General features: G+C 43.9%; 3 protein-coding genes across 5 annotated transcripts in view; all 3 read left to right on the top strand.

Moving 5' to 3' along the window:
- The window catches only part of LOC121556573 (oxysterol-binding protein-related protein 3), a 164,500-nt gene extending 162,519 nt beyond the window's left edge, over positions 1 to 1,981 (top strand). The window contains 1 exon segment of the mRNA XM_045212917.1: positions 616 to 1,981. Within this exon segment, the coding sequence (XP_045068852.1) occupies positions 616 to 712 (97 nt within the window). The 3' untranslated portion in view covers positions 713 to 1,981.
- Positions 1,982 to 25,530: 23,549 nt separating this feature from the next.
- Positions 25,531 to 40,491, top strand: LOC121556581 (gasdermin-E-like). Of its 3 annotated transcripts, none has more exons than XM_041870461.1 (10): positions 25,531 to 25,594; positions 30,690 to 30,942; positions 31,151 to 31,355; positions 31,729 to 31,891; positions 34,993 to 35,113; positions 35,281 to 35,406; positions 35,858 to 35,985; positions 37,560 to 37,725; positions 37,834 to 37,907; positions 40,140 to 40,491. In XM_041870461.1, exons 2-10 carry the CDS (start codon positions 30,720 to 30,722, stop codon positions 40,380 to 40,382), a joined length of 1,449 nt encoding a protein of 482 aa, XP_041726395.1. In that variant the 5' UTR covers positions 25,531 to 25,594; positions 30,690 to 30,719; the 3' UTR covers positions 40,383 to 40,491. The 3 variants fall into 3 exon arrangements, with proteins under 3 accessions (XP_041726395.1, XP_041726394.1, XP_041726396.1); XM_041870460.1 differs by having other exon boundaries at positions 25,547 to 25,605; XM_041870462.1 differs by lacking the exons at positions 37,560 to 37,725; positions 37,834 to 37,907 and having other exon boundaries at positions 25,547 to 25,605.
- Positions 40,492 to 41,717: 1,226 nt separating this feature from the next.
- Positions 41,718 to 69,638, top strand: LOC121556570 (gasdermin-E-like). The gene is made up of 10 exons (XM_041870448.1): positions 41,718 to 41,807; positions 42,116 to 42,380; positions 54,435 to 54,639; positions 57,244 to 57,418; positions 57,868 to 57,988; positions 58,156 to 58,281; positions 58,590 to 58,717; positions 58,915 to 59,080; positions 59,189 to 59,262; positions 69,244 to 69,638. Exons 2-10 carry the CDS (start codon positions 42,140 to 42,142, stop codon positions 69,466 to 69,468), a joined length of 1,461 nt encoding a protein of 486 aa, XP_041726382.1. The 5' UTR covers positions 41,718 to 41,807; positions 42,116 to 42,139; the 3' UTR covers positions 69,469 to 69,638.
- Positions 69,639 to 72,089: the final 2,451 nt, after the last annotated feature.

The following is a 72,089-nucleotide window of genomic DNA, read 5'->3' as shown; positions in this document are numbered from 1 at the left end:
GCATTTATTCCCACTGGGTTTGTTACAGCAAGGCCTGAGGAGGTGTGGTATATGGCCAATATACCACGGCTTAGGGCTGTAGGTACGCACGACGCAGAGTGCCAGGATACAGCCCTTAGCCGTGGTATATTGGCCATATACCACAAACCCCTGATGTGCCTTATTGCTATTATATACTGGGTACAAACGTAATTAGAACAGTAAAAATAAATGTTTTGTCATACCTGTGGTATATGGTCTTATATACCACAGCTTTCAGCCAATCAGCATTCAGGGCCCGAACCACACAGTTTATAACACAGTATAGATAATGTCCCACAGCAGATGTCTATGGGAACATTAGGTTACTCCGTTTTCAGTAGCTGTTACTCAGTTTCCATTCAATTCTGTTGGCCAACTTGGGAGTGTTAAAGACATAGTTCACTCAAACTGTATTTTAGTATTTGTTCATTAGTCCACTGTTAATACAATCCCCAAAAATGTCAGCAGTCAAGTTTTCAAGAGAGCACTTTTAGTAAAAAGCAAAAACGTGATGATCTTTTTGTTGTTGATTCCTTTTGAAAGGTAATTCATTATTCAGTTCAGGTAAAGAATATGTCTTTCTGTTGTCCACAGGAAATCAAAGGACGACACCTGGGTTAGCAACAACACTTACTGGGACCTGAGGAAGGATCCAGGCTTTGCCCACCTGGACTGTCCTGTGTTGTGGTGACCTGAGGAGGGAACCAGGCTATCCCCACCTGTACTGTCCTGTGTTGTGGAACCAGGCTATCCCCACCTGGACTGTCCTGTGTTGTGGAACCAGGCTATCCCCACCTGGACTGTCCTGTATTGTGGTGACCTCAATGTGACTTCTATGGCCACTGGTCACACACTTTGGTCATGTTTAATAGGCACAGGACTGAAACAGGGAGGGACTACCTGAACTTGTCCAATAAGAAACACTTGTGTGTTCATAAGGCACCAAACGGAAGAAAACGGACTGAAACAGGGAGGGAACTACCTGAACTTCCAGTCCAATAAGGAACGTTCTTTTTCGTTTTCCGTTGCAAAACATTTTGCTACGGTGTGTGCTTATGAACACGACCCTGTTTGGACCTTTATGTCTCTACTGTGACCCAGGCTGGCTCTGGGGGCTGGAGGCCTGCTGCTCTGTCCGTCTCATCGGTTACGCCTCAAATGGCACCCTATTCCCTACATAGTGCACTACTATTGACCAGAGCCCTATGGGCCCAAGTAGTGCATCATACTGTAAAGGGAATAGTGTGCCATTTGGGACGTAGACTCCGACTTGCACATGCCCATCTACTAGCCATCATTCCCCCCAACGCTTGTTGCTGGTTTATCATTTATTGTGGTTTTCATTTTTTCATTTGAGAGTTTATCCAGTTTATTGCCTTAATAGACAATGTTTATCCGAGTAGTGTGTTAATTTGGAGTCTTTTTATGCAAGCATACCCTCCGAATGTAGAGACAATTATGCAAAACGGTGTCCAGTTTTTTCACCTGTAGTGTCTCATTGTGCAGAATAGAGCACATAAGAAATACTGTATACTTCAACAAGGTACTAAATAATGAATTACTACGCTTGTTGGTTCTGCAAAGAGTGTAAAATAATCCAACCCTTTTTGTATTGCTTAGCTAGTAGTCTACATTAGCACAGTGGTTGACTGTACAATACTGTCTTAACACCTTCAGTTTTCTACCTCTGATATGAGATTCCATGGTACTTGTAACACCATTGAGAAGGTGTACATGTCAAATATTTATTCTGCACCTGTCTAATGCCTTACTGGGTGAACTATATTGCGTTTTAATCTAATTTCTCAGTTTAAAAACAAACAGATGTTTTAGAAGTGCACGTGTTTGTGTGAGGAGGAATCCTTTAAAGAATGAAGTATGTATATGAAGAGTTTCATTCCAAAATGCTATATATCCATTTTTAGAAATGTTGGTAAATCAGCTTTTATTGTTTAAAGGTCATGAACAGTCAAAATCATGTTTTTCATGAAATTGGATGATATTTGAAGGTAACCAGATCGAAGTATGATGACCAAAGTATGAAAAATTCTGTTGCTTCTACATTGATAAAGTTTGATCATAAAGTTACTGGTCCGCTCCTCCATGTCAAATACTTGGATTACATTTACATTTACATTTTAGTCATTTATCAGACGCTCTTATCCAGAGCGACTTACAGTTAGTGAGTGCATACATTTTCATACATGCTTCTGTCAATGTTGCGTCAATTCAAATCTGGCATTAGGAACAAAAGAGGTCAACACGACTTCTAAGATATACTAGTTATTTTAATTAATGCAAAAGCCCTCAATGATAAATATGATGTTTCGTATATACGGGCTCTCTGTAATACCTCGCAGGGCACCCCAGAGAACTAATCCATTGTTCTAGGATCTTGCTCAAATACTCTGACAGAGAGAGTTTCCCACCTCTCTGCTGGCCAATTAGAGTAAAGACTTGAGCGTGGTTTAGACTTACTCAGCCAATCCGTTGATGCACCCCTGTTGCCAGCCTCTTCTGTTACCAGGCATACGTTTATCATAACAACCTGTCATAGTGAGAAGAGCCAGCTCCCTTAGACACCATTCCTACGTCCAAGGAAGGTTCACAGATCACAAAGAACCAGTATAGTCTAGCATTTGGAGACACAAATCCCTATCTCACTTTACCCCCTAAAACAGCTCTTCACGTCAATCACAGCTTGCCAGGTGTCACAACCTACATTAGCCCAGTCAAGAATGGATTCTTTCTAAGTTAGTCATCCCATCAATTATAAAAAATAATAAATCTCTCACAATCCCTCTTTTCACACCCCCTAGGGTGTGATTCAAAAAATAAGAAAACACAGGGTGTCATTCATTATAATACAATACAAACAAAAAGAATCACACTTTTATTTAAAAAAATTAAACCCTCAGTCCATCTACACCCAACTTGCAAATTGTTACCAGTCATCAAAGAACTTCAAACCATCACATAAGGAAAGACAAACATTCACATGGTTAACGTGATTAATAAAGCATAATACACAGGATTAATAGAACACAAAACATAAGATTATTAAAACATTAAACACAAACAGAGAAGTACATTTTGGCCCCCTTTAGACACCCTCTAGTGTCACTCCACCAAGCCTGGTAGGTCATATCCTTAATTCCTTAGGTCGGAGTCCAGGATTGGGCCGTATCTCACCATCTGTTGGGAAACCACCTTCCCCATCTCCTTTCTCACCAAACCTCAGACACAGGAAATAAGACAACATCCACAAAGAACAAGTATACCCATAGAAGCTATAACTTCACCCAGAATAGTTACAACAATAGTTTTCCATTTACCAAATATGTTATCAAACCAACCGTTTATGGAGCTATCAATACCAGAGTTCTCAGCCAGTTTGTTCGTCAGTGTAGTTACTCCCCTGAAACTCTTTTGTTACGGACCCGTCCGGTGCTATATTGTTTAAGGATGAAAATACAGCACATATATCCACACAGAACACAAACTCCGCCCCGCTGAGCCAAAAGCATATCTAAAGCTATTCTATTCTGCCATGTCATTAAGCTAGTTGCCGCTGTCTGCTCAGCTAATCCCTTTAATGCATCACGAGTGTGGTTTATAAATCTTTGCTGGTTATAGTAAATATAATTTATCCAATCTACGTTTTTATTAATTGTTGACCACCAAAAAAGACTTGATTCAAACTCAGCTACGATCTGATTCCTAGCTTTGAATTCTTCTGGAACTCCTCGAGGTACTCCTATCCCATCAAAGGATCCTTTCATCAAAGGATCCCGGGAGGAGGTCCTACTTTCTACGTGACAACTCACCAGTCTCTGACACGTTTGATTATTTGCGTATGTAGGTGAGTTCACAATCAGTTATCACCACACATCCATCAGATGTCAGCACGGGCCTGGTTTTGGTCTCTAAAATCCTCTGGCTGCAACAAAGAGGAGAGATTAGTCATGGTCTCTTTTAGTTGTGATATTCTCTGTGTAGGAGCAGGAGCTAAGATGTCCTACTCTGTATCCTATCTTACTAGTCCTAGAAAAACAATTAGAACCCCCTGAGACTTCAAACGTAGGCAACCTAGGTCGGAATGACTTTGTTATCGGGGGATACAAATAGTTCAAGTTACTACAAGACTCTTTCACCACATTCCCAGGTGGCTTGCATGGAGGATAAACCTGTTTTTGCGTACTTCAGACTTTCAGACAGTACCTACCCTTCTATGGGTCGCACTGCCATTTCTGGTAATTCCCTACTTTCACAATACTACACCTGTCTCTAAACTGTGTATGGAGATTTAACTACTACTTCTGGCTGATCAGAAGGGTCTGAGTGTGTTAGGAATATGGCCCCCACAATCAGACAGCTACCTACCGTCAGGAGACCTGTGAATCCCCACCCTCGCCCTGAGAACATGTCAGACGCCAACCCATTGCTTCACCTTCTACCGAACTCACACAGGGATGATCAGACAGGGTAAGGGAATCTTCGTTAGAGCCAACCCCGAGCCCTAATGGTGATCGGTTCTTTCTCCTAACTCTGTGTTTGTTCATCAGGTGTAACTGGGTTTACCTTTTTGCAGTGTGTGACATGCACCCAGGTGGATCTAATAGGACTTGATAGGGCCCTTCCCAACAGGCCTGCTTCCAGTTTTTCTTCTTTTAGGGACTGGATCCACACCAAGTCTCCTGGTGAGATAGAGTGGGTCACCTTCTCCTTTAGTTCACCTGTGGGGCACAAAACCTCTGACATACAGGTGTGGTTAATAAACTATCTTCACACATACATGTTGAGCTCTCAATTTCTATTTTTTATTTTTTTATTTTTTTTATCCTATCATTATTATTTAATCCTATCACTCCCCCTTTTTGACACATGATTTGCCCATGTGTCAATATTACCACCTTTCTAAACCATCCCTTAGGTAATTTATCATCCAATTGCCATGCCTTTCATTTTTGAGATTGTCTTTTGCTTCTTTATTGCTCCTCCCACTTCCTTTGTCTTTTATGGCAGCTAAATTCGACTTTCATCCAGTTCAGAATCAGTTAGTAATCCAATCTTCAATCTCTTATCTTGTAAAAACACTCATGTTTAGTTCAAACTCTGTTCTACCCAGGCTCTCCCTTGCTTGACCTGAAGACTGATTGTTGGACATGACAAGTCTATTTTTAGGTCACCTAAGTCTTCTGTCTAGCAACAAAGAATAAAAATCTCTATGTTCATGATTAACCCAGTTATATCTAATAGCCCACCAAAAAACCTCATCATCTTTAAATCACGACCAATGTCATATCCCTCTTTACTCTCTACCATTTGGATAACATCCCTGATGTATATCTGCCTCTTTACAGTTCCAAATTACTTTACCATGGGCTGCCATTGCCTTCTCATAGATAAGATCACTTAATTTACCCGTATGCAGTACATAATGGAGTACCCAAACTTTACAGCACTTTATCATTACCAAAAAGCTCATCATTTGTTTTTTGTTTAACGGTTTTGGCGCTTCAAGTATAGCAGTTTTCCTGGATGAGTTTAACATTCGCCCCTCCTGAGTTATAGTGTGTCCTAGGTAAATGACCTCGCTCTGCCAAAGTTGAAGTTTCTTTTTGCTCACTTTGTGTCCCTGTTCTGCCAGGAAGGTTAACAATTGGATTGTATCCCTCTTACATCCCTCCTGAGTGGGATTAGCCAATAGAATATCATCTACATAAACTAACATTTGTCTTCCTTCCCTAGGTTCAAACTTTCCCAAATTCTTAGTTATAGCCTGGACAAAGATTGTAAGACTTTCCGAGTAGCCATGAGGCATCCTAGCGTATGTCCATTTCCTTCCCTGAAAAGTAAAGCCAAACCACCCCTGACTATCCGGATGAACTGGGATACTAAAGAAAGCATTAGCTAAATCTATCACTGTAAAATAGGAGTTATCTGGTTTCATTTGGTTCAGCAATGTATGTGGATCTGGTACACATGGAACTCTGGGAATTATATTTCTATTAACCCCCTGCAAGTCCATGACCATCCTCCAGTCGGCGCTAGGTGCCGCCTTTTTAACAGGAAATACTGGAGAGTTGCATTGTGCCTCATCTCCAGGAATTATCACCCCTCCCTTAAGTAAATGCTCAAATGTAGGTGTTATCCCTTTTATTGCTTCTGGTTTCATAGTATATTGCTTTTGGTATGGTCTATTATCGGATCGAGGAATCACTTGTACTGGAGCTACCCCCTTAATTAGTCCTACATCTGTTGTCCTTGTGACCATAATTTGAACGGAATTGCTGCTAACTCAGCCTCCTGTTCCTGAGTTAAGAAAATCTCTTCCTGTCATCCGTTAAAACGTATCTCCAGGTGGACCCTGGGCTGGGTTTTTGCTCTCCAATTCAACTTTCTTCTATATCTCGCAGTGGAGTGGCCATACTGATCCCCATTTGGTGTATTCTGCCAGTCAGTAATGTTTTTCCCCTGTTTTATCCATTTACCTAGTGATAACCATTCCTCTGATTACTGCAGCTTATTCCATTAATTTAGGTTCAAATATCCCCCAACAAACCGTTCCATCCTACAGCATAGTAAACACCACCCATGATCTGTTGAAAATCCCCTAAATTCAACATAACAACCCTTTATAAACATCATGCTGGGTGTGTTTTTTTTTATTTATTTGATAAACCCAATTGAAAAATAACAATCAGAGATAGTTAGGCTCAACTTAATTTGGTAGCTCCCTCTTATGACCTAAATACTGCCTAACTGAGATAATCTCGTTCTCCTGGTTATAATCTAAAAATGGTAGTACACACAAAACATGATAGAGATATCCCCAGTCTTAACCCATCAATAATTGTTTGTATCAATCTAATTCCTCATAACTAATCCATAAAACCACTCAAAATTCCTCGAGTATACAATGATTATTTAATTGATTACCCTAACTCTGCTACATGTGATCTCATCTCAAATGATCCATTATCAATTATTTGTTCAACCCCCTAGGAAAATCTGTCTCCCCTTCTATTGTTCCTGTCCCCCCTGTTTTACCAATCCAGGACCCACCACAGGCTGGCGCTATTTCCCCAGCACAACAGTCAATGCATACTTTCATCCTAACCAAAATAAATTATCGTTCTAAAATTGTCCAACTATTTTGTATTTTCCCGCTAACCCATTTCAGTTCGCTATTCAATTTATTTAACTGTTCTCTCTGATTAGGCCCTAATTAATAAAACAAATACTTGCTATTGTTTATCAGCACACACTTAATGACATTCCTATTATCTGAACTATGTCCTGTCTCTTACCTCTCCTCCCCCTCTCCTGCTCCTTCCTACATTATGGGGGAGGCGCGGGAAACTTCCCTACAATCTTCCTTCTTAGGAAATAATGTCATTCGTACTTGTAACATATTTTCATAGACTTATCTAGAATACTACTAAAGCTATCTTATGCAACTTTTAATATACGTAAAAACTCTCTCTCTCTCCACCCATTCCCTATTGAATAAGTGAGTTTTTTCTATTTAACCCCAAAACACGCTACAAATAGTCCATTCAACATTACCAAACCAAATACTCCATCGTACCCATTCAATCAACACATCAGCAGTGGAATTTACACTCATAAATGCAGATCGTTACTCCATGCCTTGAAATGATAAATAGATTTCCACCAATAGTACCATTAATGATCTCATCTTACCCTCTGACACAAAATGAAGTTCCCTCACTGTACTACGCTAGCTCTACCATGATAATTAGTTCAATTTAACCCTCTATTTGCTTTGTACTATATTATACATTACGTCTAAAACAACATTACTTATGGTCAGTTTATTCCACCATCACATGATCCAACAACGCCACAACCTTAAACTCATATGGGGCGGCAGGCAACTTAGTGATCAATAGCGCCGCGCCAACAACCGAGAGGTCGCCGGTTCCAATCCCCGAGCCGACCAGCCGAAAAATCTGCCGATGTGCCCTCAAGCAAGGCACTCAACCCCAATTGCTCTGGACAAGAGCGTCCGCCAAATTACCAAAAATGCAAATGTTAATGTTCTCTACTTTCTCACCCATGACGCACGTCTACGCTCGGGTGAGCAAGTTTAGAACATTCTCTCGTCAGATACCCACATGCATTCCCAGCCAACTCCCAGTCTTTTCCTGGCTCCAAAAGCCACACTTTCGCTCTCTCCAGCCCCTCCCCTCGCAACTCTACTTCTTTCCTGTTCAGGGGGAACAGGCTTTTTGAGGAGCTGTGAGGAGCTGTTTCTCGTTTTAGCGCGTTTCCAATATTCTGCTGTTATTCAAAGTACTTTAGTCTATTTATTTAAATCAAATAATTCCCACCTAATTAGTTAAAGTTGGTGCACGTTTATTTCAGCCTTAATTATTTGAAAGCAGTATTCTTACAGTGCCACACATCAAATGGTATATTGAACGAATAAACCCAAGTGTTTTAATTAATTAACCAATGGTTGTTATATCAAATCAAGCTCCACACCATATCACTTCAATTTACTTATTTAAAACCAGTACTATGCTATGTCAAACATCAAATGTTATATTTCAAATATATCAGTTCAAACGTTTTAGTTCAGTCACACTCATCCATCACTTTTCATTTCATGTTTTCGATTGTCACTGACGGGTTATATGGTTTGAGTAACCACAAATCCAACATTTATTCCCAAATTATACCGTTTGAACAGCCACAAACGTCTTTTGATTCCCAATTTGTTTTCTATCAAGGTATACAGGTTTATCATTCACACTCTCATGCATACGACAACACTCGCACTGTCTAACTTTTTATAGTACCTCCTATGGGTGTCTTTTGTTAACGTTTGCACAATTTAAACCTTATTTCCTAATTGTAATTCTCATTATTTACTGTTTTAAAATATTCTTTGTATTCACAGTCAAAAATGGTACACAGTTAAACGTAGTATACAGTTATCACACAGCAAAAATAGTACACAGTTATCGCACTCACTCACAATACACAGTCATAATCCTATCACACAGTCAAATATGTCACACAGTCATAAATGACACACTTATATTCCACACACAATCTATTTGGGCACACAGCCGCTTCTATTTGGGCACACAGTCTCCTCTACTATCTTTAAAAAATACTCCGCTGAACATAGCCATATCCTAGAAGTTATGGACCTTGCCAGTCGCTAGTATTTATCTAAAATTTCCCGAACCTAGCCGTATCCTCGTAGTTACGGACCTTGCTGGGGTAATTCTTCGAACCTTAGTCGTACTGTCATAGTTACGAACCTTGCCGATAGCAATTACTTAAATCAATTATTCCCTATATCTAAAATTTCCCGAACCGAGCCGTATCCTCGTAGTTACGGACCTTGCCGGTGTAATTCTTCGAACCTTAGTCGTACTGTCGTAGTTACGAACCTTGCCGATAGCAATTGCTTAAATCAATTATTCCCTATATCTCCGAACCTTAGCCGTATTGTCGCAATTACGGACCTTGCCGGTAGATGTCAGTATTGTCTCCTGAACCTAGCCGTATCTCAGTTACGGACCTTGCCGGTAGAACCAATACTCTCTGTGGTACCATGGTTTAACATCACATTTACCACAGGTTTGCATATCACAATATTGTGCTTATCTACTCATAATAGTTTCATAATTTAGTTCACTTACATCAACCAGTAGTTTCACAAAATTAATTTGAATAAAGCCAATGTGCAGATCTTTAGTTATTTAACAATAGGTATCTGCTTACCTTCTTTAAGTGGTCCGGACTTTTTGTGAAACACACTGTCCAATGAAAGAGGTGACCAAATGGGCCGGACATTACCCAGCGCAGCGAAGTCCCTTCTACCAGATCACGTCGAGTGTCACCAATGGTCAATGTTGCCTCAATTCAAATCTGGCATTAGGAACAAAAGAGGTCAACACGACTTCTAAGATATACTAGTTATTTTAATTAATGCAAAAGCCCTCAATGGTAAATATGATGTTTCGTATATACGGGCTCTCTGTAATACCTCGCAGGGCACCCCAGAGAACTAATCCATTGTTCTAGGATCTTGCTCAAATACTCTGACAGAGAGAGTTTCCCACCTCTCTGCTGGCCAATTAGAGTAAAGACTTGAGCGTGGTTTAGACTTACTCAGACAATCCGTTGATGCACCCCTGTTGCCAGCCTCTTCTGTTACCAGGCATACGTTTATCATGACAACCTGTCATAGTGAGAAGAGTCAGCTCCCTTAGACACCATTCCTACGTCCAAGGAAGGTTCACAGATCACAAAGAACCAGTATAGTCTAGCATTTGGAGACACAAATCCCTATCTCACTTTACCCCCTAAAACAGCTCTTCACGTCAATCACAGCTTGCCAGGTGTCACAACCTACATTAGCCCAGTCAAGAATGCATTCTTTCTAAGTTAGTCATCCCATCAATTATAAAAATAATAAATCTCTAACACTTCAGATGGTTATTGATCCACAGTAAGGCTGTGGTGACAGGGAAAGGGGTAATGGTGAGATTAGTGATGGTGTGAATGTTTTTGTGTTTGTGTGTGTGTGTCACGGATTCTGCCGAGGCTGCTCCTCCTCCTGGTTCGGGCAGGCTTCGGCGTTCGTCGTCCCCGGAGTACTAGCTGCCACCGTTGAATGTTTCTATGTTTGATTGCTTTTGTCTGTCTTTTACACCTGTGTCCGTTTGTGTCTGATTACGTGTCCTATAAGTTGGCTGTTTTGTATTGGTTTGGTTGTGTGTTGTTTTTCGCCTGTCCGTAGTGCTGCGTGTTTTTTGTATCTGTTTCGTTGTTTAGTGTAATACGCATAGTTTGCGTATTGCTCGCCTCTGTTTTGTTTTGAGGCCGTTTACTGTATCTTTGCCTAGTGGTTTCACAGTAAACTTTGTTGGACTAAGCTTCGGTGTCCTGCGCCTGACTCCCACACCACATACACCTCAGCCTTGACAGAACAACACACCAGTATGGAGTCAGCAGGAGCAGTGGCGGCACCCAAGTCGCTGGAGGATCGGATCAGCGACCAAGACATCATGATCCGGCAACTTGGGGCCGCCATGAACGAGGTGTCCAACACTCTGCGCCGGTTGGTTACGGGAGAGGTGCCCACGCCTTCTCACACCATCCCATCACCAACGGCCAGTCCTCCTCTCTCAGCACCGGAACCCAGTGGCATTCGGCTCTCGCTCCCGAGGGCATATGATGGTTCTGCAGCCGGGTGTCAGGGGTTCCTCCTGCAGGTGGAACTCTACCTGGCCACCAAACACCCAGCGCCCTCGGGATACGAGAGCGTCTCCGTCCTCATCTCCTGTCTATCCGGGAAGGCGTTGGAGTGGGCCAACGCCGAATGGAGGGGAATAGACACCGCTACCATCACCTACGCGGAGTTCTCCCGCCGCTTCAGGGCTGTCTTCGATCATCCACCTGAGGGGAAGGCGGCGGGGGAGCGTCTGTTCCACCTCCGACAGGGGAAGAGGAGCGCACAGGAGTTTGCCCTGGAGTTCCGGACTCTAGCGGCGGATGCGGGGTGGAATGAGAGGGCCCTCATCTACCATTACCGGTGTAGCCTACGAGAGGACGTTCGTCGTGAGCTGGCCTGCAGGGACACCAACCTATCCTTCAACCAGTTGGTGGACATCTCCATCCGTCTCGACACCCTGCTGGCTACCCGCGGACGTCCCGAGTGGGGGTCGTCCATTCCACCCTCCAGCACCTCCGAGCCGATTCCTATGGAGCTCGGAGGTGCTGGCGCTAGAGAGAGGAGGAGAGAGAACCCGAGGGGGGCCATCCCCTGCACCAACTGTGGCCGTGGAGGACACACCGCGGCCAGGTGCTGGGGAGGGTCTCCTGGGAGAGGGGACAACAGGTCACGCACTGGGGAGTCATTTCAGGTGAGTAGGCGCCCCACTTACCCAGAGCTCTCTGTTGGTCACATGTGTATACCTGTGAGATTTCCACAGGTGGCACCTCATTCCCAGCATGGATCTAGCAGGAGACGGGAGAGGTTGTGTTTTTCTCTAGCAGGAGAGGTAAGCTTGGCTTCGTTTATGGTGTTGAGTTAAGCCTAAACCATGTATTTAGTTTGTAGGTAGGTATTGTAGTCTGGTATTATAGGTAGCTTACTCCGGTAGTTATTGTAGGTTATTATTGTAGGTAATTATTGTAGGTAAGGATTTTATTCGGCGGAGCCCAGGCGAAGCACGAGGCTAGCTTACCCACTACCTGGACCAACAAAGCTAGCTAGCTAGAGGGTAGCTATCGGTAACTTTTAGCAACTGTGGTTAGCTGTTTCCAATGTTATTTCATGCTTAAGAGTACCTGTAATTGAGCCAGCTAGCTGCCACCTTCAGCTGTTTTTTTCTAACCTCATTATCATTAACGTTAGGTGGTCGGTAGCTGCTGTACCTAATTTCGGCTACTGATTGCAGTCTGCCAGTTTGGCTTTATACATAGCTTGGGCTTTGTCGAGTAAGGCTTAAACTATGTATTTAGATTGTTGTTAGGTACTATAGGTAGGCATCGTGGGCTGTATATTATTAAGTAGTATAGGTAGGCATCGTGGGCTGTTGTGGGTAGCTGTTGTGTAGTTATTGTAGGTTACTTTTGTATTCGGCGGTGCCGGATGTAGCACGAAGCTAGCTAGCTAACTCACCTCCTGGATTAGCTGGCGAGTTGCTATTAGCAACGGTAGCAACTAAAAACAATATCCTTTTAGCCAGCTACATTCGCTCACAGCGACGCCGTTTTTCAAACAAAGTCAACACAGTAGCCATTGCTAGCTAGCCAACACTACCAGCAGGCTGTGGTAGCTAAATACAATATCTTTGTGCTAGCTACCCAACGTTTAATCTTTGCTGCGTTATGAAAGGTAAGCTTGGCTTCTTATATGGTGTTGAGTTAAGCTTAAACCATGTATTTAGTTTGTAGGTAGGTATTGTAGTCTGGTATTATAGGTAGCTTACTCCGGTAGTTATTGTAGGTTATTATTGTAGGTAATTATTGTAGGTAAGGATTTTATTCGGCGGAGCCCAGGCGAAGCACGAGGCTAGCTTACCCACTACCTGGACCAACAAAGCTAGCTAGCTAGAGGGTAGCTATCGGTAACTTTTAGCAACTGTGGTTAGCTGTTTCCAATGTTATTTCATGCTTGAGAGTACCTGTGATTGAGCCAGCTAGCTGCTACCATTCAGCTGTTTTTCTAACCTCATCCGAGGCATTAACGTTAGGTGGTTGGTAGCTGCTGTACTTAATTACAGCTATTGATAACAGTCTGCTGTAGCTTACAACAATTCTAATTTCTAAAGTGGAAGTTGGGAGAGTTTTATTCGGGTGGTTCAGTGAAACAATCATAGTTTCTGAGGTGGAAGTTGGGAGAGTTATATATTTATTTATTTTTTGGTGAGGGAGGCCTGCTCTCTCCTTTCCCTGATGTTCAGTGCATTTCATCCCGATCACCTCTGCATTATTGTAGCCATCTGTTGCAGCCTGTCAACTATGCCTCTGCCTATCCCTGTTCTCTCCTCTCCGCACAGGCTACACAAACGCCCCACACCGCGTGGCTGCTGCCTCTCTAACCTGGTGGTCCCTGCACGCACCCCACACCTGGAGTTCCAGATCTCAGGCAGCCTCTGGAACTGCCGTTCTGCTGCCAACAAAGCTGACTTCATCCCAGCCTATGCTAATCTCCAGTCCCTCGACTTCCTGGCGCTGACGGAAACATGGATTACCACTGAAAACACTGCTACTCCTACTGCTCTCTCCTCATCTGACCATGTGTTCTCGCATACCCCGAGAGCATCTGGTCAGAGGGGTGGTGGCACAGGAATCCTCATCTCTCCCAAGTGGACATTCTCAATTTTTCCCCCTAACCCATCTGTCTATCTCCTCATTTGAATTCCATGCTGTCACAGTCACTAGCCCATTTAAGCTTAATATCCTTGTCATCTATCGCCCTCCAGGTTCCCTTGGAGAGTTCATCAATGAGCTTGACGCCTTGATAAGTTCCTTTCCTGAGGATGGCTCACCCCTCACAGTTTTGGGGGATTTCAACCTCCCTATGTCCACATTTGACTCATTTCTCTCTGCCTCCTTCTTTCCACTTCTCTCCTCTTTTGACCTCACCCTCTCACCGTCCCCCCTACTCACAAGGCAGGCAATACGCTTGACCTCATCTTTACTAGATGCTGCTCTTCTACTAATCTCACTGCAACTCCCCTCCATGTCTCCGACCACTACTTTGTTTCCTTTTCTCTCTCGCTCTCCTCCCACACTACTCACTCTGCCCCTACACAGATGGTAATGCGCCGCCGCAACCTTCGCTCTCTCTCTCCCACTACTCTCTCCTCTTCCATCCTATCATCTCTTCCCTCTGCTCAATCCTTCTCCCTCCAATCTCCTGATTCTGCCTCCTCAACCCTCCTCTCCTCCCCTTTCTGCATCCTTTGACTCTCTGTGTCCCCTATCCTCCCGGCCGGCTCGGTCCTCCCCTCCAGCTCCGTGGCTTGATGACTCATTGCGAGCTCACAGAACAGAGCTCCGGGCAGCGGAGCGGAAATGGAAGAAAACTAAACTCCCTGCCGACCTGGCATCTTTTCACTCCCTCCTCTCTACATTTTCTTCATCTGTTTCCGCTGCTAAGGCCACTTTCTACCACTCTAAATTCCAAGCATCTGCCTCTAACCCTAGGAAGCTCTTTGCCACATTTTCCTCCCTCCTGAATCCTCCTCCCCCCCCGCCCCCCCCTCCTCTCTCTCTGTGGATGACTTCGTCAACCACTTTGAAAAGAAGGTTGACGACATTCGATCCTCGTTTGTTAAGTCTAATGACACTGCTGGTCCTACTCACACTGCCCTACCCTATGCTTTGACTTCTTTCTCCCCTCTCTCTCCAGATAAAATCCTGCTTTTTGTGACTGCAGGCCGCCCAACAACCTGCCCGCTTGACCCCATCCCCTCCTCTCTTCTCCAGACCATCTCCGGTGACCTTCTCCCCTACCTCACCTCGCTGATCAACTCATCCTTGACCGCTGGCCATGTCCCTTCCGTCTTCAAGAGAGCGAGAGTTGCTCCCCTTCTCAAGAAACCAACACTCGATCCCACTGATGTCAACAACTACAGACCAGTATCCCTTCATCCTTTTCTTTCCAAAACTATTGAGCGTGCCGTCTTTAGCCAACTCTCTTGCTATCTCTCTCAGAATGACCTTCTTGATCCAAACCAGTCAGGTTTCAGGACTGGTCATTCAACTGAGACTGCTCTTCTATGTGTCACAGAGGCTCTCCGCACTGCTAAAGCTAACTCTCTCTCCTCTGCTCTTGTCCTTCTAGACCTGTCTGCTGCCTTTGATACTGTGAACCATCAGATCCTCCTCTCCACCCTCTCCGAGCTGGGCATCTCCGGCGCGGCTCACTCCTGGATTGCGTCCTACCTGACCGGTCGCTCCTACCAAGTGGCGTGGCGAGAAGCTGTCTCCGCACCACGTGCTCTCACCACTGGTGTCCCCCAGGGCTCAGTTCTAGGCCCTCTCCTTTTCTCCCTATACACCAAGTCACTTGGCTCTGTCATATCCTCACATGGCCTCTCCTATCATTGCTACGCTGACGATACACAACTAATCTTCTCCTTTCCCCCTTCTGATAACCAGGTGGCGAATCGCATCTCTGCATGTCTGGCAGACATATCAGTATGGATGACGGATCACCACCTCAAGCTGAACCCTGGCAAGACGGAGCTGCTCTTCCTCCCGGGGAAGGACTGCCCGTTCCATGATCTCGCCATCACGGTTGACAACTCCGCTGTGTCCTCCTCCCAGAGTGCGAAGAGCTTAGGCGTGACCCTGGACAACACCCTGTCGTTCTCCGCCAACATCAAGGCGGTGACCCGCTCCTGCAGGTTCATGCTCTACAACATTCGGAGAGTACGACCCTGCCTTACACAGGAAGCGGCACAGGTCCTAATCCAGGCACTTGTCATCTCCCGTCTGGACTACTGCAACTCGCTGTTGGCTGGCCTCCCTGCCTGTGCCATTAAACCCCTACAACTCATCCAGAATGCCGCAGCCCGTCTGGTGTTCAACCTTCCCAAGTTCTCTCACGTCACCCCCCTCCTCCGCACACTCCACTGGCTTCCAGTTGAAGCTCGCATCCGCTACAAGACCATGGTGCTTGCCTATGGAGCAGTGAGGGGAACGGCACCTCTGTACCTTCGGGCTCTGATCAGTCCCTACACCCAAACGAGGGCATTGCGTTCATCCACCTCTGGCCTGCTGGCTCCCTTCCTCTGCGGAAGCATAGTTCCCGCTCAGCCCAGTCAAAACTGTTCGCTGCTCTGGCACCCCAATGGTGGAACAAGCTCCCTCACGACGCCAGGACAGCGGAGTCACTCACCACCTTCCGGAGGCATTTGAAACCCCACCTCTTTAAGGAATACCTGGGATAGGATAAAGTAATCCTTCTACCCCCCCAAAATTGTAAAGTGGTCATCCCACTGGCTATAGGGTGAACGCACCAATTGGTGAATCGCTCTGGATAAGAGCGTCTGCTAAATGACGTAAATGTGCCCTTGAGCAAGGCACTTAACCCTAATTGCTCCTGTAAGTCGCTCTGGATAAGAGCGTCTGCTAAATGACTAAAATGTAAATGTAAATGTAAATAAGGCGCTAGTAGATTCAGGCGCAGCTGGGAATTTTGTTGATCGTGCATTTTGTTATAGGTTAGGAATTCCCCTTCGGCCGGTAGAAGCCCCCTTTCCTGTTCATGCCCTAGACAGCCGGCCGTTGGGGTCGGGGTTGATCAGAGAAGTCACAGTACCACTTAAGATGACGACGCAGGGGGGTCATGAGGAGATCATTCAGTTTTATCTGATTGACTCTCCTGCGTATCCCGTGGTGCTGGGGCTTCCCTGGTTAAGCGCCCATGATCCTACCATTGCGTGGCAACAGAGGGCTCTTATGGAGTGGTCTGCCCAGTGTTTAGGGAGATGTCTAGGGGTTTCCTTAGGGGCGACCTCGGTAGAGAGTCCGAACCAAGTGCCCGCAATGCGCATTCCCCCTGAATATGAGGATTTAGCACTGGTGTTCAGCAAAACGAGGGCAACACGGCTACCACCTCATAGACAGGGGGATTGTGCGATAGATCTCCAAACAGGAGCGGCACTTCTGCGGAGCCGTGTGTATCCCCTGTCTCAAGAGGAGACAGCGGCTATGGAGACTTACATAGCCGAGTCCTTGGCACAGGGATACATACGGTCCTCCACTTCCCCGGTTTCCTCGAGTTTCTTCTTTGTGAAGAAGAAGGACGGGAGTTTGCGCCCGTGTATTGATTACCGTAGTCTCAATCAGATCACGGTTAAGTACAGTTACCCTCTTCCACTGATTGCGACTATGACAGAATCATTACGCGGAGCGCGGTTCTTCACAAAGTTGGATCTCAGGAGCGCGTACAATCTGGTGTGCATTAGGGAGGGGGATGAATGGAAAACAGCATTTAGCACCACCTCGGGTCATTACGAGTATCTCGTCATGCCATACGGGTTAATGAATGCTCCTTCAGTCTTCCAATCCTTTGTTGACGAGATTTTCCGGGACATGCATGGGCAGGGTGTGGTAGTATACATCGACGACATCCTAGTGTACTCTTCTACACGAGCCGAGCATGTAGCCCTGGTGCGCCGAGTGTTGAGGAGACTGTTGGAGCATGACTTGTATGTCAAGGCAGAAAAATGCTTGTTCTTCCAGGAGTCAGTCTCCTTTTTGGGTTATCGGTTGTCCGCGTCTGGTGTGAAGATAGAGGTTGACCGTGTAGTCGGCCGTGCGTAATTGGCAAACTCCAACCACTGTAAAAGAGGTGCAGCAGTTTTTGGGTTTTGCTAATTACTACCGGAGGTTTATCCGGGGCTTTGGACAGGTTGCAGCTCCCATTACGTCCCTGCTAAAGGGGGGTCCGGTTCGTTTGCAGTGGTCAGCTGAGGCGGACAGGGCATTTGTCAAACTGAAGAACCTGTTCACCTCGGCTCCGGTGCTGGCGCATCCGGATCCCTCTTTACCATTCCAAGTAGAGGTAGACGCGTCCGAGGCCGGTATTGGGGCAGTCCTGTCACAACGGTCCGGCACGCCACCTAAGCTCCGCCCCTGTGCGTTCTATTCCAAGAAGCTCAGCTCGGCGGAGCGTAATTATGACGTAGGGGACAGGGAGCTGTTAGCTGTAGTCCAGGCCCTAAAGGTGTGGAGGCTTGAGGGGGCTCAACACCCTTTCCTCATTCTGACTGATCACCGTAACCTGGAGTACATCCGGGCAGCTAGGAGATTGAACCCTCGTCAGGCTAGGTGGAACATGTTCCTGACCCGGTTTGTTTTTAAGATCACATACATCCCAGGGTCCCAGAACGGTAAGGCAGACGCCCTGTCCCGGCGGTATGACACAGAGGAGAGGTCCATTGAGCCTACTCCCATACTGCCGGAGTCTTGTCTGGTGGCTCCGGTGGTGTGGGAGGTCGATGCGGAGATCGAGCGGGCACTGCGTACCGACCCTACTCCCCCCGAGTGTCCGGTGGGGCGGACGTACGTTCCGCTCGAGGTTTGTGATCGCCTTATTTATTGGGCTCATACATCACCCTCCTCTGGACATCCAGGTATTGGCCGGACAGTGCACTGCCTTAGCGTGAAATACTGGTGGCCAACGTTAGCTAAGGATGTGAGGGTTTATGTCTCCTCCTGCTCGGTGTGCGCCCAGTGTAAGGCGTCTAGACATTTGCCCAGGGGAAAGTTACATCCCCTGCCCGTTCCATAATGACCATGGTCCCACCTCTCGGTGGATTTTGTGACCGACCTACCCCCCTCCCAGGGGAATACCACCATTTTGGTCATTGTGGATCGGTTTTCCAAGGCCTGTCGTCTCCTCACAATGCCGGGTCTCCCTACTGCCCTACAGACCGCTGAGGCCCTATTTACCCACGTGTTCCGGCACTATGGGGTCCCCGAGGATATTGTGTCTGACTGAGGTCCCCAGTTCACCTCCAGAGTCTGGGGGGCGTTCATGGAACGCTTGGGGGTCTCGGTGAGCCTTACCTCGGGGTACCACCCAGAGAGCAATGGGCAGGTTGAACGAGTCAACCAGGATGTGGGTAGGTTTCTGAGGTCCTATTGCCAGGGCCGGCCGGAGGAGTGGTCTAGGTATATCCCCTGGGCCGAGATGGCCCAGAACTCTCTCCGCCACTCCTCCACCAATTTAACACCTTTCCAGTGTGTTTTAGGGTATCAGCCGGTCCTGGCACCATGGCACGAGAGCCAGATCGAGGCCCCTGCGGTGGATGAGTGGATTCGGCGCTCGGAGGAGACGTGGGACGCTGCCCATGTCCATCTGCAGTGGGCCATCCATCAACAAAAGGCGAGCGCCGATCGCCACCGCAGTGAGGGACCGGTATATGCACCGGGAGATCGAGTCTGGCTCTCGACTCGAAACCTGCCCCTCCGCCTGCCCTGCCGGAAGCTGGGTCGGCGGTTTGTGGGGCCCTTTAAAGTCCTGAGAAGATTGAACGAGGTGTGTCACAGGTTACAACTGCCTATTGAGTACAAGAACATTAACCCCTCTTTCCATGTGTCTCTTCTCAGGCCGGTGGTAGCTGGCCCACTCCAAGAAGATGAGATAAGAGAGACCCCTCCGCCCCCTTTGGACATCGAGGGGGCCCCGGCGTACAGGGTCCGGACCATCTTGGACTCGAGGCGCCGGATGAGTGGTCTCCAGTATCTCGTGGAGTGGGAGGGGTACGGTCCGGAGGAACGGTGCTGGGTGCCTAGGAGGGACATCCTAGATCCATCCCTCCTGACTGAGTTCCACCGTGGGCATCCCACGCGCCAGGGTCCGCGTCCTCCTGGCCGTCTCCGCGCGTCAAGGGGGGGGTACTGTCACAGATTCTGCCGAGGCTGCTCCTCCTCCTGGTTCGGGCAGGCTTCGGCGTTCGTCGTCCCCGGAGTACTAGCTGCCACCGTTGAATGTTTCTATGTTTGATTGCTTTTGTCTGTCTTTTACACCTGTGTCCGTTTGTGTCTGATTACGTGTCCTATAAGTTGCCTGTTTTGTATTGGTTTGGTTGTGTGTTGTTTTTCGCCTGTCCGTAGTGCTGCGTGTTTTTGTATCTGTTTCGTTGTTTAGTGTAATACGCATAGTTTGCGTATTGCTCGCCTCTGTTTTGTTTTGAGGCCGTTTACTGTATCTTTGCCTAGTGGTTTCACAGTAAACTTTGTTGGACTAAGCTTCGGTGTCCTGCGCCTGACTCCCACACCACATACACCTCAGCCTTGACAGTGTGTGTGTGTGAGTGTGTGTGTGAGTGAGTGAGACGGATCACTCCGGATCTATGACGTTCACCGATCAATTTCTAGGCACGTTACAACTTGTTTTAAATAAAAAGAGTTAAGAAAGTATTTGTCTATGTTGCTCCTATGAGCTTTCAAAAGAAATGAGAAATTACGCACATACACATATGTACACACATACACACACAAGCAAGCGCGCGCACACACACACAGACAATATAAAACTGCCTTAATTAATTCCCATCAAAAGCCCAAGGCAAATAGAACATAACTTCCAAAGCAGAAATCCTACTACATGGCATTTCAGTCCTTTAATCTAATAACAATGTCCAGCTCCTTGCCTTTCACTCTGTCTGAATAACTCACCTGTGTTTTGTCTGCTTTGCTTGAAAACAGGTTTTTCCCATTCACTGTAATGTAAACCAAGTGTGGATGCTAACCGTAGCGTAACGCCCCGGTAACGATGGCCTTCATTGGGCTTGCTAATTTAACCCCCTGTGTATCGGGAGGTAGGGGCTCGAGGCAGGGTTTGCTATTCATCAAATACAAGGAGTAAGTGTGTGTGTGTACGGTGTGTAGGGTGTGTGTGTTCATGCGCAGGTGTGTGTTTGAGTGTGCCTGCGAGCTTGCGTTACTCCCTTTAAAACAATAATCAGGTCCCCCAAAAAACCATGCTGCTCCACTTCCCTATGCAAATACGAAAAGTGGCTTTATTTTATTTATCTACTGCGCAAACCCCATTATGATTAATATAGGTTAACAGAGTATTAGGCTACTTATTAAAGATACCATCTATATTTCAGGGTTAACGAAATACTGAATATATTTACTTATTTCCCCTCTACTTCTCTCTAAAACATTTGGTCTAGAATGGAAAAAGGACACGTATATATATATAAACATACATTACAGTTAAGACAGCTAATGCATTAGCACTATTAACATACAGCAAAACATGTTAAAAAAAAGTATGTAAATCTTAGCCGAGTACTAGAGCTTTTCAACTGGCTGTATTCTACTGTGTGGAAACTATTCTCTTACTAATGACTTGATGATGTAGTGACGTTTTCTCTCGTGGGGGTGTGATTGAAGTGTAGGAGCATGAGGTGTTAAGGTGACTGTCCTCTACCCATGATGCATCTGGAGCGTCTGTGGTGGTTTGCTGATAGGGGTGTGTTGCAACAGCTGTGGAAACATGTTTTCAAGGTAGCTGACACACAGACACACATGCAAGCGTGGAGACACACTCTCACACACACACACACACTGAGATGTGTGGTTTGCATGCTGGATTCATTATTAAGTGGACAAGGTGACATCACCTTAACTCTCATTTGAATACACCAATGGTAACATTGAATTCTCTTACCTAATTCACATAAGTACCACCTTTTAACCAACATCGGAGAAGGCGTGTTTGCGGAGGGGCATGGTTTATTTAGCTAGATAGCTACTCTACTGGTGCCAAAATTTGACTGTAGGGTGTCAGCAAATATAATTAAATGTTTCCCCTTTCATCTGTGTCTGGTGTTAGCTAGTTACTGGCTAGCTAGGTCTTCATCTGTGTCTGGCTAGCTAGTTACTGGCTAGCTAGGTCTTTATCTGTGTCAGGTGTTAGCTAGTTACTGGCTAGCTAGGTCTTCATCTGTGTCAGGTGTTAGCTAGTTACTGGCTAGCTAGGTCTTCATCTGTGTCTGGTGTTAGCTAGTTACTGGCTAGCTAGGTCTTCATCTGTGTCTGGTGTTAGCTAGTTACTGGCTAGCTAGGTCTTCATCTGTGTCTGGTGTTAGCTAGTTACTGGCTAGCTAGGTCTTCATCTGTGTCAGGTGTTAGCTAGTTACTGGCTAGCTAGGTCTTCATCTGTGTCAGGTGTTAGCTAGTTACTGGCTAGCTAGGTCTTCATCTGTGTCTGGTGTTAGCTAGTTACTGGCTAGCTAGGTCTTCATCTGTGTCTGGTGTTAGCTAGTTACTGGCTAGCTAGGTCTTCATCTGTGTCTGGCTAGCTAGTTACTGGCTAGCTAGGTCTTCATCTGTTGTCCGGTGTTAACTAGTTACTGGCTAGCTAGGTCTTCATCTGTGTCAGGTGTTAGCTAGTTACTGGCTAGCTAGGTCTTCATCTGTGTCAGGTGTTAGCTAGTTACTGGCTAGCTAGGTCTTCATCTGTGTCAGGTGTTAGCTAGTTACTGGCTAGCTAGGTCTTCATCTGTGTCAGGTGTTAGCTAGTTACTGGCTAGCTAGGTCTTCATCTGTGTCAGGTGTTAGCTAGTTACTGGCTAGCTAGGTCTTCATCTGTGTCAGGTGTTAGCTAGTTACTGGCTAGCTAGGTCTTCATCTGTGTCTGGTGTTAGCTAGTTACTAGCTAGCTAGGTCTTCATCTGTGTCTGGTGTTAGCTAGTTACTGGCTAGCTAGGTCTTCATCTGTGTCTGGTGTTAGCTAGTTACTAGCTAGCTAGGTCTTCAGCCAGCATGGAACAAAAAGGGGGGAAGGTCGCTCAAAACTCCAACGCAGTTGTCATGCCAACACATCTGTCAGTGCTGCTGTGAACCGCATCACAAGAGACATGCCAAACGGGAGATGTATAATTATTTGTTTTATATATATATATATATATATATATATATATATATATATAGTACCAGTCAAAAGTTTGGACACACCTACTCATTCAAGGGTTTTCCTTTATTTTTTACTATTGTAGGATAATAGTGAAGACATCAAAACTATGAAATAACACATATGGAATCATGTAGTAACCAAAACAGTGTTAAACAAATCAAAATATATTTGAGATTTGCCTTGATTTGCCTTGCCTTGATGACAGCTTTTCACACTCTTGGCATTCTCTCAACCAGCTTCACCTGGAATGCTTTTCCAACAGTCTTGAAGGAGTTCCCACATGTGCTGAGCATTTGTTGGTTGCTTTTCCTTCACTCTGCTGTCCGACTCATCCCAAACCATCTCAATTGGGTTGAGGTCGGGGGATTGTGGAGGCCAGGTCATCTGATGCAGCACTCCATCACTCTCCTTCTTGGTAAAATAGCCCTTACACAGCCTGGAGGTTTGTTGGGTCATTGTCCTGTTAAAAAACAAATGATAGTCCCACTAAGCCCAAACCAGATGGGATGGCGTATCGCTACAGAATGCTGTGGTAGCCATGCTGGTTATGTGTGCCTTGAATTCTAAAAAAATCACAGACAGTGTCACCAACAAAGCACCCCCACACCATAACACCTCCTTCTCCATCCTTTACGGTGGGAACTACACATGCAGAGATCATCCGTTCACCCACACCGCGTCTCACAAAGACACGGCGGTTGGAACAGAAAATCTCTAATTTGGACTCCAAACCAAAGGACACATTTCCACCAGTCTAATGTCCATTGCTCATGTTTCTTGGCTCAAGCAGGTCTCTTCTTCTTATTGGTGTCCTTTAGTTGTGGTTTCTTTGCAGGAATTCGACCATGAAGGCCTGATTCACACAGACCCCTCTGAACAGTTGATGTTGAGATGTGTCTGTGACTTGAACTCTGTGAAGCATTTATTTGGGCTGCAATTTCTGAGGATGGTAACTAATGATCTTATCCTCTGCAGCAGAGGTAACTCTGGGTCTTCCATTCCTGTTGCGGTCCTCATGAGAGCCAGTTTCAGCATAGCGCTTGATGGTTTTTGCGACTGCACTTCAAGAAACTTTAAAAGTTATTGAAATGTTCCGTATTGACTGACCTTCATGTCTTAAAGTAATGATGGACTGTCATTTCTCTTTGCTTATTTGAGCTGTTCTTGCCATAATATGGACTTTGTCTTTTACCAAATAGGGCTATCTTCTGTATACCCCCTCCTATCATGTCACAACACAACTTATTGGCTCAAGAAGGAAAGAAATTCCACAAATTCACTTTTAAGAAGGCACACCTGTTAATTGAAATGCCTTCCAGGTGACTACCTCATGAAGCTGGTTGAGAGAATGCCAAGCATGTGCAAAGCTGTCATCAAGGCAAAGGATGGCTACTTTGAAGAATTTCAAATATAAAATATATTTTGATTTGTTTAACTCTTTTTGGGTTACTACATGATTCCATATGTGTTATTTCATAGTTTTGATGTCCTCACTATTATTCTACAATGTAAAACCAAAACCAAACACTGCATTCCACAGTAAGAACATCATACCAAAGGTCAAGCATGGTGGTGGTGGTGTGATGGTTTGGGGATGCTTTGCTGCCTCAGGACCTGGACGACTTGCCTTAATAGAAGGAACCATGAATTCTGCTCTGTATCAGAGAATTCTACAGGAGAATGTCAGACCATCCGTCTGTGAGCTGAAGCTGAAGCGCAGCTGGGTCATGCAGCAAGACAATGATCCAAAACACACAATCAAGTCTACATAAAATTTGCTAGAAAGCACCAAATTTGAAGTTTTGGAATGGCCTAGTCAATGTCCAGACCTAATCCCAATTGAGATGTTGTGGCAGGACTTGAAACGAGCAGTTCATGCTTGAAAACCCACACGTCACTGAGTTAAAGCAGTTCTGCATGGATGAGTGGGACAAAATTCCTCCACAGCGACATGAGAGACTGATCAACAACTACAGGAAGCATTTGGTTGGAGTCATTGCAGCTAAAGGTGGCACAACCAGTTATTGAGTGTAAGGGGGAAATTACTTTTTCACACAGGGGAATTGGGTGTAGCATAACTTTGTTTATGAAATAAATATGTAATTGTTGTGTTATTTGTTCACTTATGTTCCCTTTATCTAATATTAGGTTTTGGTTGAAGATCTGATAACATTCAGTATCACAAATATGCAAAAGTAGAGAAAATTAGAAAGGGGGAAAATACTTTTTCATAGCACTGTAAGAACGACTTCCCAACACTGCTTCACTGCCATGAGGATGGCAACACTTAACGAAGCTAAACCACATTATGCTTCCCTGTAACTTGGCATGTACCAAAGACATAACAATGGATGACAGCCTGCTCTTAAACACAAAACAATACAGGCATGTTGCTCATTGAGTTCTGCCTGCTTCGCGTGAAGTTATTTTCTCATGAAATACAACAGAAGTGAAGAGCAGGTGTGGAAGAGGAATGTTTCCCAAGAAGGAGTTAAGATAGAGACTCCTCCTACTACTATGTAATGAACTCTTAGCTAATGCATTTCAGACATACTAGTATCTCATTCTTAAGAGCAAATCTCCACAACCTGTCAGAGTCATAAGGACCCAGAGGAAGAATTGGTGAGAAACAGGTATTGAAGCTCTTACAGATTGTTGAAATAAAAACAATTTAGGAAAATATACAGCATGCTTTGGATAGTCTTGAATGATACACAACCAACATTTTGGTGTATTTCCTGTTTGCTACTCTGATCTGATAAACTATTTTTCACTGGAAAGTGAACCTTCCAAAAAGATTGTGTTTGCATTATTGAGTAACTTGCAAACTTTCACGTGTGTGAAATGTATTTACATTGCTCTTCAGAAGCTTGTCTTGTTTTGTACGCTTTGTACAAAATAATAAAATGCAGGACGACAGGATATTTATAAACGTAGCTCTTTATTAACTAGCTATAACGTGCATGTCCATGTGTCTCTGGCCATGATCATCTTAGAATGACCTCACCACCTGGGTGGTCTTAACCAATCATTGCACAGTATGATGCATCCAATTACAATTCAGTATGGTGACACATATGAATATTACATCCCCCTTTCTTTTAAAAAAAGAAAAAATATGTGGAACAATAAAGCGTTTCTTTTGAATATATGCTCTGTAGTTTGAACTCGAGGTAAGTAACCATTTAAACTGCACCAACTGCATCAACATAACAGACAAACAATGATTCAGCATATTGTTATTTTTAGAACAAATATTTCTCAGCAACTCAGCTTTTCACTGTAGCAATGACATCTCAACATATCAAACAAATACAATACCAAAGCATTTCAAGTTAACTTTCAATAACAAGTTTACAGTCTGGAAACTCTTTTAGGGCAGCGATCCGCCTACACCCTTTGACATTTCACAGGTCTAGGACAGCTCTAGGCTTGACCTCTCTTCCTGACCTTGTGTGATATGAAGCTGAGCATGCTTCTGTGTCAGTCAACAGTTCTTGTGGTGTTGCAGGTAAGTATGGTGTATGTTGTGTTGTGTCTGTGTTTAGTCCATCCCGTTCTCTTTCAGGGGAACAGTTCATCTCGTCAGTGTGTTGTTCTTTTGTGTTCAGTAGGTGACGACGATTGCGGCGGTACATCGCTCCTTCTGCGGTGCGAACGTGATATGAACGTTCAGTGTCAGCTGGTTGGATGACGACTGCTGGCTTCCAGTAGCCATGCTCCTGGATTCTAACTGACTCTCCGTCGTTCAGTGGTGGCAGTGGTCTGGCTGACCTGTCGTAGTATCGCTTTTGCTGTTGCTGTCTCTGTGCACGTTTTGCATGCACTTCCTTGTAGCTGACGACCTCAGGTTGCAGCTGCTGGTTGGTGCTGGGGAGGATTGAGCGAAGTTAGCGGCTCATCAACAGCTGGGCTGGTGATTTGAAGTTGTCAACTGGAGTGTTGCGGTATTCAAGGAGACTGAGGTAGGGGTCTCTCTTGTCTGCTTTTGCTTTGTCCATGAGTGATTTAGCGATCTGCACAGATTTTTCAGCAAGGCCATTACTTTGAGGGTAATGTGGGCTTGTGGTGACGTGTGTGAACTCCCATGCTTTTGTGAAGGATTCAAACTCATTTGATTTGTAACAGGGCCCATTGTCAGATATTAAAGTCTCTACAATGCCATGCCTGGCAAAGGCTGCTTTCAGCTTGTGTATCACAGCTGCAGATGTGGTGCTGTGAAGCTTGTCGAGTTCGGAAGTATCTGCTGTAGTAGTCCACTGTTATAATGTAGTCCTCGTTGTTCCACGTGAACAGATCGGTTGCCACGACCTGCCAGGGTCGGTCTGGGATACGGTGAGGTAACATTGGCTCTTTGGTGTTCGAGGGGCGTCGTTCAAGACAGGTGGGGCATTTACCAACCATGTCCTCTATTTGTTTGCACATTCCGGGCCAAAACAAAATGTCCCGTGCTCTCTGTTTGCACTTTTCCATGCCCATGTGTCCAGCATGGATCTTTGTCAAAATCTCTTCTCTGAGACTGGTAGGAATGATGATTTTCTCTCCTTTGAAAAATGATTCCGTTGATCTGTGATAGTTCGTCACGATGGTTCCAGAACTCTGAGACGCTCTGAGGGCATTTTCTCCTCTCCTCAGGCCATCCTGACTGTATGACTTTCCTCAGCTGTGTGAGTTGTGTGTCTTTTTCTGTTTCTGCTCGGATCTCCTTCAGTTTTGTGTCACTAACTGGTAAGTTGCTGTACACAGTGTGCACCTGCATGTCCATGCCTTCACTGAGGCTGCTGTCCTTGTAGGTAAGAAACTTCCTGGAGAGTGTGTCTGCGACAGGGATGTCTTTGCCTGGACGGTGAGTGATTGTGAAGTCGTATTTTTGTAGTTGAAGGATCATTCTCTGTAGCCTTGGCGGGGCTGCGGCTAACGGTTTCCTCATGATTGACTCGAGGGCTTGTGGTCTGATTCCACAATGACTTGTCGTCCATAGACATACTGATGGAAACGCTTACATCCGAACAGAATGGCGTACAGCTCCTTTCGATTTGAGCGTAGTTGATTTCACAGTCTGTGAGAGATTTGGAAGCGTAGCCGATGGGTTTTCCTTCTTGCAGTAGCACTGCCCCTAGTCCATACTTTGACGCGTCCACCTGGAGTCTGAGCTCTTTGTTGGGGTCGTAGTAGGCAAGGATTGGTCCTGGTTCTCTCGTGATCAAGTCTTTCACTTTCTGGAAAGCGATGTCGTGTTGGTTGTCCCAGAGGAACTCACTGGACTGCTTTAGCAGCTGACGCAGGGGTGCATTAGCATTGGAGAGGCTGGGTGCGAACTTGGCTAAGTAGTTGACCATGCCAAGCACTGTTTCCAGCTCTGCGCGGTTCTTTGGTGGCTCCATTTCCTTTATGGCTGAGATCTTCTGCGGATCTGGCTTGATTCCATTCGCTGTGAGAAGATGCCCAAGTAGCTGACCTCTGTAGCGCCGACTGTGCTCTTCTCGGGGTTGAGCCGGACTCCTCTCTCGCGGGACCTTTGCAGCATCGCGCTGAGGTTTCTGTCGTGTTCCTCTTTGGTTCGACCATAGACAAGGATGTCGTCCACAATTGCCACGACTCCGTCGAGGCCTTCGTACACCTCGTCGATCTTTCGCTGAAACTCGTCTTGGGCTGAGATAATCCCAAAAGGCAGGCGACGGAACCTGTAGCGTCCAAACGGTGTGTTGAACGTTGTGAGCTTAGATGACTCTTCTGTGAGCTTGATAGCCCAGTAGCCTGATCTGGCGTCCATGACACTGAAGTAGCGTGCGCCCGCTAGCTTGTGTGTGATGCCATCTAGCGTCGGTAAGGGGTAATGGGGGGCGTTTGATAGCCTTGTTCAAGTCTCTTGGGTCGAGACATACTCTGAGCTTGCCTGTCCGTGGTTTCTCCACCACCACTAACGCGTTGACCCAATCCGTCGGTTCTGTAACCTTGGTGACGATGTCAGATTGCTCCATGCTCTCCAACTCTTTCTTCAGACGGGCGCGGAGAGCAAGTGGAATCTTTCTCGGTGGGTAGATCACAGGGGTTGCGTCTGGGTTAAGGTGAATGGTACATTCTCCTGGGAATAGTCCTATTCCTGTAAAAACATCAGCAAACTCCTCCATGACATTCTCTATCTCTACTGGTGCTGTCACTGATAAAACTAGCTTGATAAGGTCCATGTCTAAACATGCTTTAAGACCTAGCACTGCAGGTGCTCGAGTGTCAACAACGTAAAAGTCCAACATCATGTCCCTTTCCTTGTATTTGCATTTGAGAGTGCATGTGCCTTTTACTGGGAGCTGTTCACCACCATAACCAGTCAGTCTGCGCGTGGTGGGCTGTAGCTCACACTCAGATGTCAAGCTTCTGTACTTACTCAGAGGAATAATGTTTACTTGTGCACCAGTGTCTAGTTTGAATTTTAGCTCTGTGCCTTGTCTTCCTATCTCAATGTCAGCAAAGGCTTGCTCTGTCTCTGATATCTGACTTTTCTGTGTCACTGAATCAATAAACAGTTCATCAGCATTTGACTCTTTGATTGACATTTCATCTTCACTCACTGTATGTACTGTTTTTCCACGGTAAACTCTGCACACTTTTTGCAAAGTGATTCCATTTTCCACATTTAGTACACTGTTTGCCTTTAGCTGGGCAATTCCCCTGTTCGCCATGCACTTTGTATCCACAATATCCACATGTTTTGGGGCGTTTGGAGTCTGTGTCGCTCTGTTTTGGAGTTCTGTCTGTCTCCGTTCTGAAACATGCTCTCTGGGCACTGGAGGTGTGCTTTGATGTCTGCCTGACTGCGTGCACTGCTTGTTCACGTGATGCGCTCGTGCTGCCGCCTGAAATGGTTTTCATCTGAACCTGTGCTAGCTCGTGAGATCTGGCTATGTCGATAGCTTTGTCCAGCGTTAACTCTGATCCAACATTCAAAAGTTTCTCTCTCACTCGCGGTGATTGTATTCCAAATACAATACGGTCCCTGACCATCTCATCCTTGTTTGCATAATCACAGTCTTTCACAAGCAGACGCAGCTCAGTGACAAACTGTTCAAACGATTCACTAGCGCCTTGTACTTTCTCATGGAATTTGTACCTAGCGAAAATTGTATTGGTCTTTGGCAAAACATATGCTTCAAAACGATCGTAGTATGTTTTCAGTACCTTTGATTCAGCCTCGGTAAGTGTCCATGTGTTGTAAATGTCTCTCCCTTTTTTTTTTTTTTTGAGGAGCAGGTAGCTGCACTTTTCCTCTTCTCCTCTTTCCTTCAGAGGACCCGTGAACATCAGCTCCACATGCTGTTTGAACTTACGCCATGCATCGGGTAGATTTGTAGACCCCCAATCCATTCGAGGTGAAGGAACTCCAGCAAAATCCATCTTTTAGTCCTTTTACTCTGACACCATGTCTTGTTTTGTACGCTTTGTACAAAATAATAAAATGCAGGACGACAGGATATTTATAAACGTAGCTCTTTATTAACTAGCTATAACGTGCATGTCCATGTGTCTCTGGCCATGATCATCTTAGAATGACCTCACCACCTGGGTGGTCTTAACCAATCATTGCACAGTATGATGCATCCAATTACAATTCAGTATGGTGACACATATGAATATTACAAAGCTGTTGTATTGAGTGAGTGTTCATGTGTTAATCCTAGTTTTGTTTATTACATTTCTTTCTCATTTGTGTCTGCTGCAGCCAGAAACACGATCCACAACCATCTCTCAGATGTTTTCCAAAGCCACAAAAGCCTTCGTGAAGGACACAGATCATGATGGACGCCTGATCCCGGTGTCCAGTCTGAACGACACAGACAAACTGAATCTCCGATCACTCATTGTCAAGACCAGGCCCAGATGCTTCTGGCATGAACCCAAATACCAGTCCCCTGGCTTTACCCTCAGTGATGTCTTGAAGCCAAGAGAGCCTGGAGACTCACTTTTAAGCCCAAGTAAGCACCAGAGCAGCCCATTAGTGAAGAATAACTATGGGTTGTTGTTCTAAAATATCTGAACATTGATTTTCATTATTTATCCTACTCTTGTCTTTCTGAATAGATTATGAAAATGATCGGGTTGTGGATGTAGCTGTTATATATATATATGTGTTGTGGTATAATAGCATAGAAGAGTCCTTTCTAATGTTGAATGTTCCTTCAGCTGTCAAGGAGTGTGACTTTGTGGACTACACTGGGAAATTTGGTGACAAGAAAGAAATGAACGCAGACGGAAACGTGCAGGCAAAGGTGGCTGGTTTCAAACATACCGTGGGAGGGAAATGGTCCACCAACCAGAAGCTGTCCCTTGGCAGCCTGAACAAAGAGAAGGTTGATATGAAGGAGTTATATAACTACTCAAAAGACAGGTGAGTTACCCTATACTGGACGTATGTTCAATACAGTCATATACAGTCATAATACATCATACAGTTCACCTTCCCAAGGAGTCCATTTTTAGACCCAAGACCAGCGGGCAACAATGGTTGCAATGACATCAGACAAGTATCTTTTATGTAAAAATGACATTTTCTGGTTGAAGTACTTTCAGATAACAAATAAATTGAACTGTACTGGTTTAACAACTTCCTTAAAGTTAAACTACATCCTCACTGTTTTCACTACCAGCTTACCTTAAAGGGACAATCTGTGATTGGTACATCAATTTTTTAACTTTTAAAGTAGCTTTCCAGTGTTTCCAGATTTCTATGAAATCTGACCTATAATGGGCCCCTCCTGCAGAGTTCTGGACATGTCCCATCCTGTGATCAAGCAGACCCGTGTGAATCCCAGGGCAGTGTTAGGCGTCTTGACGGAGAGGATTATGACGTCACTACCTTGCCCAGTCACAACCAAAGTCCAGAAGCGTGGCAATGTAGGAGCCTGTGTGGCCCTGAGCGGGAAGGTAGGAGGAAAGATTAACAAGCATGAATTATATTTGCATCAATCTTCATATATTACTGGTAACTCAGATGTAGATTATCTCTGTTGTAAAATATATTTTTAATCTCAATAATCTCACTTTATGATAGCTAGGCCTACATAAATAATGTAAATGTCAAGACCATACTGACAGATCACAGATGTCTGTTCAGTAGTGGTAATACTCACAGATGTCTGTTTAGTAGTGGTAATACTCACAGATGTCTGTTCAGTTGTGGTAATAGTCACAGATGTCTGTTCAGTAGTGGTAATAGTCACAGATGTCTGTTCAGTAGTGGTAATAGTCACAGATGTCTGTTCAGTAGTGGTAATACTCACAGATGTCTGTTCAGTTGTGGTAATAGTCACAGATGTCTGTTCAGTAGTGGTAATAGTCACAGATGTCTGTTCAGTAGTGGTAATACTCACAGATGTCTGTTCAGTTGTGGTAATAGTCACAGATGTCTGTTCAGTAGTGGTAATAGTCACAGATGTCTGTTCAGTAGTGGTAATAGTCACAGATGTCTGTTCAGTAGTGGTAATACTCACAGATGTCTGTTCAGTTGTGGTAATAGTCACAGATGTCTGTTCAGTAGTGGTAATAGTCACAGATGTCTGTTCAGTAGTGGTAATAGTCACAGATGTCTGTTCAGTAGTGGTAATACTCACAGATGTCTGTTTAGTAGTGGTAATACTCACAGATGTCTGTTCAGTTGTGGTAATAGTCACAGATGTCTGTTCAGTAGTGGTAATACTCACAGATGTCTGTTCAGTTGTGGTAATAGTCACAGATGTCTGTTCAGTAGTGGTAATAGTCACAGATGTCTGTTCAGTAGTGGTAATACTCACAGATGTCTGTTCAGTTGTGGTAATAGTCACAGATGTCTGTTCAGTAGTGGTAATACTCACAGATGTCTGTTCAGTAGTGGTAATAGTCACAGATGTCTGTTCAGTAGTGGTAATAGTCACAGATGTCTATTCAGTAGTGATAATACTCACAGATGTCTGTACAGTAGTGGTAATACTCACAGATGTCTGTTCAGTATTGGTAATAGTCACTGATGTCTGTTCAGTAGTGGTAATAGTCACAGATGTCTGTTCAGTAGTGGTAATACTCACAGATGTCTGTTCAGTAGTGGTAATAGTCACAGATGTCTGTTCAGTAGTGGTAATACTCACAGATGTCTGTTCAGTAGTGGTAATAGTCACAGATGTCTGTTCAGTAGTGGTAATAGTCACAGATGTCTGTTCAGTAGTGGTAATAGTCACAGATGTCTGTTCAGTAGTGGTAATACTATCAGATGTCTGTTCAGTATTGGTAATAGTCACTGATGTCTGTTCAGTAGTGGTAATACCCACAGATGTCTGTTCAGTAGTGGTAATACTATCAGATGTCTGTTCAGTATTGGTAATAGTCACTGATGTCTGTTCAGTAGTGGTAATAGTCACAGATGTCTGTTCAGTAGTGGTAATAGTCACAGATGTCTGTTCAGTAGTGGTAATACTCACAGATGTCTGTTCAGTAGTGGTAATACTCACAGATGTCTGTTCAGTAGTGGTAATACCCACAGATGTCTGTTCAGTAGTGGTAATACTCACAGATGTCTGTTCAGTTGTGGTAATAGTCACAGATGTCTGTTCAGTAGTGGTAATACTATCAGATGTCTGTTCAGTATTGGTAATAGTCACTGATGTCTGTTCAGTAGTGGTAATAGTCACTGATGTCTGTTCAGTAGTGCTAATAGTCACATATGTCTGTTCAGTAGTGCTAATGGGGCGGCAGGTAGCTTAGTGGGTAAGAGCGTTGTGCCAGTAACCGAAAGGTCGCTGGTTCTAATCCCCGAGCCGACTAGGTGAAAAATCTGTCGATGTGCCCTTAAGCAAGGCACTTAACCCTAATTGCTCCTGTAAATCGCTCTGGATAAGAGCGTCTGCTAAATGACTAAAATGTAAAATGTAAATGTCTAATAGTCACATATGTATGTTCAGTGGTGGTAATACTCACAGATGTCTGTTCAGTAGTGCTAATAGTCACAGATGTCTGTTCAGTAGTGCTAATAGTCACAGATGTCTGTTCAGTAGTGGTAATACCCACAGATGTCTGTTCAGTAGTGGTAATACTCACAGATGTCTGTTCAGTAGTGCTAATAGTCACAGATGTCTGTTCAGTAGTGCTAATAGTCACAGATGTCTGTTCAGTAGTGGTAATACCTACAGATGTCTGTTCAGTAGTGGTAATAGTCACTGATGTCTGTTCAGTAGTGGTAATAGTCACAGATGTCTGTTCAGTAGTGGTAATACCCACAGATGTCTGTTCAGTAGTGGTAATAGTCACAGATGTCTGTTCAGTTGTGGTAATACTCACAGATGTCTGTTCAGTAGTAATAATACCCACAGATGTCTGTTCAGTAGTGGTAATACCCACAGATGTCTGTTCAGTAGTGGTAATACTGTATCTTGCTCTAGTCAGAATTATGTAGCTTGGTTGTTCCATGAAAATAGTGCTTTGATATTTAAAGTAGAAATTTAAGATCAACCCTGTTACTTGAACGGAACTGTTGTTTTAATATGGTGAAACTATTCCTTTTTAAATATTTTTTTCAAAATAAATAATCTAATAGTCAAATCATAGTGTAAAAACTGGTGAGCTAGTTCTACTCTTTTAGCCAATTTTTTTGGTGTTTTGTGGCGGAAAATTGAGTGGTTCGACACACGCCATTGATAGACATGCTAGAACAGTTTTAACATTTTTTATTTTTTATTTTGAAGCTTGCTTTCAATTGCCACTCCCTGCAAACAACAAGCTTCCATTCCCCCTGTCACAAGGGTAACCCTGGTTACGGTCAACCTTCCTTACTTTATTTGGCACTTAATAGGCACTTACTATAGTCATAAAAAAAAACGTTATTTCTTGAGATGGGAATTGGTGGAATGACCCAGCACTAGTTACCACATCATTTCCTGTTTTTGTCATTAGACCCACTTCCTGAAAATGAAATGGTGTAGTAGAGGTGACTGTCTGGGTTAGAATCTGGGTCGTCTGTGCACCAAACGTCTCTGACTGATTTGACATTTTCTCCACAGGCCTCTATGAAGCAGAGCGGCAGTACTCAGACAGATAGTGATGTGTCACTGGTTATTCCTGCAAATACTGTCATGGCCTACAGTCTGATTGACCTCTACGTCAAATGCAATGGACAGTTTGGTGAGGAAGTGTATGGTTAATCAAGTACAATGTCCCAGGTATAGCTGCATGGTTAAGTACCATGGTAAAGTACACCGCCAGCTTCTATGTTCCTCAGTGTATTTAGTACAGCCACTGTATCTGTCTGTGTGTGACTGGTTATGGCTGTTGTCTGCTCTTGTCCACAGAGCTGTGCCTCATTCACAAAAATGGGGGCTTTGAAATGGATAAGTCAAATTATGAGTTTGAAGAGGATGGAATTATGGACCTGGGAGGCGACTTTGATGTCAACAGCCCCCTAAATCTGAAGAAAGGTAATAATGCCAATGGAGGCTAATGTCTCCTGTCTAGTGGTCAACATGCAGTCTACTGAATGGATCATCTGGTCAACATGTAATGTAGTCTACTGAATGGAACGTTTGGTCAACATGTAATATAGTCTACTGAATGGAACGTTTGGTCAACATGTAATGTAGTCTACTGAATGGAACGTTTGGTCAACATGTAATGTAGTCTACTGAATGGAACATTTGGTCAACATGTAATGTAGTCTACTGAATGGAACGTTTGGTCAACATGTAGTCTACTGAATGTAACGTTTGGTCAACATGTAATGTAGTCTACTGAATGGAATGTTCAACATTTCTCTTTGATTAGTAATTACAAAGTTACCACACTTTTGAACTATATAACAATTAATTGATTTGTTGCATGAAAATACCACACTTTGACTAAATGGTCTCTATGTTGTTTGTGTGTTGACAGAACTGGAGAAACTGAGTGGTCATTTCCAGCTGCTGTCAGCCCTGCCAGCAGCCACACGTTCCTCTCTGCTCCAGCTCCTCAAGACAACCATGGAGGATGGAGAGGCAGTCAGTGTGCTGGAGAGTGTGGTGAGTGGGACGTACAGAAACACGGGCCAAACAAACACACACACACACACACACACACAACTAATGGCAGGAATGAATATATCAACCAGAATATCTGTAACACACTCTCTGTCTTAAATATACTCTCTCTCTCTCAATTCAATTCAATTTCAATTTAATGGGCTTTATTGGCATGGGAAACATATGTTTACATTGTCAAAGCAAGTGAAATAGATAATAAACAAAGGTGAAATAAACAATAAAAAATGAACAGTAAACATTACGCTCACAAAAGTTCAAAAATAATAAAGACATTTCAAATGTCATATTATGTCTATATACAGTGTTGTAATGATGTTCAAATAGTTAAAGTACAAAAGGGAAAATAAATAAACATAAATATGGTGTTTGTTCTTCACTGGTTGCCCTTTTCTTGTGGCAACAGGTCACAAATCTTGCTGCTGTGATTGCACACTGTGGTATTTCACCCAATAGATATGGGACTTTATTCAAATTGGATTTGTTTTCGAATTCTTTGTTGGTCTGTGTAATCTGAGGGAAGAATGTGTCTCTAATTTGGTCATACATTTGGCAGGAGTTTAGGAAGTGCAGCTCAGTTTCTATCTCATTTTGTGTGCAGTGTGAACATAGCCTGTCTTCTCTTGAGAGCCAGGTCTGCCTTCGGCTGCCTTTCTCAATAGCAAGGCAATGCTCACTGAGTCTGTACACAGTCAAAGCTTTCCTTAGTTTTGTGTCAGTCACAGTGGTTAGATACTCTGCCACTGTGTACTCTCTGTTTAGGGCCAAATAGCATTCTAGTCTTTTTGTTAATTCTTTCCATTGTGTCAAGTAATTATCTTTTTGTTTTCTCATGATTTGGTTGGGTCTAATTATGTTGCTGTTGCTGTCCTGGGGCTTTGTGGGGTCTGTTTGTGTTTGTGAACAGAGCCCCAGGACCAGCTTACTTAGGGACTCTTCTCCAGGTTCATCTCTCTGTAGGTGATGGCTTTGTTATGGAAGGTTTGGGAATCGCTTCCTTTTAGGTGGTTGAATTTAACGGCTCTTTTCTGGATTTTGATAATTAGCGGGTATCAGCATGATATTTTTCCAGAATTCTGCATGCAGAGTCTCAGTTTGTCCCATTTTGTGAATTCTTGGTTGGTGAGGTGGACCTCAGACCTCAAAACCATAAAGGGCAATGGGTTCTATAACTGATTCAAGAGTTTTTAGCCAGATCCTAATTGGTATGTCGAATTTTATGTTCCTTTTGATGGCATAGAAGGCCCTTCTTGCCTTGTCTCTTCTTGCCCTTCTCTCTCTCTCTCTCTCTCTCTCTCTCTCTCTCTCTCTCTCTCTCTCTCTCTCTCTCTCTCTCTCTCTCTCTCTCTCTCTCTCTCTCTCTCTCTCTCTCTCTCTCTCTCTCTCTCTCTCTCTCTCTCTCTCTCTCTCTCTCTCTCTCTCTCTCTCTCTCTCTCTCTCTCTGTCTCTCCCCTCTCTCTCTCTCTCTCTCTCTCTCCCCTCTCTCTCTCTCTCTCTCTCTCTCTCTCTCTCTCTCTCCCCTCTCTCTGTCTCTCTGTCTCTCTCTCTGGTCACAGCTGGATCGGACGTGTGATGGTGAGACTCCTGACCTGGGTGATCTGGAAGAGTCTGAGAGGGAGACAGTCCAGGCCATACTGGATCTTGTAGACAAATGTGTTGGGGAGGATGAGATCAGATCCTCACTTCTCACTGCCATCCACCTCATTGTCAGTGCCATGGACGGTGAGATAGAGAGCAGTTTCCACAGGATTCTGTGTTATTATTTGATCAGGTACTGGGAAACTAGGTTCACTACTGTGGTTTTATATGTGTGCATATTTATTTCTACAGGAATGACAGATGAGGGTCTCTCTGTGTTGGGATCCTGTTGCAGTCCTCCAATCTTACAGGCCCTGCAGATCCTGGTGAGTTCACACCTGCTTGATTGAGCCTCCAATCCTGTATGGACGGGACTTCATTTTTCTACATTTTTGTTTATGTAAATGTCTTTGGGTATATCTTCCCATTCTAAATAAACTAATATTTCTACCATTATGATAACATTGTGCCACCAGTAGCAGTAGTAACACCGATGATAGTAACCAGTGGTGATTTTTAACAAAAATATTGGTGGGGCAAACTCAATGAAAAAAGTGAATATGAATCGATACATTACTACACTACACTAACCATAGAATGCACCATCATGAATAATTACCACTCCCAGAAATGAGTTTAGAGCCACACACACAAACGTTCTAACATATGGGTTATGATCAGTGTATAGGCTACTTTCCCATATCTTTGGCTCTCATCACAACCGGCCGTGATTGGGAGTCCCATAGGGTGGCGCACAATTGGCCCAGCGTCGTCCGGGTTTGGCCGGTGTAGGCTGTCATTGTAAATAAGAATTTGTTCTTAACTGACTTGCCTAGTTAAATAAAGGTAAAATAAATAAATAAATAAATTTAAAAAAATTGCACAGAGACCACGGTAGTCCGGCATACTTTTAAAGAGTAAAGTTGATTTTACTTCAGAATCAATCTCAGCATTGGTCTGCAATATTGCTAATCATTGTTAGAGTATTGGGACACAGACAAACACCATTCTGAGTGTAGTTGCATCTGCCTGTTAACAAGATGCTCCGGTTATGAATAAAACAACAAAGTTTATAAAGCTACTCCCTCGCTTCAACCATTGCATAGAAACAGTTCCATGGGTTATTACATTCTGACATCAATCATTAACAACACGTTGTAGCTAGCTACCTGTTAGCCACCACAAGTTCTATCCAAACCACTCATATTGAATTATTTTCTAACTTGCTTTATTTTAATGGAGGCCTGTTCATTGGCTGATGAGCACCAATATGTCTTATCTCTACATTTACTTTATTACGCAAAGTTTGAACATGATTTGCTAGGAGATAGTTGACATGATTCATGAAGACTTTTCAGCTAGCTAGCTAGAAGACGATAAACAACTATGAAATTGACACATCAGTCCAATCAAAGCTACCGGAGATAAGACGTCGATTTATCTGTGGCAAATGACATCAAGCCTTCTTGGGCGGGCACTACTAATGAATCTCTATGGCAGCACCCAAGTGGGCAACCGCTGCCTGAGTCTTCCAGTACATGCTGTTGCACTGTCCCAATGAATTCACTCACCCATCTGAACCTTTGAGAATGTGCCAATCACGTGCAGCCAATTGTGCGCAACCAGAGAAGATCAATGAGGGCTTTCCCTGGCTGGCCTCTCCACAACAGATCACTGAATGAGGCTGAAACAGCTGCATTAGGGAGCTGTCTTACTCAAAGTGACCAAAATAACAATACAACCGGGAAGCGAGCACGTATGCTTAATTAGCTCAAGCAAATCAAATGTGTTTGCTTACTGATATAATATCATGTTGTGACATGAACGAAAGCCAGAATTACATGCAAAACACCGCCATCTCCTGGATAGTTGTGGGGCTGCCCTAAATGACGCGTCGCCACTGACAGTAACACCAATGACACATTTAAGTAATTTAGGATTTTCTTAAATGGAGGCCACCCATCTCAAATCTAAGGTCATTTAACCTTTAGTAAATTATTAAGTAAATTACTTTTTAAAGAGATTTGATTAATCATTTTGCTCAGGGTGTAATTTCCCTTCATTTAAATTGAGTTACACCAATGACACTTTTTATTTAAACACACCAAATGATCAATGGAATCATTATATATTTATGACGTACTAAAATGGTGTGATTAGCAAATAATTGTTTTTAATATAGGCCCCTACCCTAATAACAGTTTGCCACTGGAAGGAATGCTCAAGGTCCTTGTATATCTTTGTAATTAGTGATTTACAAGGCGGTAACACTAATGATATTAAATACGTTTATATTATAGCATTCAAATAATAGACATCTCTAAATCCCCAAAACATGTCACTACAACTCTACTCATCACTACTGGGACAAGCCAATTTGCTTTCCCTAAGTACTTTAAACGATGCATAAAAATAAAGTTTTGCAGTATAAAGGACTAATTGTCATTTAAAGTGTTTTTCATTGTGGCAAAGTCGAAGGATGCAAATGCCAACTTAATTCAAGAATGACCCAGAAAAGAAAGCATATAAATGTTATTCCTTTGCTGCTTGTCCTCCAGGTGCAGCATGTGGCAGCAGGGGGTGGGGAGACCCTCTCTCTGAGAGATGCAGGTCTGGCTGTTCTGACTGAGGAGGAGGTGTTTGGGAGGACAGAGAGTCTCTTTGGTCACTCTAAAGTTACACTGAAGAGAGAGGAGGTCACACTGAGAACAGAGATGAAGGACCAGCCTGGATACCTTCCTCTTGTCATGAGTATCACTGTGAAAGGCCTGGCCTTTTTAGTGCAAGCTGAGAGAGAGTGAGTGAGTGAGCTAGAAAATCATGTTTGAACTAATATACTCACGATTCCATTCCATGTGTTACTCTTGCACTAGTTGAGCTAAAGAACTAGTGAACAACAATGTATGTATCCTTGTAATGCTTTCAGTAAAGTTCAACAAACAATTACAGATGTCCCGGCCTCCATTCTTCTAAACATAAGATAATATATCATAAAGGCACACTGGTGGGAGGAGGGTGGGGGGGGGTCCTACATTTAGAGCATTGTCTAGTGACCCACATGACAAGAACAGAAACAGAATCCTGTTAAAAATACTGTTCACCAGAATCACATCTCCAAAAAAATCCTAAACATTTCTGTGAAGACTGTTATTGTACTGTACAGTCATTTGAAAGTGTAAACTTTCTCACATTACCGTGCTACCAGGTGCAAAAACCATACTTATTAAAACAAAGATGAACTCCAGTACCCTGGTAATCTTGATGCCTAGAATACAAGTGTGATGTTTTTCTTCTTTTTAATAACTCAAAGATAACATCCCCAATGCTCAACATGTGGAGTCAGTATGATGGTCCATTCCTGTGATGTCGCCGAGATTCACAGTGTTTGAACAACAGACATTTTGTCATCAGAATACTACAGTATGTTATTACTGCAAGGCTCCTGTGATTTGTTCAAACTGAAACTAAAACGGACCCTTGAACTGTTATTGCAGTCTGGAACTGATAACCATCTGTTAGTGTTTGACTCTCCTACAGGACAGTGATGAGGTATGTGGATGTGACTTTTTGACCCTGTAGTAAAAGTTAGGCCCCGTACACACTCAGGTTGTACAACTGATTCACCACACATTGGACACATGATACAGTAGGCTACTACTGTAGTTCATCTACACAAAAATATTTCACACAACCATTTTTGCAATGTCTCCACAACACTGTTTGTGTAGAAACACTCTGTTGTATCATAACAGTTTTACCAAATGCGTTGTGCATTAGTTCTATAACTTCAGTGTGAACAGGGCCTTAAAGAGAACATTCCCCATTGCACAAGCTGTGCGCTTCGGTAGCCTGAAGAAACTGAAAGATGATGTGGATAAGTTACTGAGCTATTACACGTATGAACAGGAGCATTATTCTCTGGTAAACTGATGACAACACTTATCAAACCGGAATATACTTCCTAGTAAATTGGCATGTAGTCTGCTTTTCATTGAGTTCTGCCTGCTTCTAGTAAAGTTACAGTATTTTCTCATGAAATAAAACACAAGTGAAGAGCAGGAATGCAAGAGTGGAAGAGGAACGTTTCCCAAGAAGGGGTTAAGATAGAGACTCCTCCTACTACTATGTAATGAACTCTTAGCTAATGCATTTCAGACATACTAGTATCTCATTCTTAACATATCTCCAAGTCATAAGGACCCAGAGGAAGAAGCAGTGCGAACCTGGTAATGAAGGTCTTGCAGTGTTGCGATGAGAAAAATATACAGCATGCTTAGGATAGTCTTGAATGACCAACATTTTTGACTGAAATGATTTCCTGTCTTGTCAAAAGCAATGCTACGCTGTTCTGATCAACTCTTTTCCCAGGGAAAGTGAACCTTTCAAAGATTGTGTTTGCATTATTGAGTGTCTTGCCAACTTTCATGTGTGTGTGAAATGTATTTAGAATGCTCTTCAGAAGCTGTTGCATTGATTGAGTGTTCATGTGTTCATCCTAGTTTTGTTTCTTTGATGTCTTTGTCATCTGCTGTAGTCCGAAACACGATCCACAACCATCATGATTTCCAACGCCGTAAAATCCATGCTGAAGGAAGTAGATTATAACGGTAGCCTGATCCCTGTGTCCAGTCTGAACGACAGCTCCGGTAAACTGAATCTCCTCTCACTCATTGTGAAGACCAGGCCCAGATTGGGATGCTTCTGGCAGGAACCGAAATACCAGTCCAGAGGCTTTACCCTGAGTGATGTGCTGAAGCCTGGAAAGCTTGAAGAACCTAAAGACAAACCTTTTAACCCAGGTAAACACTGCAGCCCCTCCAGCAGGGTTGCCAGGTCTAGCTAAAATGTACCTAAATAAATCTGTTTTGCGTTTGTGCATAACTATAGATAAATCTGCCAGGAGAGTTTGAGTGATGAAAGTTGAATCGAGGATCTCAAACACTTGGACTAACTTTTAAAAAATGAATGTTAGACTATTTTCTGGCAATTGTGCCATTATTTTGTGCCAGATGTTAAGACTACAAACAGTTATAAATGGCCCATTTGCGAGATTGACTTTCATTAGGTATAGGCATAGGCTACAGACTAAAATATGGATTTATGATTGTGATTCAACTTTGCCATGGTTTGCTTGATAGATGCAGGTAGCCTATAGCCCCTGATAGGCCTACATCTTATTTCAGATAGTCTACAGTAGCGTAGGCAAGATGTAGACAAGATGTAAACTGAACGATTTAGGAGTTTGTGTTACGCTATGGTTAAACCCAGCACTCAGAGAAACAAAACATGACTAAGGGAGTGGAAGAAACAAAAATTATTTTAATAAAAGTTCAATTTGTCTTAGTCCAAAAACAACTGAAGAAAAGGAACAGAGTGGGCTAGTCGGCTCCGGAGGAAGGAGAGGCTGAGGCAGGCAGGCAGGCAGGCAGGCAGGCAGGCAGGTTGGGGGGTATGTCTGAATGCTCTAGTAAGAACAACGATCTGGCGCCGGTGGAGAGCCATGCCCAGGAATTAGTAGTGCAGGTTGATGAGAGAATAGGATGCAGCTGCGTAGGCAGGAATCACTGGAAACAACCCGCAGCTGCACAGGAGAGGCAGATCCTGAGCACGCCCCCCGATCCACTCCAGACACACACCGGCAGACGCACCAACATAATGGGGACAAACACACATACAGATACAACAGACAAAGAGGGGACAAAACCAGGAGGAAGGGAAACAGAAAAGGGAGAGACAAGCTGCCCACATAACAGTACCCCCCCCCCCTCAATGGTCGCCACCTGGCGACCCACCAGGCCTGTCAGGGTTGTCGTGATGGAAGTCCGTGATCAGCTGAGGATCCAACACAAAACGCTTAGGGACCCAAGACCTCTCCTCTGGTCCATAACCTTCCCAATCGACTAGGTATTGGAGACCCCTACCCCGCCTCCGAGAGTCCAGGAGCCTACTGACGGTGTAGGCCGGATGGTCGTCAATGAGGCGAACAGGTGGAGGTGGATCTACCGGGCGGACACAAAAGGCTGGAGGACACAGGTTTCAGTTGGGAGACGTGGAAAGTAGGGTGTATCTTCATGGCTGAAGGCAACTTCAAACGAACCGCAGCGGGGGTTAACGATGGACTCCACCACAAACGGACCCAGGTACCGAGGAGACAGCTTGCGTGATTTGGTACGATGAGGTACGTTCTTTGATGACAGCCAAACTTCTTGACCAGGATGAAACACAGGTGCGGGAGTCCTGCTCCTATCCGCTGTCGTCTTGTTCCTGTCGGTGGTCCGAAGCAACGCTTCCGAGCGTCGCTCTACACTCTCTGGCAGCGGCGGAGGTTCTCCTGAACCGAAGGAACAGCCAATTCCTTCTCCTGAGCAGGAAACAGAGGGGGTTGATAACCCATGGTTACCTCGAAGGGTGAAAGGCCGATGGCAGAGGTGGTGAGGGAGTTGTGGGCGTACTCTATCCAAGGCAGATGTTTGGCCCAGGATGATGGATGTTGAGCAGCCACACAACGAAGGGTTGCTTCGAGGTCTTGATTGGCTCTTTCTGTTTGACCGTTGGTCTGGGGATGAAACCCTGAGGACAGACTAACGGAAGCACCCAAAGCAGAACAGAAAACCTTCCAAATACGGGAAGTAAACTGTGGGCCTCTATCAGATACGATGTCCACAGGTATTCCATGGGGACGGAATACATGTTGAACTAGGAGGTCCGCTGTCTCACTGGCAGACGGTAATTTTGGTAATGCTATATAGTGAACAGATTTAGAGAATCTGTCCACAATGGTAAGTATAGTATCATTACCTTCAGACTTGGGTAGGCCGGTGACAAAATCCATGGCTATGTGGGACCAGGGACGGCTGGGAACTGGGAGGGGTAACAGCAGCCCCGAAGGGGACTGGTGGGAGGCTTTGCCCCGAGCACAGGTTGAACAGGCTGCCACAAAAGCCCGAACGTCAGTTTCCATTGAAGGCCACCAAAAATGTCTCTTAAGCAGCGTCAACGTGCGTCTCATCCCAGGGTGACCAGCAAAACGGGAGGTGTGAATCCACTGCAACACCTGAGACCGGACCGTCTCGGGAACAAAGAGTAGGTTGGGAGGTCCATCACCCGGTCCCGGGTCCGTGGCAAGTGCAGTCTTCACAAGAGACTCGATCTCCCACTGTACTGCCGCCACGACGCATGAGGAAGGTAGGATTGCCTCAGGCTCGCTGGTCTCCGAAGGGTCAGCAAACTGGCGGGACAAAGCATCTGGTTTAACATTTCTTGACCCCGGTCTGTATGTTAGAATAAAGTTAAACCTACTAAAAAACAGGGCCCATCTGGCTTGGCGTGAGTTGAGTCTCTTAGTGGCTTGGATGTAAGCCAAGTTTTTGTGGTCTGTCCAGACCACAAACGGCAGTTCAGCTCCATCCAGCCAGTGCCGCCATTCTTCCAGTGCTAGCTTGACCGCCAGCAGTTCCCGGTTTCCAACGTCGTAATTCCGTTCTGTGGGTGACAATTTCTTGGAGAAAAAAGCACAGGGGTGAAGCTTTTGGTCAGTGGGGGAGCGCTGGGAGAGGACTGCTCCCACACCTGAGTCAGACGCGTCCACCTCCACAATAAACTGCAGAGAGGTATTGGGGTGTATCAACACGGGGGAGGTGGAAAACAGTTCCTTCAAAACACCTACCGCCTGCTCCGCCTCAGGGGACCACAGAAAAGGGACTTTTGGGGATGTGAGTCTAGTAAGGGGTGCCACCACTTTACTAAAACCCTTAATGAATCTACGGTAGAAGTTAGCAAAGCCCAAAAATCGTTGAAGTTGCTTACGGGTGGTGGGTGTGGGCCATTCCGTCACTGCCCGGATCTTCTCGGGGTCCGCCTTCACCTGCCCGCTCTCAATGATGAAACCAAGGAACGATGTAGACTGTTTGTGGAACTCACACTTTTCTGCTTTGACGTACAGCTTATTCTCCAAGAGCCGTTGAAGGACTTGACGGACGTGTGACTCATGCTCCTCGGGTGACTTGGAAAAAACAAGAATATCATCCAGGTATACAAAGACAAAATGGTTCAAAAAATCCCTAAGAACATAATTCACCATGGCTTGGAATACAGCAGGGGCGTTTGAGAGCCCAAAGGGCATGACCAAATACTCAAAATGCCCCAGTGGAGTGTTGAAAGCGGTTTTCCACTCATCTCCATTTTCGGATTCTGACAAGGTGATAAGCGTTCCTGAGGTCGAGCTTGGAGAAAACTGTGGCGCCATGCAGAGGTTCAAAAGCTGAGTTGATGAGTGGAAGGGGATACTTGTTTTTAACAGTTATGTTGTTTAAACCCCTGAAATCGATACAGGGGCGTAACGACTTGTCTTTCTTTTCAACAAAAAAGAAACCTGCACCCAAAGGAGACGACGAGGGACGGATTATGCCCGAGGCCAGAGAATCACCAATATACTGCTCCATTGCCTCTCTTTCCGGTCGGGACAGATTGTATAAGCGACTAGAGGGCAAGGGAGCACCAGGAAGCAGTTCAATAGGGCAATCATAAGGCCTATGTGGTGGTAGAGACAGAGCCTTGTCCTTACTGAAAACCTCAGCTAAGTCATGGTATTCTTTGGGGACAGATGACAGATCGGGAGGAGCTGAGGGATGAGTAGGGTTACACTTAGTGGGGGGAACCGCTGACCTAAGGCACTCTGAATGGCAGTTAGTGCTCCAACTGAGAATGGTGTGACGTGTCCAATCAATTTGTGGGTTGTGAAGAGCCAACCAGGGGAAGCCAAGGATTAGGGGGGTAGCTGAGCCAGATATAACTCTTAACTGAATGCTTTCACAATGATTGCCAGAAATCACTAGGGAAACGGGGGTGGTTTGATGAGTTATCTCCGCGAGGAGGCTGTGACTCGAATGGGGGTAGGTAGTGGCTCCACGGGGATACGAGCTTGTGTAACGAACTGGTGGCTAATAAAGTTGTCTTCTGCACCTGAGTCTATGAAAGCTGAGAGTGGCAGGGAATGACTCTGGAAACGTAAGGATACAGGTACTTGTAATCGGGGAATGATGGGTTCAGGATCTAACTCTGAGCTCGCAAGTAGACCCACCGTTACGAGCGAGCCTTGTCTTTTGGTCGCTTAGGGCATGTAGCCAGAATGTGTGTGGCGTCTCCACAGTACAGGCACTCACCCGCCTGGAGGCGCCGTTGCCGCTCTGCCGTTTTTGTTTTGTCATTATGGGGTATTGTGTGTAGATTGATGAGGGGAAAAAACGATTTAATCCATTTTAGAATAAGGCTATAACGTAACAAAATTTGGAAAAAGTCAATGGGTCTGAATATTTGTATGTCGCTCTGGATAAGAGTGTCTGCTAAATTATGTAAATGTAAATGTAAATGAATACTTTCCGAATGTACTGTAGATGAAGTTTTTTTTTTTTTTTAATACAGATTGACCAATGGTTTTTATATAAATAGTGAAGGGAATGGGTCCCAAAATCGACCCCTGTGGTGCACCTTTATGTATTTCAAGAAATTCAGACTTAATATACAGTGTGGTCCGAATTGATTGATACCCTTGATAAAGATTAGCAATAATGACTGTATAAAATAAATAATTCAAATACTGAGCTATATTGTAACCAAAAAAAAAGGGGGAAATTATATAATTTTATACTAATACAATTGCTCAGAGATTTTGTTTAACAAGTAATTTGAAAAAATCTTTAAAAAGTAGGGGTCAAAATTATTGACACCCCTAAAGATTCTTATAAATAAAGTAGTCAAAAGTTTAGTATTTGGTCCCATATTCCTAGTACGCAATGGCTACATCAAGCTTGTGACTCTAAAAACTTGTTAGATGCATTTGCAGTTCGTTTTGGTTGTGTTTCAGATTATTTTGTGTCCAATAGAAATGAATGGTAAATAATGTGTTGTGTCATTTTCGAGGCACTTTTATTATAAATAAGAATAGAATATGTTTCTAAACACGTATACATTAATGTGGATGATACCATGATTATGGATAATCCTGAATGCATTGTGAATAATGATGAGTGAGAAATTTACAGAGGGTCAAAAATCATACCCCCAAGACATGCTAACCTCTCAAGTCTGTTCTCGAGACTACATATTGAGTGTACATTTGTACTCGGTCTTGATTCGGTCTCGGACAGTGAGGACTCATAATTTCTTCCCGAGACCAACGGTGTAAAGAGCTCATAATTATATATACACTCTTTCTTGAAACATTCATATCTTAACAGCCTTTATATCTATTATAGACATGTTTTTGCAGTGGCGAACCTATAGGCCTTCAGTGTGTGACAGGTTCGTGATTCTGAAAGAACATCAACCGTAATGCAAGCGCACTGATGTAGGAGAGTGCACTTTTTGTAAAACACAAAGGTCTAGTAGCGTAGTGGAGGGTATACGACTTATCAATGATGTAGTACAATAGAGAAATCATGCACAAAGTAGCCTACACAATCACAAAGCACGTGAAATGTATTCACATGCGCGCGCCCCACACAGGCTAGTTACAACTGAATATAATCTGCGGCTCTCAACTGGTGCATGGAGCAGCTTAAAGAAGAATGACATCGGTAGCCGGTAGGATAGGAAAGACGTTCCAACTGATGATATCTACCAGAAAATGCTAACTAAGGCAACAGTGGGTATGCAAACCAGTTATTCTTGAAAAAGGAGAAGCTAACAAATTAGCAACAACATCCTCTTTGATAACACCTGCTGCAGCCTCTGCAAACTAACTGACAACAAAAACTAGCTAGCTAGACCGTGGGAAAACTACTGCTCGCTATTGCGCAGTGACCTGTTGGCCTTCAAGAAGGCAGAAGTTTCCATACATTTTTGTAAAAACAGTCCCACTCATTAAGTCAAAATGTGATTAGTTGATTCCACTGTCACTCCAAAATGTTGCCCTAATACAGTTGAATGGCAGATGCCTTTATCTAGCTTCTGATGGCCTAGCCAATGGCTGACTTAGCTAGCTAGATTTATCTCCCCAGAGAGAGCAAAGAAAAATCCTGATTGGATCTATATGTCTATATGGAAACAGAGTCTATATGGAAACAGAGTCTATATGGAAACAGAGTCTATATGGAAACAGAGTCTATATAGAAACAGAGTCTAGATGGAAACAGAGTCTAGATGGAAACAGAGTCTAGATGGAAACAGAGTCTATATGGAAACAGAGTCTATATGGAAACTAATTTAAATGGAAACTAGTCTCTATGGAAACTACTCTATATGGAAACTAGTCTATATGGAAACAGAGTCTATATGGAAACAGAGTTTATATGGAAACTTGTCTATTTGGAAACACAGTCTATATGGAATCTAGTTTTTTGCATGGGTGGAGTTGGCTGGCAGCAGACTGGGTTGTGGGTGAAGCAGGCCAGGTGCTCGTGGCAGCAGACTTGGCACTGGAGGAAGCAGGTTGGACTGTAGTGGGAGCAGCCTGGATGGGGCTGGCAGCAGGTTGGACTGTAGTGGGAGCAGCCTGGATGGGGCTGGCAGCAGGTTGGACTGTAGTGGGAGCAGCCTGGATGGGGCTGGCAGCAGGTTGGACTGTAGTGGGAGAAGCCTGGATGGGGCTGGCAGCAGGTTGGACTGTAGTGGGAGCAGCCTGGATGGGGCTGGCAGCAGGTTGGACTGTAGTGGGAGCAGCCTGGATGGGGCTAGCAGCAGGTTGGACTGTAGTGGGAGCAGCCTGGATGGTGTGGGGGATTTATTATTCTCATAATTGATGGGATGACTAACTTAGAAAGAATGCATTCTAGACTGTGCTAATGTAGGTTGTGTCACCTGGCAAGCTGTGATTGATGTGAAGAGCTGTTTTAGGGGGTAAGATAAGATAATAATTTGTGTCTCCAAATACTAGACTATACTGGTCCTTTGTGATCTGTGAACCATCCTTGGATGTAGGAATGGTGTCTAGGGGAGCTGGCTCTTCTCACCTTGATAGGTTGTTATGATAAACGTATGCCTGGCAACAGGGATGCGCCAAGGGACTGGGACTAGCCCGTGCGCCAACGGATTGGCTGAGTAAGTCTAAACCACGCTCAGCCTCTACTCTGATAGGCCCAGCAGAGAGCGGGAACTGAGAACTGTCAGAGTATTTGAAGAACAATCTAAAACAATGGATTAGTTCTCTGTCTGCCCTGCGAGGTATTTCAGGGAGCCCGTATACGAACCACCATACTTATCATACATACATTTTGCATATAATAAATTTAGCTTGGATTGAAGATCTCTTGATTCTTATTCCAATACCAGATTTGAATTACGCAATTTCTAACAATGGGGCTGGCAGCAGGTTGGACTGTAGTGGGAGCAGCCTGGATGGGGCTGGCAGCAGGTTGGACTGTAGTGGAAGCAGCCTGGATGGGGCTGGCAGCAGAGAAGTCAGCAGGGGTGGTGGTGAAGTCATCCAGAAGATTACCAACTGTGGGGTCCATTGCAGAGTCCTCAAAATCAGTCTCCTCCAAGTCAGTGTCCATGTCCTGTATGGCCTTCCCAGTCTGCCTGAGCAGGTAGTCCACACACCAATCAGCTCTCCTGAAAATGAAAAAGACAGCAGAATGCAAAACAAGACAATAATAGATGAATATGATTACTCACAATATCGTCATCAAATCAAAACACTGACACATACACTACATGACCAAAAGTATGTGGACACCTGCTCGTCTAACATCTCATTCCAAAATCATGGCCATTAATATGGAGTTGGTCCCCCCTTTGCTGCTATAACAGCCTCCACTCTTCTGGAAAGGCTTTCCACTAGATGTTGGAACATTGCTGTGTGGACTTGCTTCCATTCAGCCACAAGAGCATTAGTGAGGTTGGGCACTGATGTTGGGCGATTAGGCCTGGTTCGCAGTCGGCGTTCCAATTCATTCCAAAGGTGTTTGATGGGGTTGAGGTCAGGGCTCTGTGCAGGCCAGTCAAGTTCTTCCACACCCATCTCGATAAACCATTTCTGTATGGACCTCGCTTTGTGTACGGGGGCATTGTCATGCTGAAACAGGAAAGGGCCTTCCCCAAACTGTTGCCACAAAGTTGGAAGCACAGAATTGTCTAGAATGTCATTGTATGCTCTATCGTTAATATTTCCCTTCCCAAAACAGCACCAGACCATTATTCCTCCTCCACCAAACTTAATAGTTGGCACTATGCATTGGGGCAGGTAGCTTTCTCCTGGCATCCGCCAAACACAGATTAGTCCGTCGGACTGCCAGATGGTGAAGCGTGATTCATCACCCCATAGAACACGTTACCACTGCTCCAGAGTCCAATGGCGGTGAGCTTTACACCACTCCAGCCAACGCTTGGCATTGCGCATGGTGATCTAAGGTTTGTGTGCGGCTACTCGGCCATGGAAACCCATTTCATGAAGCTCCCGACGAACAGTTCTTGTGCTGACGTTGCTTCCAGAGGCAGTATGGAATTCAGTAGAGCACTTACAGAGGCTGTAGCAGAGGAGAGCACTTACAGAGGCTGTAGCAGAGGAGAGCACTTACAGAGGCTATAACAGAGGAGAGCACTTACAGAGGCTATAACAGAGGAGAGCACTTACAGAGGCTGTAGCAGAGGAGAGCACTTACAGAGGCTGTAGCAGAGGAGAGCACTTACAGAGGCTGTAGCAGAGGAGAGCACTTACAGAGGCTGTAGCAGAGGAGAGCACTTACAGAGGCTATAACAGAGCTGGAGGTGCCCTGAGAGACAGCAGAGGCAGTGGTGGTCTTCACAGAGAATGTAGCAGAGGGGGTCTGGGAGAAGGACCAGGTGGGCTTCACAGAGGCTGTAGCAGAGGGGGTCTGGGAGAAGGACCAGGTGGGCTTCATAGAGGCTGTAGCAGGGCTGGAGAGGGGCCGGGAGAAAGGGGAAATGGTAAAATAGTATTATATAATAATATGAAAATTATTTGTGGGTAAACAGTATTAAAAACAAATATATTTAAACAAGCTCTTCACAGGTTAAGCTATATAATATTTACCCGAACAGGCTTCCTAGGCACATCATCCTGAAATGAAAAATAAACATTTTTATATGAATACCGACAATATGGTCATGTGATATTTAAAACATGACACACAATGTAGTAGGTAAAATGCCATTTACATACAGCGGTGCAGGGATTGGGGCACTCGCAGACACTGTGTAGGGGTGGGGGCACTCACAGAGGCCAGAGGAAGGGTTGAGGCACTCACAGAGGCCAGAGGAAGGGTTGGGGCACTCACAGAGGCCAGAGGAAGGGTTGAGGCACTCACAGAGGCCAGAGGAAGGCTTGAGGCACTCACAGAGGCCAGAGGAAGGGTTGAGGCACTCACAGAGGCCAGAGGAAGGGTTGAGGCACTCACAGAGGCCAGAGGAAGGGTTGATGCACTCACAGAGGCCAGAGGAAGGGTTGGGGCACTCACAGAGGCCAGAGGAAGGGTTGAGGCACTCACCGAGGCCAGAGGAAGGGTTGAGGCACTCACAGAGGCCAGAGGAAGGGTTGGGGCACTCACAGAGGCCAGAGGAAGGGTTGGGGCACTCACAGAGGCCAGATGAAGGGTTGGGGCACTCACAGAGGCCAGAGGAAGGGTTGAGGCACTCACAGAGGCCAGAGGAAGGGTTGGGGCACTCACAGAGGCCAGAGGAAGGGTTGAGGCACTCACAGAGGCTGTAGACAACTTGGCCGGGCTACGGACATGTTGTGTCTGTAAAATATATGTAGTTGAATTAAGATTATTGAAGGTCATACTGTTATAAAAACAGATCAATACAAATCACGCTTTTGACAGGTTAGCTTGTATTTTATTTACCTGAGCAGGCTTCCTTGCCAAGTTAAAGTTTGGTCTTGCTGCAGACATGAGCCCCCAAAACCTTTGCTTATTGAACTGCAAAAGAGAGAGAAAAACCTAATAGTCACAATGAACGGAGGAGGAAACCAAGTCACCTGTCAAAAGGATTATCTGAATCAGTGTTCTCTCATGGCAGCAGAGCCATAGTAGTTGAGGAAAAATAATGTAACAAAAAATGTCATATTTACCATTGACAACAAGTTCAATGCAGTCCTCAATGCAGGAGTCTGAACAGCAGACCCAGACGCTGGTGGAGCTGTAGGTGCTGGCCCAGCAGGTCCACTGGTAGAGACCGGCTTAAAATATAGGGGGGAAATACAGAGACAACACTAGAGTATGGTATCTAATTTCAGTAAATCAGAAAAGAGAAAACATGTTGTTTTAGCTTATAAGCTTTATTAGTGTTACCTCCTGGGGGTGAAATCCATAGACACCTGTCAAAGTCGCGTCAATTCAAATCTGGTATTAGGAACAAAAGAGGTCAACACGACTTCTAAGATATACTAGTTATTTTAATTAATGCAAAAACCTTCAATGGTAAATATGATGTTTCGTATATACGGGCTCTCTGAAATACTTCGCAGGGCACCCCAGAGAACTAACCCATTGTTCTGGGTTCTTGCTCAAATACTCTGACAGAGGGAGTTTCCCACCTCTCTGCTGACCAATTAGAGTAGAGACTTGAGCGTGGTTTAAACTTACTCAGCCAATCCGTTGATGCATCTCTGTTACCAGGCATATGTCCATATCATAACAACCTGTCATAGTGAGAAGAGCCAGCTCCCTTAGACACCATTCCTACGTCCAAGGAAGGTTCACAGATCACAAAGAACCAGTATATTCCAGCATCTGGAGACACAATCCCTATCTCACTTTACCCCCTAAAACAGCTCTTCACATCAATCACAGCTTGCCAGGTGTCACAACCTACATTAGCCCAGTCAAGAATGCATTCTTTCTAAGTTAGTCAAGGGGTGATGAAACTCTAGCTCTTTCTGGAACTTTCCATAACCTTTTGTGATTGGTTGACAAGATCATAGCTTGAGACTTTGACACTGTGTATAGTCTCTATGTTACCATATGACAATTTGATGTCTGAATAAGAGAGATGTGGGGGGCTGCCTTAATCAACATCATCGGTACCCGGGGAGCAATTGTTGCCTTGCTCAAGACCAGAACGACAGACTTTTCACCTTGGGGATTTGAACCAGCAACCTTTCGGTTACTGGCCCAACACTCTTAACTGCTATGCTACCAGCCACCCCACATAGGTATATAGGTAATGTGAGCTATGGCTAAACATGTTTATAACAAAGTTAATCCCCTGGATATCAAAGCATTATCTAACTTAGCTGTCATAATAATATAGCTAGCTAGCTACAAAAGCCAGAAGAAGATCAGGTGACTAACTCTGACAGGTCCTCCCATTGAAAGTGAATGCTACTGTAACATCACCAAATTATATGCTTTTTTTCCAGGAGGTTGGCTGAGTCAACCAATAGCGTCGCTATTGGCTGTGTCCTTCTTCCAAAGAATGAGAAGCTATACATGATTGGCTTTTGAAACATGGACATGGAGATGGTGGGTGCTTGGACATAGTTGACAGACTAACGTGAATAAAATAGCGCCAAAGCGCCATGCTCATCCAACTGAGCTACAGAGGACCAAGTCAATGTTTTTCCACTTGGAACCGACAGGTTGCTCAACCTTATTCATGGTTTCTTTGTGTGTGAAGGTGGTGGAATTATGAGGGAATTAAGTCAAGGTCAGAATACAGCGTATCTGTAGACACACATCCATTTCTGTGATCTCCACCCCAAATGAATACCTGGCTGACACATGCGTTTCCCCATGCTTAAGTTCAAGGTCAGAATACGTGTAGAGAGAAAAGTGCATTGAAGTGAAATAAGTTATTCCCCCCTTTATGAAAAGATTATGAAAATGATTGTTATAGATATGTGTTGTGGTATAATAGCATCGAGGAGTCCATACTAATGTTGAACTTTCCCTCAGCTGTCAAGGAGTGTGACTTTGTGGACCACAGTGGGGCATCTGGTGACACTGAAGAAATAAACGCAGAAGGAAATGTGGAGGGATTGTTGGCTGATTTCAAACTTAACGTGGGCTTAAAATGCTCCAACGAACAAGAGTCGTCCTTTGGCAGACTGAAGAAAGAGGAGGTGGAAGTGAAGGAGTTGGTTAACTACTCGAAAGACATGTGAGTTGCCCTATACTGTAATACACTGAGTGGACAAAACATTAAGAACACGTGCTCTTTCCATGACATAGACTAACCAGGTGAATCCAGGTGAAAGCTATGATTCTTTATTGATGTCACTTGTTAAATCCACTTAAATCAGTGTAAATGAAGGGGAGAAAAACAGGTTAAAGAGGGATTTTTAAGCCTTGAGACAACTGAGACATGGATTGTGTATGTGTGCCATTCAGCGGATGAATGGGCAAGACAAGAAATGTAAGTGCCTTTGAACGGGGTATGGTAGTGTCAGGCGCACCAGTTTGTGTCAAGAACTGCAACACTGCTGGGTTTTTCAAGCTCAACAGTTTCCCGTGTGTATCAAGAATGGTCCACCACCCAAAGGACTTCCAGCCAATTTAACACAACTGTGGGAAGCATTTGAGTCAACATGGGCCAGCATCCCTGTGGAACGCTTTCGACACCATGTAGAGTCCATGCCCCGATGAATTGAGGCTGTTCTGAGGGCAAAAGGGGAGGTGCAGCTCAATATTAGTAAGGTTGAAATGTTTTGTACATTCAGCCTGGCCTCAATGACGTAACATAGTAAACGTATATCTGTGACACTCAAATTAGTATGATATGTACGGTTACTTAAGCAAGAGGGAGGGAGATTGGGTGGCGTATAACGCGAATGTCTAGCAACCCAACGGTTGCGTGTTCAAATCACATCACAGACAACTTTAACATTTTTGCAACTGCTTACTACTTTACAACTACTTAGCATATTAGCTAACCCTTCTCCTAACCTTAACCCTAACTCCTAACCATTTAGCAGACGCTCTTATCCAGAGCGACTTACAGTTAGTGCATACATTATTTTATATTTATCATACTGGCCCCCCGTGGGAATCGAACCCACAACCCTGGCGTTACAAACGCCATGCTCTACCAACTGAGCTACATCCCTGCCGGCCATTCCCTCCCCTACCCTGGACAACGCTGGGCCAATTGTGCGCCGCCCCATGGGTCTCCCGGTCGCGGCTGGCTACGACAGAGCCTGGATTCGAACCAGGATCTCTAGTGGCACAGACCACTGCGCCACTCGGGAGTCCTAACCCTAACCTTAACCTCTAACCCTAACCTTAACCCGTAGCGACTAGCTAACATTGCCCATCTAGCTAACGTTAGCCACAACAAAGTGAAATTCCTAACATATCATACGTATTGCAAATTCATAACATACTGTACGAATTGCAATTAGTAACATGTTATACGAATTGTAATTCGTAACATATCATACGAAACGTTGTCATTTAAATTGACAACAAGTTCAATGCAGTCCTCAATGCAGGAGTCTGAACAGCAGACCCAGACGCTGGTGGAGCTGTAGGTGCTGGCCCAGCAGGTCCACTGGTAGAGACCGGCTTAAAATATAGGGGGGGGAAATACAGAGACAACACTAGAGTATGGTATCTAATTTCAGTAAATCAGAAAAGAGAAAACATGTTGTTTTAGCTTATAAGCTTTATTAGTGTTACCTCCTGGGGGTGAAATCCATAGACACCTCTCTGAAGGACCTCCCTGAAACCAGTACAGTTCCACAAACACCAATGACACTTTTTATTTAGACACACCAAATGATCAATGAAATCCTAAAATGTTTGACATACTTAAAGGGTGTGATTAGCTAGTAATTCTCTCTGTCTCTCCACTTGAGAGAATGCTGAGTGTCCTTTTATATTTATTTAATTATGGATTTACAAGGGGGTAACACTAATGACATAAAACTTAAGGACACATATTATATTTGTAAAAAAAAATAATTTAATAGCCTTCTTTGTTTTTATTGATCTATACAATATATGAAATACTTTTATTTACTTTCTATCATTCAAAATAATAGATAGATATCTCTAAATCCCCAAAACATGTCACTACAACTCTACTCATCACTACTGGGACAAGCCCATTTGCTTTCCCTAAGTACTTTAAAGAATGCATAAAAATAACGTTTTGCAGTATAAAGGACTTACATTATGTTTTCACATTGATAAACAGTTCAATATCAACTAAAACATGTATAATGTCTAACTATTTGTAATTTTAGGGTTGTATTCAATCCGCATCACAGAAATGCAGCTTCACAGCGTGATTGAAATGTAAAGACAATGTTTTATTTTACCCTAATTTACCAGGACTTGGCAGAAACTGCATTCACGCTAAACGCTGGATATGTCGGCTCAAACGGAAATTACCTTTCAATTTATTTAGCGGAATCCGTAACGCTTCAGTGTTACAGATTGAAGAGAGCCCTTAAAGTGTTTTTCATGGTTGCAAAGGCGAGGGACGCAAAAGCCAATGCAGTTCAAGAATGACCCTCTAGAAAGAAGCCTAACTATAACATAAACATAACATGCCACTTAGCAGACGCTTTTATCCAAAGCGACTTACAGTCATGCGTGCATAAATTTTTGTGTATGGGTGGTCCCGGGGATCGAACCAACTACCTTGGCGTTACAAGCGCCGTGCACTACCAGCTGAGCTACAGAGGACCACTAACACCTTTAAATAATATTTGCTCGCCCACTCTATATTTTGTATAATTTATCTGGGTCCCTCCTGCAGACGTCTGGACATGACCCACCCTGTGATCAAGCAGACCCGGGAGAAGCCCAGGGCAATATTAGGGGTGTTGATGGAGAGGATTATGACATCACAACCTTGCCCGGTCACAACCAAAGTCCGGAAGCGCGGCAATGTAGGAGCCAACGTGAGCACCTGTGTGGCCCTGAGAGGGAAGGTAGGAGGAAAGATTAACAAGCGTTCTACTGAAGTGAATGATGTTTTCATCATATTTTCATGAGTGGAAAAACATAATAATGTATAACTGACAACTCAGATGTAGATGATCTCTGTTGTAAAATAGATTTTTAATCTCAATAATCTCACTTTATGATAGCTAGGCCTACATAAATAATGTAAATGTCAAGACCATATTGACAGATCACAGATGTCTGTTCAGTAGTGGTAATACTCACAGATGTCTGTTCAGTAGTGGTAATACTCACAGATGTCTGTTCAGTAGTGGTAAATGCTGTAGCCCTGGTTTCCCACATAGATCATTTCCTGTTTTTGTCATTAGATCCACTTCCTGAAAATGAAATGGTGTAGTAGAGGTGACTGTCTGGGTTAGAATCTGGGTCGTCTGTGCACCAAACGTCTCTGACTGATTTGACATTTTCTCCACAGGCCTCTATGAAGCAGAGTGGCAGTACTCAGAGAGATAGTGATGTGTCACTGGTTATTCCTGTAAATACTGTCGTGGCCTACAGTCTGATTGAACTCTTTGTCAAATGCAATGGACAGTTTGGTGAGGAAGTGTATGGTTAATCAAGTGCAATGTCCCAGGTATAGCTGCATGGTTAAGTACCATGGTAAAGTACACAGCTAGCTTATGTTCCTCAGTGTGTATGTGGTACAGCCACTGTATCTGTCTGTGTGTGACTGGTTATGGCTGTTGTCTGCTCTTGTCCACAGAGCTGTGCCTCTTCTCCAGCAATGGGGGCTTTGAAAAGGTTAGGTCAAATTATGAGTTTGAAGAGGATGGAATTATGGACCTGGTATGTGACTTTGATGCCAACAGCCCCCTAAATCTGAAGAAAGGTAATAATGCCAGTGGAGGCTAATGTCTCCTGTCTAGTGGTCAACATGTAGTCTACTGAATGGAACGTCTGGTCAACATGTAATGTAGTCTACTGAATGGAACGTCTGGTCAACATGTAATGTAGTCTACTGAATGGATCATCTGGTCAACATGTAATGTAGTCTACTGAATGGAACGTCTGGTCAACATGTAATGTAGTCTACTGAATGGAACGTCTGCTCAATATACCACACTTTTGATATATAAAAAAACATTGATCACACTTTGACAAAGTAACATGGTTTATCTGTTGTTTGTGTGTTGACAGAACTGGAGAAACTGAGTGGTCATTTCCAGCTGCTGTCAGCCCTGCCAGCGGCCACACGCTCCTCTCTGCTCCAGCTCCTCAAGACAACCATGGAGGATGGAGAGGCAGTCAGTGTGCTGGAGAGTGTGGTGAGTGGGACGTACAGAAACACGGGCCAAACACACACACACACACACAACTAATGGCAGGAATGAATATATCAACCAGAATATCTGTAACATACTCTCGGTCTTAAATGTACTCTCTTTCTCTCTCACTCTTCTCCCTCTCTCCTCTCTCTCTCTCTCCCCTCTCTCTGTCTCTCTGTCTCTCTCTCTGGTCACAGCTGGATCAGAAGTGTGATGGTGAGACTCCTGACCTGGGTGATCTGGAAGAGTCTGAGAGGGAGACAGTCCAGGCCATACTGGATGTTGTAGACCAATGTGTTGGGGAGGATGAGATCAGATCCTCACTTCTCACTGCCATCCACCTCATTGTCAGTGCCATGGACGGTGGGATAGAGAGCAATTTTCACAGGATTCTGTGTTATTATTTGATCAGTTACTGGGAAACTAGGTTCACTACTGTGGTTTTATATGTGTGCATATTTATTTCTTCAGGAATGACAGATGACGGTCTCTCTGTGTTGGGATCCTGTTGCAGTCCTCCAGTCTTACAGGCCCTGCAGATCCTGGTGAGTTCACACCTGCTTGATTGAGCCTCCAATCCTGTATGGACTGGACTTCATTTTTCTAAATTTTTGTTTATGTAAATGTTTTTGGGTATATCTTCCCATTCTAAATAAACTAATATTTCTACCATTATGATAACATTGTGCCACCAGTAGAGGTAGTAACACCGATGATGGTAACCAGTGCCATTTTTAACAAAAATATTGGTGGGGCAAACTCAATGAAAAAAGTGAATATGAATCGATACATTACTACACTACACTAACCATAGAATGCACAATCATAAATAATTACCAATCCCAGAAATGAGTTTAGAGCCACTGTTATGTGAATTATTTAACAAACTATTTCAGTTTCTCTGTGCGTCTTTTGGGATTTAAGTAACGGCCAGAGTCCCGGTCTGCATAGTCAGAGATATTTATTCATTGAGAATTCTGCCATCACAATTTCAGAGTCCATCTTTTATACTCATACGTCATACAAAAAGAAATCCCTCCCCTCTGTAGGCGGGCTGTAGTTTTCCACTCTAAAACTGCTCTACTGACCTTCAGTTCACACACACACACATATACACACATACATACACACATACACACACACACACACACACACATATCCTACTCCCTGCTTTACTCAGTTATTGCCGTTCTCACAATATTCTGCACCATGTTTTCATAACAGTTTCTCCCCTCCCTAAATTGGGAGGCCTCTTTATCTTAGTTTCTCAGTTGTCTTTGTTGTCTGGCCTAACTCTTACTCACATTGCTAAATAGTGGCTCAATGCCATAGCCTTTACTGGTCCTACACTCACACATTTCTAACACATTATACACAGTTTCAGGGTGTAATAATTAGTCATTAATAATGAATCTATCAATTCTACCCTTTGACTAAATTTTTACACACATACAAAATATATGTTGTTATAGAAATGAATCACACTCATTAAAGTATATAAGTTGGTTTGCATATAAAAACATTACAGGTTCATCAGGGTTACCCCATGATTAAAAGCGTAACGTTACTTTTTAGCAATGGTAACTAGTACATCATACTTAAAATGAGACTTTAATACACAAAAGATCATTACAATAACTTTTAAACTAGAGATTTATAGTTCTAGGAAAACATCCAGTCTCAAATTATCTGGATCGTCGTCGTCCTCCACCAAGCCTGGTAGGTCATATCCTTCAGTCGGAGTCCGGGATTGGGCCGTATCTCACCATCTGTTGGGAAACCGCCTTGCTCACCAACCCTCAGACACAGGGAATAAGACAACATCCACAAAGAACAAGTATACCCATAGAAGCTATAACTTCACCCAGAATAGTTACAACAATAGTTTTCCATTCACCAAATATGTTATCAAACTAACCGTTTAGGGAGCTATCAATACCAGAGTTCTCAGCCAGTTCGTTCGCCAGCGTGGTGAGTCCCTGAAGCGCTTTGGTCACGGACCCGTCCGGTGCTGTATTGTTGGGGATGAAAGTACAGCACATAGATCCAAACAGAACACAAACTCCATCCCGCTCAGCCAAAAGCATATCTAAAGCTATTCTATTCTGCCATGTCATTAAGCTAGTTGCCGCTGTCTGCTCAGCTAATCCCTTTATTGCATCACGAGTGTGGTTTATAAATCTTTGCTGGTTATAGTACATATAATTTATCCAACCTACGCTTTTATTAATTGTTGACCACCAGAAAATACTTGATTCAAACCCAGCTGCGATTTGATTCCTAGCTTTGAATTCTTCTGGAACCCCTCGAGGTACTCCTATCCCATCAATATATATCCTTTCATCAAAGGATCCCGGGAGGAGGTCCTACTTTCTACGTGACAACTCACCAGTCTCTGACACGTTTGATTTTTTGCATATGTAGGTGAGTTCACAATCTGTTATCACCACACAACCATCAGATGTCAGCACGGGCCTGGTTTTGGTTCCTAAAATCCTCTGGCTGCAACAAAGAGGAGAGATTAGTCATGGTCTCTTTAGGTGTGACATTCTCTGTGTGGGAGCAGGAGCTAAGATGCCCTACCCTGTATCCTATCCTTACTAGTCCTAGAAAAACAATAATAAGAATCCCCTGAGACTTCAAACAGAGGCAACCTAGGTCGGGGTGACTTTGTTATCAGGGGATACAGAAAGTGCAAGTTACTACAAGACTCTTTCACCACATTCCCAGGTGGCTTGCATGGAGGATAAACCTGACAGAGAGTCAAAGCCTGTCAAGGGGAACGGAGTAGTTGTTAACCCTGGTTTGGCTGTCCCACAGGCAAAACAGTCCTCTTTAGACATAGTTCTTGCCGTATACTGAATCCATTCCAACCACAGGTTAAAGATTTCTATACCCCGTTTCCATCTGTACTACTTCCTTCAGGTCTATAGTTTGCACTATCTTTACCACAGCCCCGGTCTCACCTCCCTCAGAGAGGTTTACTCTATAGGGTGCCCCAGTTGAAGAGGATATCTCACTTGTTCAGGTCTGTAACCTGTTTTAGCGTAATTCAGACTTTCAGACAGCACCTACCCTTATATGGGTCGCACTGCCATTTTCTGGTAATTCCCTACTTTCACAATACTACACCTGTCCTTAAACTGTGTATGGAGATTGACATATCCCCCCCGCTTGGTATGAGCAACTACATAGTCCCAGGATGTACATGGTGACATACATATGGTGATGTCCTTCCCTACAGTCCCTAGTACTTCCCCTTTCTCTACGTCTAGTTGTCTCCTATGCCTTCATAGACTGTGTTAAGGTATTATTTTATCAACTTGTTGTTAGGTTAACTACTACTTCTGGCGGATCAGGAGGGTCTGAGTGTGTTAGGAATATGGCCCCCACAATCAGACAGCTACCTACCGTCAGGAGACCTGTGAATCCCCACCCTCGCCCTGAGAAGATGTCAGACGCCAGAGGCCAACCCATTGCTTTACCTTCTATCGAACTCACACAGGGATGATCAGACAGGGTAAGGGAATCTTCGTTAAGGAGCCAACCCCCGAGCCCTAGTGGTGATCGGTTCTTTCTCCTAACTCTGTGTTTGTTCGTCAGGTGTAACTGGGTTTACCTTTTTGCCGTGTGTGACATGCACCCAGGTGGATCTAATAGGACTTGGTAGGGCCCTTCCCAACAGGCCTGCTTCCAGTTTTTCTTCTTTAGGGACTGGATCCACACCTAGTCTCCTGGTTAGATAGAGTGAGTCACCTTCTCCTTTAGTTCACCTGTGGGGCACAAAACCTCTGACATACAGGTGTGGTTAATAAACTACCTTCTCACGTGTTCTGCTAGGGTGCTCTCTAGTTCTATGTCTGCCTGTCTGGTCCTGCCAACTGTGGCATTCTGTAAGGTCTTCCAAACACTTTCTCAAAGGGGGTTAACCCATCGTTATCTGGGGTTACTCTAAATTTCTTCCCTTCACTCCGTGATAACTCTATAAAATCCATTTCCAATTGCTGGAAAGGGTACTTAGCCGGAGGATACTCACCCTGAGGTGCCCTTTGTCTGCCCTGGTGATTATTTTGGGAACAGATAACACATCTTTTTTTTATAATTAGTAATCCCATGTGCAACAAAGTGTTGTCTAATCTGTTCTACCATCCATCCCTCCTTTTGACACATGTCACTGCCCATGTGTCAATGTTATCACCTATCTAACAATCACTTAGGTAATATTGGTAATTTATCATCCAATTGCCATCCCTTATTTTTATTTATTGGTAAAATAAACTATCTTAAAGTCCTCCTCTCATGCCTTTAGAATTTACCAGTGTGGATGATTAATTAACACCAGAAAGTTAAAACAGAGTTCAGAGGCAATTGAAATTCCATCCCATAGTATACCAAACATTACCATTATTCTAAATATTTAATAAATGTTACTTATCCCAAGTGTTCATTAATCCTCATGACATTCATTCTCATAAAAAATCATATATACCCCAAACTCAGCCAAAACCTAAAAAACTCCATAAAATTCACTGTGTGCTCCTCTAAGACCTATCACCCTTGACCTGCTGAAAACCCCCCAAAATTGAAACAACAAGGCTTTATAAACATCATACTAGGTGTGTTGTTTTTTATTTGAAAACCCCAATTAAAAAACAACAACCAAACAGCCAGGTCATGATGACTCCTGATTTCTCTCTTCCCCTTCTGCCTACAGTTTCTTAACTGGTGCCCTTTCCTTGCACAGTAACTATACGGTTCCTCATATTCTCTAGCAAAATGTCCTGTTTTGTCACAATTGTAACACTTCCACTCACTCCTGTCTCCACTATTACCATTTCCTTCTTGTCTGTCTTTGCTACCGTAACCTCTCTTCTCTCGTAGGTATTGACTAATAGTCTCACTGTCTCTAATTCAACACAAAACCCCATCATCCAATGTACTCCCAGCAGAACTGAAAAAAAAAAAAAAACAGACTGTGATTTCCAGGACACTGCACCTTTGTTTCTGGCCTCACTATCTCCCCGGGAATTGGCCCTCCCTCAAGGTCCCTCCCAATCTGCTCTTGGTAAACTGCAAACCTTTTATTGCTTCTGGTTTCATAGGGTATTGCTTCTGATATGGCCTATGATTAGATTTGGGTATCACCTGTACTGGAATTACCCCTTTTATTAATCCTACGTCTGCTGGACCCCGGGACCACAAATGCTCTGGAACTTCTTTTAAGTCTGACTCCTGTTGTTCTGTCAACAGGTATTCCTCTCCTCAGCATCTGCTATTCTCATCTAAATGTACTATCTGTGGATGGGCTGTGTTGATCGCCACTCACAATATTGACCCAATCAGTGATCCTCTTACCCTTGGATACCCACTGGCCCATGTCTTTCCAGTCCTCTGCTGGCTCCTTTGCTAGGGACACATGTGGGCTCCATATTTCCCTGAACAGTCTCTGACTTTGGGTCCCTAGTTCCACCTCCACTACTGCGTGGGTGTTGTCATAGTGAAACCATTTCAAGGCTATAGTCCTTTCTGTGGTTTTAAATAATGCTTTCTCATAGATTGCATCTGGACCTGGGTGTTTGTTATACCAGAGAGTACAGTGTAGGTCATCGGGGGACATTTTAGTGGGGCCTGGTACTACATCATCAGCAAGTTCCATCAAGGTTCGGGGAATATCAGTTATTCCCCCCCTAAACAAATCTTGCCTATACCAATAACATGGCTCCCTTTCCCCACAGACCACCATATTGTCTCTGACTATGTGTACTTTCATTCCCCTCTCAGCGGAAATGACAGCCACATTCAATTTAGTCATTACATCACGTCCTAGTAAATTTACCCGACACAGCTTAGATATCAGGATGGGTATGGTTGCCTCTCATCCTGATTGGTCATGTTTTAGGGTTATTGGGGCTGATAACCTTTCAATAAATTGATGACCAGAGGCAGATCGCACTATGATTTTCTCCCCATCAATCCTGACTCCATCTGGCTTGTCTGTTGCACAGGTTGCTGTCCTGCAGGCTCCCGTATCACAAAGGAATTTAATTTTCATACCCATTACTGTCAATGTCAAATAAGGTTTCTGTTCCTGTTGAAGTGCTAAGTCAATAGTAGCCAATTCAAACACCTCACAATTTGGATCAAAGGGTTCCTTAGTCTTCCCCCCACTAGAGTCTACTATTTCTCCCTCAAGGACTAGTCACGCCTTATCTTCCTCTTCCTCACGCTCAAAGCTGGGGGATGGACTTCTCTCTCTCTCTCTTTTCTCTCTTTTCTCTCCTGTCTGACTTTCTCTGCCCTTGTCCTGTACTCCTCTACCTCTGGCTCTTCCTCACCTTCATCTTCCCTTCCTCCTCCAGCCCCTTCTTCCTCATAGGGAGGTGGGGCCGGTGGGGGGCAACATTATTCCCCTGCACTCTCCTTCTCCTCCCTACGTATTCATCATCTGGATTTTCTCTCCATGCCTGGTCTGCCAAGTTTGGATATAACCTTTCTGCCCTCTGCTCTGGGGGAGGCACGGAGACCTCAACCTTCACTTCTCTTTCCCTCTCACTCACTTCTCTTTTCTTCCTGCCTTCTTTCTTGGCTCTGTCCTGTCTGTTATTCTGCTCATGATGGATTGCATATCTCTCTGACACAATTCAGTTATTTTCCCAACATACTCTCCGTGATCGGCCCATGGCAAAAGTGTCCTCTGGGCATCCCCTGAAACCCACTGCCCTCTAACGGCAGCCCAAACCTTACTATTCCTGTTTTGGGGTGGGTCATTCCTTCTACCGCTCTGGCCACGTCCTCTGTGTTCATGGCCTGTCTGCTAAATGGCATATTATTATTATTACTGTATACATCTAAGGTTGCTGGGGCCCCTTTCATTCCCCGCCAATAGATTAGGTAAGGCTATCAGTGGGTACTGGCCCCCTCCTACTCTCTCTCTCTCTCTCACTGCTTATTTTTCCTTTACACACCTTATGTATCTGTTTAAGCATGGATTCGAGTTTATCTGCGTCTAGACGTCCCTCAAAACCATACCTCTCCCTCCACCTGGTTACATAATGGAGATTTCTTCTATCCCTGGATTCCATTTTAATTACATCAAGCATTTCTCGTCCCCAGTAAATTCTGGGACCTCTTGTGAGGATTTGCCCCCCCATGGTTGGTACTGTTAAAAATCCCTTAGCCACCTCTTCTATATAACAAGTCAATTTAACAAGTAATTCAAAATAGCTTCACACAACAACACCTTGAATCACCCCTTCCTGTATATGTAATCTTGACTAGTCCCCCAGAATTATCTCATACTTTTACAGAGGGATTGATCCCCACAATGTAATCTTGATAATTCCTGACAGTCTCATACAACAGGAATGGGTTCTCCCTCCTCTATACAACCACCTGGAATTATTCATGTGACTTTTGAGCAAACATTAGGTCTCACACGTATACAATCTTACATGATTATTGGTGTTGTATCGGTAACCTGGAGTTTATAAGGCTCCAGAACGGATAGAGTTACAGCAAAATCTACAGTTGTTTGTGACTTTTGACTTTACTAATATTCTATTTCTCACACATGCTACTTTAATTCCTTCTGGTGTACTTTTTGTATTTGTTTAACCCGGATTATTTGTTGACTGTTCAATAATCTCTTACATGTTACATCCCATAGGTGTACTTTTAATAGTTCCTTCTATTTCAACACCGGGTAGTTTCTTTTGGTAATGGCCTATTACCGTGAATCATTACGGACCCACCACCAGGTTGACTAGTCCCCCAGAATTATCTCCTACTCTACGGATGAGTCTATCCTCACAATGTAATCTTGATAATTCCTGACAGTCAACCCCACATTTCACTTAAAATGGCTACGCATTGATCAATTTGCTACTTTTCAATATTTTACCAAGTCCTCAAATCAATTTCACCAAGTTAATGAATAAAGACTACTGACCTTATCCTTGCAGCCGAGATTCAATGTAGGTTTGGATTCCGTCACCGTCTCTGTCATTAATCAGGTGTCCTCTGGCCTGTTTTAACCCTTAATGTCAAAGGGCAGGACTTTCTATTTACGAATGTATCATTCGCCCGTCGACGGTTTTCAGAGTTACCTGGAATGACAGAAACAGGGTATTGGAGTCCGGCTCAGAAGGACCAAGCTGTTATGTGAATTATTTAACAAACTATTTCAGTTTCTCTGTGCGTCTCCCAAAAGGTTGTAAGTCTTTTGGGATTTAAGTAACGGCCAGAGTCCCGGTCTGCATAGTCAGAGATATTTATTCATTGAGAATTCTGCCATCACAATTTCAGAGTCCATCTTTTATACTCATACGTCATACAAAAGGAAATCCCTCCCCTCTGTAGGCGGGCTGTAGTTTTCCACTCTAAAACTGCTCTACTGACCTTCAGTTCACACACACACACACATATACACACATACATACACACATACACACACACACACACACATATCCTACTCCCTGCTTTACTCAGTTATTGCCGTTCTCACAATATTCTGCACCATGTTTTCATAACAGTTTCTCCCCTCCCTAAATTGGGAGGCCTCTTTATCTTAGTTTCTCAGTTGTCTTTGTTGTCTGGCCTAACTCTTACTCACATTGCTAAATAGTGGCTCAATGCCATAGCCTTTACTGGTCCTACACTCACACATTTCTAACACATTATACACAGTTTCAGGGTGTAATAATTAGTCATTAATAATTAATCTATCAGCCACACACACAAACGTTCTAACATATGGGTTATGATCAGTTTATAGGCTACTTTCCCATATCTTTGGCTCTCATTGCACGGAAGACCACGGTAGTCCAGCATACTTTTATAGAGTAAAGTTTATTTTACTTCAGAATCAATATCAGCATTGGTCTGCAATATTGCTAATCATTGTAACACCATTCTGAGTGTAGTTGCATCTACCTGTTAACAAGATGCTCCGGTTATGAATAAAGCAACAAAGTTTATAAAGCTACACCCTCGCTTCAACCATTGCGTAGAAACAGTTCCATGGGTTATTAAATTCTGACATCAATCATTAACAACACGTTGTAGCTAGCTAGCTGTTAGCCACCACAAGTTCTATCCAAACCACTCAGGTTGAATTATTTTCTAACTTGCTTTATTTTAATGGAGGCCTGTTCATTGGCTGATGAGCACCAATATGTCTTATCTCTACATTTACTTTATTACGCAAAGTTTGAACATGATTTGCTAGGAGATAGTTGACGTAATTCATGAAGACTTTTCAGCTAGCTAGCTAGAAGACGATAAACAACTATGAAATTGACACATCAGTCCAATCAAAGCTACCGGAGATAAGACGTCGATTTATCTGTGGCAAATGACATCAAGCCTTCTTGGGCGGGCACTACTAATGAATCTCTATGGCAGCACCCAAGTGGGCAACCGCTGCCTGAGTCTCCCAGTACATGCTGTTGCACTGTCCCAATGAATTCACTCACCCATCTGAACCTTTGAGAATGTGCCAATCACGTGCAGCCAATTGTGCGCAACCAGAGAAGATCAATGAGGGCTTTCCCCTGGCTGGCCTCTCCACAACAGATCACTGAATGAGGCTGAAACAGCTGCATTAGGGAGCTGTCTTACTCAAAGTGACCAAAATAACAATACAACGGGGAAGCGAGCACGTATGCTTAATTAGCTCAAGCAAATCAAATGTGTTTGCTTACTGATATAATATCATGTTGTGATATGAATGAAAGCCAGAATTACATGCAAAACAGCGCCATCTCCTGGATAGTTGTGGGGCTGCCCTAAATGACGTGTCGCCACTGACAGTAACCCAATGACACATTTAAGTAATTTAGGATTTTCTTAAATGGAGGCCACCCATCTCAAATCTAAGGTCATTTAACCTTTAGTAAATTATTAAGTAAATTATTTTTAAAGAGATTTGATTAATCATTTTGCTCAGAGTGTAATTTCCCTTCATTTCAATTGAGTTACACCAATTACACTTTTTATTTAAACACACCAAATGATCAATGGAATCATTATATTTATGACGTACTAAAAGGGTGTGATTAGCAAATCATTATATTTAATATAGACCCCTACCCTAATAACAGTTTGCCACTGGAAGGAATGCTCAAGGTCCTTGTATATCTTTGTAATGAGTGATTTACAAGGCGGTAACACTAATGATATTAAATACGTTTGTTTATTTTATAGCATTCAAAATAATAGATATCGCTAAATCCCAAAAATATGTCACTACCACTCTACTCATCACTACTGGGACAAGCCAATTTTACTTTCCCTAAGTACTTTAAACAATGCATAGAAATAAGGTTTTGCAGTATAAATGACTTGCATTATGTTTTCACATTGATAAACAGTTCAATATCAACTAAAACATCTATAATGTCTAACTATTTGTCATTTTAAAGGGTTTTCATTGTTGCATAGTCGAGGGATGCAAATGCCATCTTAATTCAAGAATGACCCAGAAAATAAAGCATATAAATGTTATTCCTGTGCTGCTTGTCCTCCAGGTGCAGCATGTGGCAGCAGGGAGTGGGGAGACCCTCTCTCTGAGAGATGCAGGTCTGGCTGTTCTGACTGAGGAGGTGTTTGGGAGGACAGAGAGTCTCTTTGGTCACTCTAAAGTTACACTGAAGAGAGAGGAGGACACACTGAGGACAGAGATGAAGGACCAGCCTGGATACCTTCCTCTTGTCATGAGTATCACTGTGAAAGGCCTGGCTTCTTTAGTGTAAGCTGAGAGTGAGTGAGTGAGTGAGCTAGAAAATCCTGTTTGAACTGATACACTCACGATTCCATTCCATGTGTTACTCTTGCACTAGTTGAGCTAAAGAACTAGTGAACAACAATGTATGTATTGTAGTGTCTAAACAGTTTATGACTTTGTTGATGTTTGCAAATGGTGTGGGAAGTCTAGGTGGCCTCCTGGGATTGGTTTATGAGAAAACACCCATATTATGTTCCATAGGGCATAGGATATAAATACCATGATTGAAACAAAGGAGGGGAGAATAACATATTAGAGATTGGGGCCGGTTATTCTCCAGATGTCTGCAGAGGTCTGTAAATTGACGCTGAACTCTTTTGATATAATAAACCTTTATAATCAAAGTACAGTGTCAGCGGATTCCTTGTTCTCACAGCATAATTAGCATCATTATTTAGTTACTACAGTATCCTTGTAATGCTTTCAGTAAAGTTTAACAAACAATATCAGATGTCCCGGCCTCCATTCTTCTAATCATAAGATAATATATCATAAAGGCACACTGGTGGGAGGAGGGTGGGGGGGGGTCCTACATTTAGAGCATTGTCTAGTGACCCACATGACAAGAACAGGAACAGAATCCTGTTAAAATTACTGTTCACCAGAATCACGTCTCCAAAAAAATCCTAACCATTTCTGTGAAGTCTGTTATTGTACTTTACAGTCATTTGAAAGTGTAAACTTTCTCACATTACCGTGCTACCAGGTGCAAAAACTATACTTATTAAAACAAAGATGAACTCCAGTACCCTGGTAATATTGATGCCTAGAATACCAGTGTGATGAAGTTTTTCTTCTTTTTAATAATTATTGTATACTCAAAGACAACATCCCCAGTGCTCAATATGTGGAGTCCATTCCTGTGATGTCTGTGAGATTCAGTGTTTGAACAACATAGACATTTTGTCATCAGAAACCCTATGCGATGTGTGTGTGTGTGAGAGAGAGAGAGAGAGAGAGAGAGAGAGAGAGAGAGAGAGAGAGAGAGAGAGAGAGAGGTATGAGTAGGTGTGTGTGTGTAACAGATGTATATCGTACTCTCCTTGGGTTTTGTTTTCTCCTAATGAATCACATCAGCCAGTGGTCCCAGTTGAGCATCATTTATTTCTGTTGTTAAATGGGAAACAGCACGTTAGTTGTGCAGAGCTTAACGATATTGATGGCTGTCGATGGCAAAATCCCTTGCATCTCATTTTCATACTGGGCGAAGAAAATACAAAAATACAATACAAAATATAACATACGTAAATACCTGTTGTTAAATGGGAAACAGCACATTAGTTTTGCAGAGCTTAACGATATTGATGGCTGTCAATGGCTAAATCTGTAGCATGAAGGCAACTGTGTTAGCAGTGAGCTTATGTGACCATTACGTCGGTGTATGCTAGCTAACACACTTATCTACAGCAATCATATGCCAAAGCACATCCCAGAAAGCCCCTCAATCCCTAACAGGTACCATATACCCACACATGTATGAATCAGTAACGTACAGCAACCTTGTACACATTGTAAAATATAAAACAGTATTCAGAACATGACCTACCCCTTGCATCACATTTTCATACTGGGAAGACCTGACGTTCGCAATCTCCCCCTAGCTGCAAGCGGGGCCAATCACAACACGCCATATTGTCATCAGAGTTGAACCAACCAATAAGAATGCTTGAACATTAAATACACATTTCTTTAGAGGCAAGTGGAAACATAACCAACCCTGTTACATTCTCCCCTGCTGATTTACACTTGCATACTATAAAGAAACAAAATGAGGTATGCAATACCTTGCAATACATATGTCACCAAATATTCCAGTGCAAAGACTATTCTCTAAAGAGAATTAGGGGAATTCAAAGACCCCGTAGGAAAACATGCCTGTTACATGTTCAGTACACTCAGTGACAATAAGAACCTCAGACAGAAAAACCTTGGCCAAGTTGACCTCTGACCCATGACCTCCATGGGGTCTCTTGAAAAAAAACAAAAAACAATGGCCTACAGACTTGAAATCTAATCCTACACCCACACAGGTATTCTAATGAATTCTGTATGAAAAACCCTCTGTGTCTGCATAGTCTCTATGAGTCTCACTGGGCGTTTCCTAACCCGACCAGCCCCTGACCTGACAGGCCTAACAGAGTTATTAAGTTTAACCTGTTCACCTACAACCACCACTGGTGGGTCACTGTCCACAGTCGGTGGATAGTCAAGGTCAAGGGTTCTGTGACTGTTGCTGTTGCTGGAGCTTGTGCTACCAGCGGCATCTTCAGAATGCCTTTCTTCTTCAGAGGGTTCGGACATTTCTTCTCCAAAGGTTAACTCTGACATGCTTGTGCCACCAGTGGCACCCTCAGAATGTGGTGAGTTCTGAGGACCCCTCGCCAGTGGCCCATCTTCCAGCACATCTGGGGTTTCTTTTTCGGAGTGCTCCGGCTGTGCTTCCCCCCGAGGTCTGTTCTGATACCCACACCCTAGTCCTCTCACCAATGTCCATTTCTGGTATATCGTTCATGGATGAGTCCTCCATCTCCTCACTCGGATCCTCGCGGTCTCCCGTATTAGGTGTCTCCAAGGCAGTGTCGGGGAGAG

This window comes from Coregonus clupeaformis, unplaced genomic scaffold, assembly GCF_020615455.1.
Source record: "Coregonus clupeaformis isolate EN_2021a unplaced genomic scaffold, ASM2061545v1 scaf0064, whole genome shotgun sequence".
Taxonomy (NCBI): domain Eukaryota; kingdom Metazoa; phylum Chordata; class Actinopteri; order Salmoniformes; family Salmonidae; genus Coregonus; species Coregonus clupeaformis.
This window is presented reverse-complemented; position numbering and strand designations above follow the sequence as displayed.

Bases quoted from the DNA above. Each gene is read 5' to 3' on its own strand.
- LOC121556581 (XM_041870461.1), top strand. From the start codon at position 30,720: ATGTTTTCCAAAGCCACAAAAGCCTTCGTGAAGGACACAGATCATGAT. The intron at 37,726-37,833 runs GTGAGATAGAGA...TTATTTCTACAG, and splicing joins CATTGTCAGTGCCATGGACG to GAATGACAGATGAGGGTCTC. The intron at 37,908-40,139 runs GTGAGTTCACAC...CTTGTCCTCCAG, and splicing joins TACAGGCCCTGCAGATCCTG to GTGCAGCATGTGGCAGCAGG.
- LOC121556570 (XM_041870448.1), top strand. From the start codon at position 42,140: ATGATTTCCAACGCCGTAAAATCCATGCTGAAGGAAGTAGATTATAAC. The intron at 57,989-58,155 runs GTGAGGAAGTGT...TCTTGTCCACAG, and splicing joins CAAATGCAATGGACAGTTTG to AGCTGTGCCTCTTCTCCAGC. The intron at 59,263-69,243 runs GTGAGTTCACAC...CTTGTCCTCCAG, and splicing joins TACAGGCCCTGCAGATCCTG to GTGCAGCATGTGGCAGCAGG.